Source organism: Nicotiana sylvestris, chromosome 7, assembly GCF_000393655.2.
Source record: "Nicotiana sylvestris chromosome 7, ASM39365v2, whole genome shotgun sequence".
In the NCBI taxonomy this organism is placed as follows: Eukaryota; Viridiplantae; Streptophyta; class Magnoliopsida; order Solanales; family Solanaceae; genus Nicotiana; species Nicotiana sylvestris.
In genome coordinates, this window is record NC_091063.1 from 163,225,803 (window position 1) to 163,297,891 (window position 72,089).

The 72,089-nt window shown below is 37.8% G+C and overlaps 2 long non-coding RNA genes across 2 annotated transcripts; one reads left to right on the plus strand and one right to left on the minus strand.

Moving 5' to 3' along the window:
* Window positions 1-24,989: 24,989 nt before the first annotated feature.
* On the minus strand, window positions 24,990-38,990 carry LOC104243991 (uncharacterized). Its single transcript, XR_715338.2, has 2 exons — window positions 37,450-38,990; window positions 24,990-25,230 (listed from the first exon to the last, which is right to left on the minus strand). It is a non-coding gene; the product is annotated as an uncharacterized lncRNA (long non-coding RNA).
* On the plus strand, window positions 34,566-47,275 carry LOC138872674 (uncharacterized). Its single transcript, XR_011401181.1, has 2 exons — window positions 34,566-35,530; window positions 46,881-47,275. It is a non-coding gene; the product is annotated as an uncharacterized lncRNA (long non-coding RNA).
* The last annotated feature ends 24,814 nt before the right edge of the window (window positions 47,276-72,089 follow it).

The following is a 72,089-nucleotide window of genomic DNA, read 5'->3' on the forward strand; positions in this document are numbered from 1 at the left end:
GTTCTGGAGCCCTTCTTTTCCTCTGGTTCTGCCTCCCCCGTCAACCATTGGCCGCCAATTTCCTCGCCCAAGCCAAAACAATGAGCGGACCAGGGACATAGAACAACAAGCAACATCACGGGACGGAAAACCCACTATATTCATTGTCTCCATAGAGCAAGACACCAAAAAGAACAAATTATGAGTACAATCTTAACATCCATTAAATTTAATGGCCACAGGTATTCCAATTCAAAGATTACCAAGATCTTAAAGGTAATGGCACCCACTTCAGTTGGGTCATCATCACCTAATAAACGCTCACCAATAGAAATAGTCCAATTTGGCTATCTCTAGTGATTGCCGTGAAAATTGCTTTTTTGGATCTTCTTTACAAGGCTGAAAAAGCCAACGGTGGTCGGGGTTGTTGCAATGGGTTTTGGTAAAAATGGTAGAGGAGGAGTACTATCGTGACGAAGGGGGAGATAATGGGATTGAGAGGGGGAGAGAAAGCACTCATTGACTTTTCTTTTCTGTCTCCATTTAACTTTTTGTCTTTTTTTTATTTATCATTTTAATTATTTTCTGGTTTAAATAATTATACTCACGCTCTATATACTATAGGTGTTTATCGGGCGGGCTGAGACGGGCTGAACACAAAAATGGTCAGCCCGTTAGGGTTACAGGCGGGTTGTTAACGGGCTAAAGTTAACGGGCTGGGATTTTTCGGGTTCTATAGGGCCCGTACGGATTCGAGCTTAGCGGGTTCGGGCGGGTCGGGCTTTCATTTTTTTAACTATCTTATATTTTTCTTTTTCAATATTATTGATAGTTAAGTACTTAAGTGTTTTCAAACTTTTAAGGGTTAAAATTAAAGATTAGAATTGAACTTTTAAGGGTTAGAATTAAAAGAACAAACTAAAACTGTAAAACATAAAACATATTAACATAAATGCATAAGTCTATATAAAAAATATTGAATAAGAGTATAAAACATTATGCAATATAAAAAATTCACAATATTTAAGTAACTTTGATATTTTTATTTGAAGGAATATTTGCATCTACAACCGAAGAAGCATCAACCATGTTAGCATAATAATTATACAAAATTTTTATATATTTGTGCAGATCAGAAATTAATGTCACACTTCAAATCAGAAATTAATGTCACACTTCTCGTTTGTGCAGATATAGAAACGAGAAAGTAGAAACTCAAACTTCAAATCTTCAATTGATATTTGATAACTTGATAATTAATGTCACACTTCACTTGAATAATTGAATTAGAAATTTATGATAATAATACTTTTGTAATGAAAGTATGAAACTTGTAAGTTGAAACTTGAAAGCTTGAAATAATGAGCAATTGAGAATATTATCAAGAGAGAATTGAGAGATAATTAGAGAGAACTGAGAGATAATTGTGAGGAATAATGAAAAAGAAAGGGAGTATTTATAGTTTTTTAAAAGGATTCAATTGCAATTTACAAATTATAAAGGGGGAGGGCTAAAATATAAATAAAATACCAAATTTTGGCTGTTTTTGACAGATTTGGCCGTTGGCCAACGGTCATTTTTGAAATTTGACCGTTGGCAACAGTCAGATTTAATTTTAAAAAAAAAATTAGGCAGTTTAGCGGGTTGTCGCGGGCTGAGGCACGTTAAGAACCCGTTAAGGGCTTAAAGGGTTGTGGCGGGTTCGGGTACCCGTTTGGCAAAAACTTAACGTTACTAGCCCGCCCCCCGTCCAACCCGTCTCAACCCGCACACATATGAACAGTAACGGGCTAGACCGGGCTGATCCGGGTTGAACCGGGTTGTTAGCGGGTCAGCCCGGCCCGATTAACACCTCTACTATATGCACGTGAAATACACGTAGTTTGTCCAGTTCAGCTGTCTAACTGCCACATAGACTCAGTCAACGGTCAGAGGGATTTAAAATACTAACTTTAAACAATTATAAGTGTCTGGATGAAACTTCATTGAATACAGGGACCGGGATGACAAACTCGAACAACTACAAGTGTCTACGAGGCTATTCTGCCAAATATATATAAACAGGAGAATACAATTTTTCTATAATTTTACTACAATTTCATAAATATAATGTATATCATGTTTTCTTCTTCTTCTTCTTCTTCTTCTTCTTCTTCTTCTTCTAGTTTCAATTAGAAATTCAGCCAAAATCAAGTCTAATCTTCACCAAAACACCCTCAAAATTGAGATATAAACTCCAAACCATATTCTCAATTGTTTGCAACAACACTCAATCCAAACATCTAATGGTTTTTGAAAACCCAAATTCGAATTCAAAGCTTCAAAGATTTTTAATGGCTGTCAATAGTGGAATTGTTTCTCTCTTTTCCTTTGCTTTACATTACTGAAAATTAGGGATTGAGAGATAGAGAGAGACATAGAGAGAATTCCCAATTCTTTGCAACAATACCCAATTCAAACAAATAATATTTTTTTAAAACCCAAATTCGAATTCAAAGCTTCAAAGCTTTTTAATGATTGTCAATGGTGGAATTGCTGCTCTCTTGTGCAAGATACGTGGGGGAGGGGGTGGGATGTGGAGAGAGAAACGTGGGGAGGGGGGAGGTGGAAGATACGTTATAGTGATTTTAGGACACTAATTATTATCATTAATTCCATTAGAGTGTACATAAATGGTAATCAGGTATATAAAATGTAATTATAGTAAAACTTGAGTAGGGGGGGGGGTAATATAGTTTCATATAGTGTATAGAAATGTAAAAATTTCATAAATTTAAAGATCCAAAACTTTGACAACCCATTGAACATTTATTCACGCTAAATGCCTTTTTGCGAGTAAAGTGTAGCAATATCCCCTTTTAAGTTCGCTATTTAAAATATACCCATAATTTACAATGTATTTAAAGATTAGTCAATTCACCCAAACTTCAGGACTACGTATCTTGAATTTGGAAATCAGGATTAATGATCCTGAATTTGGAAATTCAGGACTTAGTATCCTAAATTTGGAAATTCAGAACTTAGTGTCCTGAATTAATGAACCGCTAATTTGAAATTCAGGACTAAGTGTCCTGAATTTATGAACTACTAACTTAAAATTCAGGACATAAGATTCGAACTTCTAGACACAATTTTCGAACTTTAGGATATGATGTCCTGAAGTTTGAACTTTGAGGTTTAAACTCTAGGACGTCATGTCCTGATTTTTGAGCGAGATTGACTAATCTTTAAATACATTACACAGTATGAATATATTTTAAACATCATACTTAAAAATGACTACCTGGTGTCATTTCCACCCTTTTTGCGTCCAATTTAAGGTCTTACAATTTGAGAGAATTATGGTATAACAAGTTTGAACTGCGTAAATGATCATGTAATCTTTGAATCTAAATTATTGAATCATCATGAATTAAAACAATAAAAGTAAAAATGAAAAGAGATTATTGTGTTCTAATTAGTAGAGAAACTTATAAAAAGTTGTGGTAACAGGATTAGTCCATCCTTAATCAAAGATCTTGGGTTCAAGCCCTTCAATAAATTTTATTTTGGTAAGAAGCACTTTACCCTTGATCGCTAGATTAGTCGGAGCTTTTCGTATCTCAATATGTAAAAAGTTGTTTATGATTTCGGTAAACTCATCCCAAGTAGGGGGTATAGACATGTGACTTTTGACTCTTTCCAATTTTTTTTATATTTTAGCATGTAAATATTTAATTTAGGCCTAATATCGCTATTTCAACTAATTTTGACTCTTTTACTTTATTTTATTACAAGAAAATAAAAATTACAAAAAAATAGTTTCATTAATGTTTTGTAGTCATTTTTAATCTTGAAAATACCAAAAATAGTTTTGTTTTAACGGTCAGTCTTATTATAATAGTTATTTTACTTAAGTAAGATTAATTAATAAATGAGATCGTATTTTTAGTCTCGTTTGCGAGGAAATAATAAAAATTGGGCTCAAGCAACCCATTTTTAGGCCTAATTTTTGGACTTAACCCATAATTTCCAAGCCCATAATTCCTAGGCCCATATCCCTTGACGTAAATATAACCCTAAACCTATAAAAGGGAGCTAATCCCTAGACCTAAGGATCCATCAGCAAAAATACAAAAAATCGGACATATACACTAAAGAGGCTATCCGTCATTTTGGAGATAAGAAAATGAAAGAACCTAGATCCCTAACGAGCAGCTGAAAACACACGAGACTAACGCTGAAGAAAGACAAAATGCAAAAAAGCCTAAGAGAAAAATAAGAGATCAGTCGCGATACTTTATGGAAATTAGCTGAAAGATACGGAAAAAACAAAAAATGAAGATAGCCCAAAAGGGAAGACCTATACAGCGGGCATCCGCCATTTTCTGAAAATGGGAATACACATTTTAGACCCTAGGACCTAAGGGCTAGAGAAGAACCCGCCGTTGAACACTGTAACACCAATGGACCCCCACCCCCGTTCATTTCAATCAGCAATCAACGTTCTTTTACCAAAATCACGAAGCAAGAACCATTTTTTGTATACTTAGACCCATCAGCGTACCAACGACACCCCATCTTCTTCGTCGACCAAAGAAAACGTCCAGATCTGAATTCAAAATGAGAATGTTGGATTGAGTCGAGTTCGTTGGGTCTGTTCAGTTCCGTTCGAGATTCCGGCGAGGTTCCGGCGCTGCTACATTTTCTGTTCGCTTTCCTTGTCTGTTAGTCGAGCTTCAAAGCACTCTCGTGGAGTTTTTCTTGGTCGAGTTTCGAAAGAAGCAGCCAAGCAATTGTGAAGTGAGTCCGTGTAATTGTCACAACTCAATTAATCAGAAAGCTCTAACTGAAGTTCCATTCTTCAATCCTCTACTCATTTTATTCTAGCTTAATGTTAATTATTGGTTTGGTGATTTAATTATGTGATTTGTCTAGTTAGTGATTATGTTTGAAGTTGTTCATGTAGTTATCTGCTCGCATGCTACTTGAAATATTTGCAGTTGAGCACGATTTTTTATCAAAATAAAGTTGTGGGTTGTAGAAGTTCAAAAATTTCTAAATACTTAGCATGATGAGAATTTTCCATTGCTGTTACTTTTTCGTAAATGTTCCAATTATGTATTAAGTTCAATGTTGGTTGTGTGCTTCTTCATATTCTTGTTTGGCAGAATTTTGATAAAAAAAAATCCATGGCTTGGCTTTCATGCTTGATTCCAAGTTTAGGAAAATAATTCGTAAATGTGCGTAGGTTGCTTTAGACGCGATTGATTAAATAAATTGTCATAGCTACGGGTACGGTTCCCATGACATAGTTGTGACGCTTAATTTCTAAAATTCGGGTGTACATTTCATGTGACCCGGTCCTAATTTCCAACAAGGTTAAATAGAACGTGTCGTGAATCACAGGTGTATTTTATGTAGCGTGGCTTGCGATATGTCTTAAATAACCTTGAAATAATTCCTCAAATAAATAAAAGCGGTTAAAAAAGTTAAAAAATGCACATAGGTTTCAAGGATGTAATTAATCAGATAATTAGGCCAATGATAATAGTTGAGCGACCGTGCTAGAACCACGGAACCCGGGAATGCCTAACACCTTCTCCCGGGTTAACAGAATTCCTTACTCGAATTTCTGTGTTCGCAGACGGTAAAACAGAATCAATCTTTCCTCGATTCGGGATTTAAAACAGGTGACTTGGGACACCATAAACTATCCCAAGTGGCAACTCTGATCTTAAAAAATAATCCCGTTTCGATTGTCACTTAAATTGGAAAAAAATCCCTTATACCCTATTCGGGGGTAGGAAAAAGGAAGTGTGACAGCTCTGACAACTCTATTGGGGATCCAACCCAGAATCCCTGGTTCGGCGTTCAAGAATTCGAGCTTAGAATAATTTTTATATTTGGCTTTTATTTATTATCTGGTTTTATTACATGTTTTGAGCCTGGTGTGCTAAATGTTGCTTTTTACCGCTTTGATATTATCTGAACTGTATATAATCTGCTACGAAACCCTTCTCTTATCATCTCCGGGGATGTGCACGCTGACATGACTCCTTTTCTGTTAGTGTCATACCTTAAATTAGGAAGAGGCTCGGACAAGTTACAAAGCCGGATGGCCTTTTAGTTCCCGGTACGTACCCCTCCCTCGGCTCGAGTTGTCCGCTCGGGTGCACAAGTCTAGAACAACATACCCAAGTTTTGAACTTAGAATAACTCAGCCTCATGTCGGATCCCTAGTAGGAATGCTTGTTTGCATGATATGCATTTGACTTTGGGGACTCAACACAAGGGTTGGGTCCGTCTAGGAAGGTGTACCCCAAAAATAAAAGACCATCCTGATGCATCCTATGTGCTATATTTTGCAATTTTCAAGGGTAAAGGGTCATTTGGCGGACCAATGGAGTTTGAGGATAAAAGAAAAAAAGAGGGTGAAGTGTGAAAAATAAAGCAAGTAGGGCCCGATTATGTTTTCTGTCACATTTTTGTTAAGAAAAAAAATCATGAAAAATTCAAAAAAGAGATTTTGCATTTTATCATCATTTTTCGAAAATCAAAAAATCAAAAAAAGGGAAAAAAATCAAGAGTTTACATGTTTCATATATTTTTTCAAAAAAAGGGACAAAAAATATATTTTTCCTAAATTAGTTGTTTTTTCTTGCCCGTATCCAATCTGCCCGAACTACGCATACCTGATTCTCGTCTTGCGGGGCATGATACGTAAGCAATCCACATAGGGTCTGTCTTCCTAGTGAATCTTGAGTTCTTGACTTTGCGGGATCGTAGCCAAATTTTGCACTTCTAGCCACATTTTGGTCACATAAGCCATTTTGCAAAAATAGTCTCAATCATGTCTTGCATGCGTCCAATGGGGAGTGTTATTGTCTCACCTAGTGTTGGTTTGAGTTTTTTCATATAGGTGTGGATCTACTTACTGGAGTTTGAGTATGACAGACACCCCGTGACCATCCAATCAGGATCGCTCATTCAGGAGTTGCTTAAGGAGATTTGTTTTTTTTTTATGTTTTGAGTCCGTTCTTCATTTTATGTCGTTTTTTACTTTTTAATTTTCTACAGTAATGTCGAGTCTTTTGTTATTGTACTTTCTACTTTGTGTCACACCTCCTTTTGGCCGCCCCTGTCACACCTCCTTTTTCCGTCCCCGCGAGGGGTGAAGGAGTTTTTCCAATTAAAGGACAATTGAAACGGGATTTGTTTATTTATTTCAGAGTCGTCACTTGGGAGATTTAGGGTGTCCCAAGTCACCAATTTAATCCCGAATCGAGGAAAAGAATGACTCTGTATTACAGTCCGTGAACTAGAAATCCGGATAAGGAATTCTGTTAACCAGGGAGAAGGTGTTAGGCATTCCTGAGTTCCGTGATTCTAGCACGGTCGCTCAACTGTCATATTCGGCTTGTTTATCTGATTTTATACAATTATGAGCTCATGTGCAAATTTTAACTCTTAACCGCTTTTGTCATTATTATTATTTTTTTAGAATTGCAACGTCGTAAAAATGCGTTTCGAACCACACCACAATCAATGAACCCATGGTTGTTGACACGTTTTGACTTCGTTGAGATTTGGATTTGGGCCGCATAAATGCGCACCCGAGTTTAGGGATGTAGTATTATTAAAATCGTGTCTAAAGAATCTAACGCTTTATTACTTTGGAGAAGGCCGTGAAATTTGCTAAACGGCCCATCTCGAAATCTAAGTATTCAATTAAACATTTATTGAGGGCCTCGCAATTGGTGCATTTTATTGGGCGAGGCTCATCTCATTTTTATTTAAAAGGATAAACCTATAGTGACTACATTTTTTCTATTAAGTTTAGTCTCTAAAATAAAGAAAGAAAATCCTAATTAATTAGGAGCTTTCAAAAAAAATTAAGCAAACGTAACATACTAATTGCTAGATTAAGACAAATATTAACGGAAAGAATTTTACTAAAAAAAGAAAGAAAATTCGAAATTATAAATAAAATAAGAAATTCGACAACTAATATTCAAAAGAAATCAAATATAGCTAGATTGAAGCTCGCATAGTTATATATAAAAAAACTATTGGAATTAATTATTTATAACCATTTGAAACTAGATTTAACCATAATTACTAAAGCTTATTAGAAAGTTTATTAAACTTAAACATTATCTAGTCTTGTTTGGCTTTAACTAAATTTAACTATCCATTCATGATTAACCTACTGTTGACCATATTAAAACCTTCATAGCTAGTGAATTAACCCATTTTGCCAAGCTGATTCACTAAAGACCAACTTATATTATTTTTCTCTTATTCTAGTTATTAAACAGTAATACATGAAATAGCCTAAATACAATCAGTAAAAGAAACGAAGGAAAAAAAAAAGCGAAATTAAAACTTCAAAGTTCCATTCTTCATGTATTCATGCTTTCACAATTTTCAGCTTGCAATAGCTAGTATTACAGTCGTGTACCTGGTATTTGAATACAAGGAAAGGAAGAATAGGATCAGCAACAGTAGAAACAGCGCAGCAACAACAAACAACCAGCAGTCAGAAAATCCAGCAGTAGACTTGAAAACCAAACAGAAATTCCAGCAACCACTCAATAAAGCAATAACAAAGGACCAATAGTTAACTCAAGAAGCCAATTGAAAATCCCGGAAGCAAACAGGAGGCAGAGATCACACTCAGGAATACACGGAAATAGTATTCGGATATTTTAGGAATCCTCTTCCTCAAGATTAAAAGTATGTTTTTATCTCCTCTTTAGTTCTGAAATTTTTATCTCCCCAAAATTCTTCCTCCCCTAAGTGTCAAATGGGTCCTCTTTTATATCCAAAGCAAGACTCCTCCCCTTTTCTTTTTTACCTAATTTCTTTTTACTTTTTAAACTATTATTACTACCCCTTTTACCTCTTTTACTTTTTAACCTAATATTCTTTTATTATGTGCACCTTTTAACTTTTATTATTACCTACACTATTTCTAATTTTTACTTTATTAAAGTAGTCAACATGGACCCCCCATGTTCCCTCCTTTTGAATGGTCAAAAGAAGACATCATTATTAACCTTTTTCTTTTTGCTTTTATCATTATGTCTTGTCCCCCACCATAATTAAATAATATGCAATTGGTTAATTGCCATTTTACCCCTAAAACTACTGTTACTGCCCTGATTCAAAATCTGTTCAAACTTCAAAATTATCTAAGAACTTAAAATTAAATTACCAGCTATAACCAATCCTTAATCCAGTTCAATCAACAAATTCAAACTTAAACGATGAAAAACAAAGCAACAATCAGAATTATTTTGACTGAACGATATTTTTAACAACACATATATTTTCAGATTCAATAATATTAACAAATTGAACATAACAAACAAGTAGATTTGAATTTCTAAATTCAATAATCATTTGAACTTTAAACTAAATCCAACAACATTACAACCAAGATAAATATTCAAATTAAATCAAGAATTAAAACATAAACTCACATTAAATCACCGGATTAAGAACGAACTTCAAACAAAAGATGAACATGAATTAAATCTAAGCTAATCAACAAAGATGGATGATCCAAGCGATTAAACTAACATATTTCTATATTACAACTAAATTCTTTTAAACGAATAAAACAAAGCGAAGAAGAAATAATTAATTGAATTTCAACTTGAATCTAACAACATTAACAATTAAACTAACAATTTTTTTTTTTAAAAAAAATAAAAACACATGAAACAAACTGAAACCAATTAACAAAAACGATAAACACGAACAAAACAAGAATCAAACATTTACCGATTTTAGATCCGAGAATATCAAAACAAAATACGGACAAAATAAAACTCAAACCCACTAACCGTATCGAAACGACGAAGAACTTGAATGAAAACAAATCTATCCGGAAACGATTATCGCATCAAAACAATTTGACGCCGAAGACGACCACGAACGGATGATCGAAGAACTGAAGAAGGAAGCAACGGACAACAGCAGCGAAGGAGCAGCAGCAACGATCGGGCAGCAGCAGCGACGAGGGTCGTTTGGCCGCGATGAAGAAGAAACAGCAGCAGGCGACAGGGTGGAGAAGAAGACGCAGCAGCAGCCATGGGTGTTGAGCTCAAGCTCGATGGCGATGGATGAGTGACTGACGAAAAAAAGACGCAGCAGCCATGGTGGACTGCTGGTGGTTGCTTGGCTGCGTCGCTGGTTTTCCGGCGACTGGAGGAGCTCGCGACGGAGGGCGGGGTCGTTGGGATGTCGTGAGGACAATGAAGAAGAAGAAGCAGCAGCCATGGACGGGCTGCTGCGTGTGTGTGTGTGTTTTGTTGTGTATGTGTGTGTGTGTGCGTGAGTGTATACGTGAGTGTGTGTGTGTTGCTGTGTGTTGCTCTGTGTGTGTGTGTGTGTGTGTTGTCGATGGGGAGGGGGAGGTTGTGTGAGGGAGAAGGGCAGCAGCCATGGCTGCTCGGGGAAGGTGATGGAGAAGAAGAGGGAAATAGAGGAGAGGGGGTGGTTTAGTCTTTTAGGGTTTGAGTTTTTTTTTTGTTAGGAAACTAAAAAATGAAAATGAAGAAAGGTTTTGGATCTTTGGGGTTATGGACTAGGTCGACCCAGTTTTAAATGGACCGGGTCGTAGGGGAAGGTTGGATATATTTGGGCTTGTGATTCAAAATTGAAAAAGAGGCCCAATTCCGATTTTCTTTGTATTTTTTGCTCTCTTTTCTTTTACTTCCTAATTAATAAAACTAAAATTCTAAATTAAGTTATAAACTAAATTAACTTATCAAAAATACTAATTAACTCCAAATAACAATTATCGCACATTTAAATAGCAATTAACGATAAAATCGTACAATTTAGACGTTAAATGCTAAAAATGCATCGTACATTATTTTTTATGATTTTCTCATTTTGTAAAACAAACTTAATTAAATATTAAACACAAATGCGACATATTTTTATATTTTTTATTAATCTAACAAATAAACATGCGCGGATAAAAAATACAAATAGTTATCCGAAAAATGCTAAGAAATTCAAAAATTGCACACAAAAGAAAATCATTTTATTTTGAATTTTTGGGAGTAATTCTCATATAGGGCAAAAATCACGTGCTCACAGCTGCCCCTCTTTGTCCGAAAGCACGAAGGGTTTTCGCGCAAAGATAAAGTGAGCGGATACGAGCGATTTTTGCCCGTTGGAATACTCCGTGTGAAGCATTTTTTGAAATATTTGACCGAACCTTTGCTTCAAAGGTTTCCTACATATCCTGGGCTAAACAGGAATCAGGTCAATGTAGTTCGGGAAGTTTTGGTAGCTGGGAATACCATGGGACTGCAATTTTGCTGTTACTGCTGCTGCATGCTGTTACTACTACTTACCGATCTCCTTATTATACCGTGCTTAAAAGAAAAATCAAGAATCTAGGCTAGACTTCGGATTACAAGATCCCATCTATCTTCCATTTGTTCTTGATGCCTTGCTTTCTTGTCGGCTTGCGTCTATCCCAGTGCTTCTTTCTTCCGAGAACTGATGGGGATGACACCGACCTTTTGCTACTCTGAATACCAATTCTCACTGTCTAGTTCGGTTCGCTGGGGATATGGCTTCCTTCATTAAGCTTCTCGGTGGTTCCTCTGGGGATACGACTTTCTTCATCCGATTTGTTATGCTGGGCATAATTCAATGTTCACAGGCCGTTTCTTTCAAGATGCGTCTTTTCTTCTTTTTGACTCATGCGCTTAAATTTGCGCTGGAATCTCTTGTTGCAACCTTCTGCTTTCCGGTGCTGGGGAGTTTTATTGTTTCCCGCTGGAGATTCCTGTTGGATTCTTCTGCGTTACTGACTTGCAATGTATTCCTCTATTATATGGGCGGACTCCCATCTTCAACCAACAACTTCGAAAATAAATTCGTCATTCCTCTCTTCAGGCGGGCTCCTGACCTCAACAACAACTTTGAAAAATAAAACGTCTTTTTTCTCTTCAGGCGGGCTCCTGACTTCAACAACAACTTTGAAAATAAAATGCCATTCCTTTCTTTAGGCTGGCGAGATTTCAACAACTTTTAAAAATAAAATGTCTTTCCTCTCTTCAGGCGGGCTCCTGACCTCAACAACAACTTTGAAAAATAAAACGCCTTTCCTCTCTTCAGGCGGGCTCTTGACTTCAACAACAAGTTTGAAAATAAAATGCCATTCCTTTCTTTAGGCTGGCGAGATTTCAACAACTTTTAAAAATAATTCGTCATTCCTCTCTTCAGGCGGGCTCCTGACCTCAACAACAACTTTGAAAAATAAAATGTCTTTCCTCTCTTCAGGAGGGCTCCTGACTTCAACAACAACTTTGAAAATAAAATGCCATTCCTTTCTTTAGGCTGGCGAGATTTCAACAACTTTTAAAAATAAAACGCCTTTCCTCTCTTCAGGCGGGCTCCTGACCTCAACAACAACTTTGAAAAATAAAACGCCTTTCCTCTCTTCAGGCGGGCTCCTGACTTCAACAACAACTTTGAAAATAAAATGTCATTCCTTTCTTTAGGCTGGCGAGATTTCAACAACTTTTAAAAATAAAACGCCTTTCCTCTCTTCAGGCGGGCTCCTGACCTCAACAACAACTTTGAAAAATAAAACGCCTTTCTTCTCTTCAGGCGGGCTCCTGACTTCAACAACAACTTTGAAAATAAAATGCCATTCCTTTCTTTAGGCTGGCGAGATTTCAACAACTTTTAAAAATAAAACGCCTTTCCTCTCTTCAGGCGGGCTCTTGACCTCAACAACAACTTTAAAAAATAAAACGCCTTTCCTCTCTTCAGGCGGGCTCCTGACTTCAACAACAATTTTGAAAATAAAATGCCATTCCTTTCTTTAGGCTGGCGAGATTTCAACAATTTTTAAAAATAAAACTCCTTTCCTCTCTTCAGGCGGGCTCCTGACCTCAACAACAACTTTGAAAATAAAATGTCATTCCTTTCTTTAGGTTGGCGAGATTTAAACAACTTTAAAAATAAAACGCCTTTCCTCTCTTCAGGCGGGCTCCTGACCTCAACAACAACTTTGAAAAATTAAACGCCTTTCCTCTCTTTAGATGGGCTCCTGACTTCAACAACAACTTTGAAAAATAAAACGCCTTTCCTCTCTTCAGGCGGGCTCCTGACTTCAACAACAATTTTGAAAATAAAATGCCATTCCTTTCTTTAGGCTGACAAGATTTCAACAACTTTTTAAAAATAAAACGCATTTCCTCTCTTCAGGCGGGCTCCTGATTTCAACAACTTTTAAAATAAAACGCCATTCTGTTCTTCAGGAGGGGCTCCTGACCTTAACAACAACTTTGAAAATAAAATGCCATTGGCAATGATTTATGAAACATATATTTTGGCAATGTTCATACAAGCAGGACCACTCGGGTCGAAATAAATCAAAACGTCCTTTGGAGATAGGATTAAATTCCATATCCTGTTTGAGGGCGGATGAACCCAAATATCCTATTCGAGGGCGGATGAACCCAAAATATCCTATTCGAGGGCGGATGAACCCAAAATATCCTATTCGAGGGCGGATGAACCCAAAATATCCTATTCGAGGGCGGATGAACCCAAAATATCCTCAAAACTTGAAAATGTCTTACCTCAACACTTGCTGGGGATTATTTTGCTGGGGATGAATTTTCCTTTTCTTCCTTCCCCACTCTGGGTTGTCCGACCCTCTTGAAACTTGGTCGAAAATCTGTTGAAGATGCTTCTACATCTCGATGATCTGCTGGGGATAACACTGCGAACCGCTGAGTAACACTGCTGGGGATAACACTGCTGAGGATAACTCTGCTGAGTAAAATATGTTATCTTACTCCTTCCAAAACTACTTCCTTTTAAGTAGGATGTTTCATTCCTCTACAAACTGTTTCCTTTTGCAAAATTGTTTATTTTTATTTTTTATTTTTTCTTTATTTTGCTAGCTTCTTCCTTCGAAGATTACCTCCCTTAAAACTCGTTTTGTCTTTCCCCGAAAAACCGCTGAGGATACCGATTTTCACCAAGCTTGTGTTAGACTTCTCGAAATTTTTCGAAATGAACGAAAATTTTCTGCCCCAGTTTGACAATCTTTCTTGCGGCGCATCTTTCTGTCATCGGTAGCATTCCCTGTCCCTGCTTCAAATCAAAGAAAATTTGGTCAGTTTAAAACGTGGTGGTTGGTTGTGATACTCCTGCTGGGGATGCCATCAACCATTCTCCATCTATGCGTTGTCTGTCCATCTTGAAGCTTGGGCTGATACCTTCCGCCCTTCTTGACGATTCATTATTCCCAAACCTCTTAACCATTTTCCCGGTCTCCTTATCTGACCTCACGCATTTTCATGACAGCCGATGTAACTTGAAGATTGTGCATGTTCATTGAGATGATCTGCTGGGGATAACACTCCAAATCTCTGTTTATTCGTGTCACTGAAAGCAACCTTTTCTGTTGGGGATATCCCTCTTCTTTTGAGGCATAGCAAGTGAAACTGGCATTTCCCCCCGACCTTTTAGTCTCATATGAATTTCCCAAATCATGCCCATTGCTCTCTGTTTTGTTCCTTCTTGATTTAGACCATTTGGATGTTCTAATCGGATCTGGTCTTGCATAATTGGAAAGCTTATGGCAGATTTTGAAGTCATTTCTCACTTGTTCTGACCAAACAGACTCTACTGGGGAATTTTTCTATGAAAGGAGAAAGATAAACAAAAAGGTAACCGAATAAAAGACAAAGGAAAAAGATGACTCTTTAACAAGAGAAACTATAAATAAAAGCCTATCAAACGCCGATACCGACTCTAATAATCATGACATGCACATGTGGCCTCTCCTCTACCGTCAATCGTCTTTCAAGATCTTCCCTTGGCGATTCCCCATCTGATTCTCAATCTTATTCGACTTGTAGTGCCCGAAGGGTTTTCACTATCAAGCCTCTCTCATTTTGGTTTTTCTCTCAGCTTTCATCGCCTTATGGTGTCCGTAAAGATTTTCACCGATAAGACTCTCTCATTTGTGTCACTTTCCAGCTGGGGATTTGGGGTGTTGCCGATATGACTCTTTCTACTGGGGATTCTTTTCGGCTATCAATTCATGTCCAATCCATGATCCTTTTCTCTGTTGGGAATCAGTGTGCTATCCCCGACTTCCGTTTGTATGACTTGGCATCTTTCGAAGATTGGTCAAAAGGTTTTTCTTTGGACCGTAATGTGGGGTTTTGGATAGGGCTAGAAAGAAGGGGTATTAAAGGCTCAAAAACAAAATAAATTTGGGGTTCAAAATTACAACCTTCGGAACCATATTTGCTTACAACAAGCGCAACTCTTGCCCAGTTTCTAGCTTGGGGATTTTTACTTTTGTTATACTATGTTACACTATGCACACTATGCACATTATGCACATTATGTACCCTATGACCGAGCCGTGAAGTTCCAACGTATCCTCCTTGAGGAATCATGTCAAACGTAGTTCCCAATTCCTTTTTTTTTTCATTTACCTGTTATTTTCTTTTCTTTTCTTTCTTTTTTTTTTCTTTTCTTTTGTTTACCTGCCATGCTTGTGTTTTCTAGTCGTTGCTACTGATTTCGAACGAGGGGTACGAAAGAAAAATAAATAAGGCTCAAAAGGGGTAACGAAGGATAAAGTGTTTAGGTAGCAGAACAAAATGCCTTCGTCATTCCAGTCTTCAAAGCATGCCAAGTGCAAACAACACAATTAAACAAAGATTTGTAGCCTCTTCTGATGGTGCTCGACTTGACAATTATATTCACACATTTGCTTTTTCATTTGTCATTTCTAAAGCACCGTTGGGTGACACTCTCACTCTCATTATCATGAACGACCCTCTTGTCAATTTGGCGAATCTTGCTTTTAACGGTTTTCTTTGTGTTTTACTCGCCCTAGTTCCACATGACTCGAGCTCCGAAAAGCGTCCTTATTTCCTTTAAATATTCTGATCACCTTTCCGTGGTTTTATGATTAACTTTTAAGATTAGACCCAAACTGTGTGCGCATGTCATGTCACTAGAATCGGCGCTGAACAAAAATGATAAAAGGACCAAACAAAAAGATGACTGGAAATAATAAAAGACCGGATTTTGCATTAGACTACCGGTGAAATGGTTTGAATAACAAAACAAACAAAAACAAACCAGAATAAAATCCTAAAATAACCTGGACAAAACTTAAACAAACCGCTATGACAAAATGGAAAGATAAGAAAGTTTGACACAAGACAATATCCGAATTACAACCCTAATAATCCAGAGAACAGAAATGACAACAAAATAAACCATCAAAAGCTTCTCTCTTGCTAACCAAGGAACGGAGCACCCTCCCAATTATCAAACCTGGCATCTTAGCCACTGAGCTTCGCATCAATACTGCCAAGACCATTACCAACTTCAATATCATCAACCTCAGTCAACAAGTTCTCGATAGGGTTCGAGTGCTCCATGTCACTGTCATCGATCACAATCCGCCCTTTTTGGATCATTTTTTCTACTTCCTTTTTCAGATTACGACAGCTCTTAATGTTGTGCCCTCTGACATTGGAGTGGTATGCGCATCGTGCCGCAGGATCATAGTTTCTTGCACGTGGATCTGGAGTATATGCGGGGAGCGGCTCAATCAGGCCAGCATGCTTTAGCCTTTCAAACAGACTTGCATAAGATACTCCGATAGGTGTGAGAGCCTTTTCTCGTTTCAGCAACCTCTCGTTCCTAAATGCTTGATTGGGCCGAAAACCTGATCCAGGTGGCTTTCGGTAGGCTTGTGAGGGTGGATAGGCATTTTGTGGAGCCGGATACATGGAAAGTGAAGTATGGTTTTTACGGTCACGAGGAGAGAAGTGGTGTTGGGGAGGGGAGAAGCATTGAGAAAACATAGCTGGAGGGCGAGTGATGGAGCTACTCGGGTGGCTGGGCAAGCTGTGATAGGCGGTTATATATGGAGAGTGTGGGGGAGCGTCTGGCCTTGTGTTCGGTGTTCGGGTAAGGACAGATTCTAGGAAGCTAGGTGGTGGCGGGGGTGGTGCTATCCGAACCACCTATGCCCGATACATGTCTGCCACATGCTGTCTCAGCATTTTCACTTCTTCCACCAACCCGTTGTTCCGTTCGACCAGTTGTTGTCGGTCATCGGCACCGACCCACTCGGTTCTGAGGTTCTATGTCATTGTCCCTTTTTGCTTTGCAGGGAGGAGTTACCACAACCAACCACTTTTCTATATATGAACACATCAAAGTGAAACCATTACGTTAGTGTTAGGGCATTTGACAGATAATCATATATTAGAGATGCAATGCACCTAAGCAGTTAAACCGTTCTATCAGAGATGCGATGCACCCGCGCTTTCCTTTATTTTTTATTTTTATTTTTTTATTATCATTCCTTTTCCAGTGGTGGTCGAATCTTATGGAGATTGCCTACGTATCATGTCCCCGCATGAATCAGACCTTGCGTAGTTCGGCATCATGAATAAAGTAAATAAACTAACCCCCCCTTTTTATTTTTGAAGAAAAGACTTATAAAGAAGAAATGGAGCATTTTTGCAAAGAATGATTTCTAAAAAAAAAAATTTAATTTTTTTTTTTGAATTTTGAAAGAAAAACTTCTAAAGAAGTAAGAAAATATTTTTGGAATTTTACTTTCAATGAAAGAAATGCTTCTAAAAAATACTTTTGAATTTTGAATTTTTTTTTCAATTTTGAAAGAAGAATGAAAATATTTTCGGATTTTTTTTGGAAGAAATTAAAAGGAAATATTTTTATTTTTATTTTTTATTATTTTTTTTTAAAAAACAATTAAAAAGACTTTCTAAAGAAATCAATAATGGAAAATATTTTAGGATTTTTTTTTTGAAAATTGGGGGTCTAAAAAAAACTTTTCTAGAAAGGAAATAAGAAAAATACTTTTTGGATATATATATATATATATATATATATATATATATATATATATATATATATATATATATTGCAACAAATAATAAAACTACATTCAACGCACGACTCCTTTTATTTTCATTTTTGGCATTTTCATAAATAAATAACTAAAAAAAACCATTTTAAAAACAAGACTCTTTTTCATTTTCATTTTCCATGGCAAGACAAACTATTTTTCTTTTCTTTTCTTTTTTCTTTATTTTGAAAACAAGATAATGTGAAGATTTTTTTTTCTTTTTCGTTTCACCAAAATGACCAACCTATTCTTCCAAACTTAAAATAAAAGACTCTTTTTTTTTCTTTTTTTTTGAGTGAAATAAAATAAAACATTTTTCTTTTCTTCATTTTTTTCAAGATTTTCGGCAGATTTTCGACAGTATTTGGGCATTGGGTTTTTCCAAAATAAACAATTAACTCCCTAACCGCTATTTCTTTTTTTCTCAATTGCACAATATTCCTGATATTCAAAAGCCGGTCAACATACAAGTCCGAATCAAATAAATGCACAAGTAGTAGCAAGTAAGATGCATCAGGATGATCATTTTCATTTTTTGGTACACCTGTCCTAGATAGACCCAACCCCTGTGTTGAGCCTCCAAAGTCAGATGCACGTGATGCAAACAAACGTTCCTACTAGGGATCCGACATGAAGCTGAGTTATTCTAAGTTCATAACCTGGGTATTTGTTCTAGACTGTGTACCCGAGCGGATAACTCGAGTCGAGGAGGGGGCTATGTACCGGGGACCCGCGGGATCGTCCGGCTTTGTAACTTTTCCGACCTCTTTCTTATTTCAGGTATTGACACTAACAGAATAGGGAGGCTCGCCCAGCGAGCTCCTCCCCGGAGGTAAGAAGAGAAGGGTTTCGACACAGTTTATATACAGTTCACATAATATCGAAGCGGTAAAAGGCAATCAATTAGCACATTAGGCATATATCATGTAACAAAATCAAACAAAGCCAAATACAACAATTATTCCAAGCTCGAATTCTGAACCCTGAACAAAACGTTCTGGGTTCGTTCCCCAGCAGAGTCGCCAGAGCTGTCACACCTCCTTTTTCCGTCCCCGCGAGGGGTGAAGAAGTTTTTCCAATTAAAGGACAATCGAAACAGGATTTGTTTATTTATTTCAGAGTCGCCACTTGGGAGATTTTGGGTGTCACAAGTCACCAATTTAATCCCGAATCGAGGAAAAGAATGACTCTGTATTACAGTCCGTGAACCAGAAATCCGGATAAGAAATTTTGTTAACCCGGGAGAAGGTGTTAGGCATTCCCGAGTTCCGTGATTCTAGCACGGTCTCTCAACTGTCATATTCGGCTTGTTTATCTGATTTTATACAATTATGAGCTCATGTGCAAATTTTAACTCTTAAACGTTTTTGTCATTATTATTATATTTTTAGAATTGCAACGTCGTAAAAATGCGTTTCGAACCACACCGCAATCAATGCACCCATGGTTGTTGACACGTTTTGACTCCGTTGAGATTTGAATTTGGGCCGCATAAATGCGCACCCGAGTTTAGGGATGTAGTATTATTAAAATCGTGCCTAAAGAGTCTAACGCTTTTTTACTTTGGAGAAAGCCGTGAAATTTGCTAAACGGCCCATCTCGAAATCTAAGTATTCAATTAAACATTTATTGAGGGCCCCGCAATTGGTGCGTTTTATTGGGCGAGGCTCATCTCATTTTTATTTAAAAGGATAAACCTATAGTGACTACATTTTTTCTATTAAGTTTAGTCTATAAAATAAAGAAAGAAAATCCTAATTAATTAGGAGCTTTCAAAAAAATTAAGAAAACGTAACATACTAATTGCTAGATTAAGACAAATATTAACGGAAAGAGTTTTACTAAAAAAAGAAAGAAAATTCGAAATTATAAATAAAATAAGAAATTCGACAACTAATATTCAAAAGAAATCAAATATAGCTAGATTGAAACTCGCATTGTTATATATAAAAAAACTATTGGAATTAATTATTCATAACCATTTGAAACTAGATTTAACCATAATTACTAAAGCTTATTAGAAAGTTTATTAAACTTAAACAATATCTAGTCTTGTTTGGCTTTAACTAAATTTAACTATCCATTCATGATTAAACTACTGTTGACCATATTAAAACATTCATAGCTAGTGAATTAACCCATTTTGCCAAGCTGATTCACTAAAGACCAACTTATGTTATTTTTCTCTTATTCCAATTATTAAACAGTAATACATGAAATAGCCTAAATACAATCAGTAAAAGAAACGAAGAAAAAGCGAAATTAAAACTTCAAAGTTCCATTCTTCATGTATTCATGCTTTCACATTTTTCAGCTTGCAATAGCTAGTATTACAGTCGTGTACCTGGTATTTGAATACAAGGAAAGGAAGAATAGGATCAGCAACAGTAGAAACAGTGCAGCAACAACAAACAACCAGCAGTCAGAAAATCCAGCAGTAGACTTGAAAACCAAACAGAAATTCCAACAACCACTCAATAAAGCAATAACAAAGGACCAACAGTTAACTCAAGAAGCCAATTGAAAATCCCGGAAGCAAACAGGAGGCAGAGATCACACTCAGGAATACACGGAAATAGTGTTCGGATATTTTAGGAATCCTCTTCCTCAAGATTAAAAGTATGTTCTTATCTCCTCTTTAGTTCTGAAATTTTTATCTCCCCAAAATTCTTCCTCCCCTAAGTGTCAAATGAGTCCTCTTTTATATCCAAAGCAAGACTCCTCCCCTTTTCTTTTTTACCTAATTCCTTTTTACTTTTTAAACTATTATTACTACCCCTTTTACCTCTTTTATTTTTTAACCCAATATTCTTTTACTATGTGCACCTTTTAACTTTTATTATTACATACACTATTTCTAATTTTTACTTTAGTAAAAGTAGTCAACATGGGCCCCCCATATTCCCTCTTTTTGAATGGTCAAAAGAAGACATCATTATTAACCTTTTTCTTTTTGCTTTTATCATTATGTCTTGTCCCCCACCATAATTAAATAATATGCAATTGGTTAATTCCCATTTTACCCCTAAAATTACTGTTACTGCCCTGATTCAAAATCTGTTCAAACTTCAAAATTATCTAAGAACTTAAAATTAAATTACCAGCTATAAACAATCCTTCATCCAGTTCAATCAACAAATTCAAACTTAAACGATGAACAACAAAGCAACAATCAGAATTATTTTGACTGAACGATATTTTTAACAACACATATATTTTCAGATTCAATTTGCAAGCTGCTTTGGTATTTAAGCCCCACAATTCGCTATTTTAGTTTGCCAATCTCGACCCGATATTCTTTCTCTTTGGCTAGCTAACCCCATTGTGCTTGCGATGATTATACAAAGTCTTGGATGTGATCTCTCTTAGTTGGTCTCTGATGCTCAAGCTCTCTTCTGTACCATGTAAGGTATCTTGGCGACACTTCGCCTTTGGCCCAGTCTTGTACACAAGTATCTACTTTCAGGGTTTGACATTCATTCCAGATTCTCCGAACGACTGCTTCAGGGAACTGCCCACCAGGCCCGATTTCGACCACCTGGCTACTGAGATCCTCTTCCCTTGGGACTATTTGGCATCGCCCTAACTGCCTCAATACTCTGTATGGCGCATAGGGCTGGATACTTTGGAGACCCATCAACAACAAATGAGATTCGACGGCTGACATGTGTATGATCTTATCTATGGGTAGCCACCCAAATGCCCATTCTATCTGGTTTGTTGAGACGGAACACAGCAGAGTGACCCATTCAGCGACCCCTTCTGGCAGGCTGAACCCGTCGACCCTCGTGGAAAACTCTTCTATACAAGTCTTTTGTGATGACCCATATTTCAGAAACTGAGGGCGATGACATAGGTGTTCTATCATCCACATTTGCAGCAGTATATTGCAACCCTCAAAGAAACCTCCTCCGGTTTTGCAAACAGTGAGAGCGCGGAAGATGTCTGCTATTATCATCGGTGCCAGAGTGTTGTTGTCTTGTTTGAGCAAAGTGCTGACGACCCCAGCGATTTGTATGTTAATTTTCCCATCCTTTCTAGGGAATACCCGAAAACCCAGAAAGGCTACCATAAAATCAATACACCTCTGTCTTTCCCGTTTCAGCCGGCTTTCCCCGCTGCAGATCTTACTCTCGGGATTGTTGAACCCTCTAAGATGACCGTACCTATCGTACAGGAATGCCAAAATACAAAAACCTTCTGATAACTCTGGGTTGTGTACAGTTCTGCGGATCTTCACGGTGTCTAGGAACCTGTGTACGGTCATGGTCCTTGGTGCAATAAGATACTGCTCTCTCATAGGGATTTTAGGACATCCGATGTACCCTGCCAGTTCCTCTAGTGTCGGTGTGAGCTCAAAGTCTGAGAAATAAAATACATTGTGTGCTGGGTCCCAAAATGAAATTAAAGCCCTTATAATGTCCCCTCGCGGATCGATGTCCAGTAATCCAACCAAGTTTCCTAAGTATATCTTGACTGTATCTCGCCCTGATTCTTCCAAGTCGTTCCACCACATGCGTAAGCCCAAAGGGACTCTGTTTATAATGGCCCCAGATGAACTCTTACTTGTGCTCATTCTGCACATTTATTAAGGTGATTTAGAAAAAAAGCAAAATCTTTATTTTGGCTCAAAAACTAATTTTTCCATTTTCCTTAATTTTGAGAAAAGAAAGACTGATTTTCCAAATACGATCTTTTAGCTCTTCAGGGATGAAGATTTTAAGGCTGTGGGGATTTAACCGGCCAAAAGGTAAGAAAAATGGCCAAAGGCGGCTGTTTGTGCAAAGACAGCCTTCCGACGTCCCTTTTGGGAACATTCGGCTATTTTCGCAAAATGACATCGCCTGACTCTTTTATGAAAGTAGCAATATTTTGTCATTTTTCCTGATCGTTTTTTGCAAAAATAGGAAGTTGAACCCGATAACTACGTATCTCACATCCGGTGAGAATCAAACAGACGTAGTTCGGGTAAGAAAAATTAATTAAATCACGAATCCAATTTTCTTTCTTCAAAAATCAAAATTTTGGCAGAGTTCTCACATTATTTGGACATTGGTTTTTCTTAAATGAGCAACTCTCAATTTTTCTCAAAGTTCCTGTTTCCAACCACCGGTCAACATGCAAGTTCGAAGCAAATGAAATGCGTCAACAAACAAGATGCAGCAGGATGATCTTTTTTGTTTCAGGTTGCTTTTCCTAGACGAGCCCAACCCCTGTGTTGAGCCCCCTAAGTCAAATGCAACGTGATGCAAATAAACGTTTCCTACTAGGGATCCGACATGAAGTCATGTTTTACTAAGTTTCAAAACTGGGTTTTGTTCTAGACCTGACTTACCCGAGCGGACAACTCGAGTCGAGGAGGGGGCTACGTACGGGGACCCGCGGGATCGTCCGGCTTTGTAACTTATCCGAGCCTCTTTCTACTTGGGTATGACACTAACAGAATAGGGGGTCTCAAACCAGTGAGCAGTATCCCCGGAGGTAAGAAGAAAAAGGTTCGGCACAGTTTATATATACAGTCAAATAATATCAAAGTGGTAACACACATCATTTGCATATGAAGCACGTATCTCATGACAATATCAGATAATAAACAAAGCCAAATAAAACAATTATTCTAAGCTCAAATTTCTAACCCTAAACCAGTGGTTCAGGGAAATGTGGTCCCCAGCAGAGTCGCCAGAGCTGTCACACCTCCTTTTGGCCGCCCCCGTGAAGGGTGAAGGAGTTTTTCCAATTAAAGGACAATCGAAACGGGATTTGTTTATTTATTCCAGAGTCGCCTCTTGGGAGATTTAGGGTGTCCCAAGTCACCAATTTAATCCCGAATCGAGGAAAAGAATGACTCTGTTTAACAGTCCGCGAACCAGAAATCCGGATAAGGAATTCTGTTAACCCGGGAGAAGGTATTAGGCATTCCCGAGTTCCGTGGTTCTAGCACGGTTGCTCAACTGTCATATTCGGCTTGTTTATCTGATTTTATACAATTATGAGCTCATGTGCAAGTTTTAACTTTTAACCGCTTTTGTCATCATTATTATATCTTTTTTTTTCTTTTTATCAAGAATTGCAACATCATGGAAATACATCTCCAACCACGTCACATCAATGCACCCGTGGTTGCTGGCACATTTCAACTCTATTGAGATTTGGATTTGGGTCACATAAATGTGCACCCGAGTTTTAAGAAAATTAAATTATTAAAGGCGCGCCTAAAGCGACTAGCGTATCATTTACTTTGGGTAGGGCCGAGAAATTTTGCTAAACGGTCCATCCCGAAGTCTAAGCAATTTCAAAGCAAATATTTAATGAGGGCCCCACAATTTTATATTTTTTAATCGGCGAGGCTCATCTCATTCTTATTTTTTAAAAGGAATTTGCAACGTCATGGACATGCATCTCGGACCACGTCACAATCAATGTACCCGTGATTAGAGACACATTTCGACTCCGTTGAGATTTGGATTTGGGTCACATAAATGTGCACCCGAGTTTAAGAAGGTAAGATTTATTAAAATGTGTGCCTAAAGAGATTAGCGTATTATTATTTTGGGTAAAGACGTGGAGTTCGCTAAACGGCCTATCCCGAGTTCTAAGTAATCAACACATACATTTTGTGAGGGCCCCGTAATCTGTGCGTTTTATTTGGCGAGGCTCGTCTCATTTTTATTTAAAAGGTCGTCCTATAGTGGCTATGTTTTCTATTGAGTTTGTCTCTAATAATGAAAGAAGAAGAACGGTCCAACTTTATTTACATGCTTACAAGTTAGTTATAGTCGGGTTCCGAATATGATTTGCAAAATCCGAAACATGAACGCGTATATGGGCAATCATTTAGATATTATGGGCCTGGACTGGACCTGGGCCATCCTTATTCCAATTGGGCCTAGTTAACTTATTTTGTATATGTTTGACATTTATAAGGGGGCTGAAATGTAAAGTACTGCTTGTCTAATCAAGCAATATTCCTACCAATTTGAAAACAGACCATTTGTTTAAAGAAGCAACTATTGGGTACCTAACATGCTTATTGACAAACAATAATGAACTAATGGAACATGACTACTACAACATTAGTCCCTTTTAATTATAAGCAAAACATAGAGTTCTCCAACTAAATGATATGTATAAAGGTTCAGTTACATCACAGTTAACTACATGGTTCTAGTAGAGAAAGTGAACTATCATACATACAACTAATGTTCAGTATATTTCTAAAGTGAAGTCAAAATAACTTCAACTCTTCATTTTTGTATTCATGCTTCAAATTTCAGCCTACATTGATCAGTGTATCAGTTGTGTACCTGGTATAGGAAAGCAAAAGAAGAAGAGGAATGATCAATGCAGTAGTAGCATACACAACAACAGAAAACAGTAATCAACAGCAACACAACCCAGCAGTCAGATTTTTTAAAACCAATAGCAAACCTAGCAAAAAAAATCCAATAATAACCAGTAGGAGACACCAGTGACAGATTTAAACCAAGCAAAAGACCAGTGAACTTTCAAACCAACGGAAAACCAAGACACTCAACTGAAACAGTGTTCAACAAGTAGAGAAACCAGGACATACTAAGTTAAAACCCAGCAGTATCCCAACAAAACAACCGGGTGCAAGAAAGTAGTAGTTTCTGATTTGTCAAACACTCAAGAAAAGCAGCCTGAAACTCTTTAATGTAGAAGTTCAGCTTTAACACTCTATCTCTCTCAATTTCTGATGTCCAACCAAAGGTGGAAAGATCAGCCTTGTTTTTGCTTTTTTTTTCTCTCTCTTAAAACTGTCCAGCCCCTTCTTAACTCTAAATCAGCCTATTTATAAGCCAGAAATGGCAAGCCCCCAGGCTGCCTTTCCCCTCTGCCCATACCCCTTTAAACTAATCAATAATGCCCATGCCTAAATGTCTTTTCTTGATGGCCACTATATTGTTCCCCATGCTTGTCCTATTTGTTTTAATCAAGAGTCATGGGAGGGGTTATAGTATTCAAATAAACTCATGCCCTTATGTTATGTACCCCACTGTCAATTAAAATAAGTTTAACAAATGACCCCTAGGCAGGCCTCAACTTTACAGCCTATTAACATGCTACTAAACTCCCAAAATTACCTCTTAACCCTTGCATATTACTATATTACCCTAACTCTTAATAGTCAGTATATAAACCCCTCTAAATTCAACTAATAACTGAATACTAACTAATCAGCTTAAACTCAATACTGATTTCAGGTTGGTCTATTAGATTTCTACAGCTATACCCAACTCTCAGCCTAAGTTCAGCCAACGATTCAAACTCAATCAAACAAGGGTGACAATCAAATGGTATGAGTTGGTCATATTGGGAGCCAATCCTGACCAACTCAAAACCAGAATGCAAACAGGCAACAGTCAACAAGCTAAGGCCAAAGCAATAATGAACAGGCTTCCATAGCAGACTATGAAGATCATGAGGTTACTGAACGAATGAGTAGTCTAGTTCAAAGACAAAACTGAACATATTCAACAGGTTCATTATAAGTTAGCATACAGATGTGGTGCTGGCAAACATACATGGAGGGTATTAATGAGCTAATGTCCTGTTTCCTCTAATTTTCAAATAAATTAATTGACGACACTTATTTAAACAACTATACAAGCTATAATAGACAGCAAACAATCAATAAAACACACAAAACAAACTAAACATTACCTCAGGATTCACAGACTTGACAGAAAAATCAAAACAAACTAAACTAAACATGAAAAACAGATAGAATTCATAGGGGAACAAAAGAAAGGGAAAAATTTACCTCAGGGATTCGAAATCAAAATTGACCCAGGATCGAACTCAGACTCGACCATTTTTAGGGTCGAATGGACTTTAATCAAAGTGTTCTCAACTGAGAACACCTCGGTTAAAGTCTATTAGACCCCGATCTTTTTGTTGATTTGGACATACCTCAACTTTTGGTCTTTTTAGGGTTCTTTATGGTCTGATTTGGGATTCGTTCAGCTCTTGTCAGATTCGAACTGAACCAACGATGTTTAGGGTGTGAGGGAGGTCAAGAGGTGTTGTGGTATGAGTTTGGGGTCGGTAGGTGTAGATCTGGTTTTTGTTCGAACCTTCAAACGAAGATTCGAGACGATGGGGAATGATTCGAGGCAAAAGGCTAACGGATTCATGTTCAGGGTGGTTGGGTGCATCAGGGGTGTTATTTTGGTAGTCATCGGAGTCGTGGTTGCCGGGTTTACGGTGGGGGAATCCTAAGGCAGCTAGGGTTTGTGAAGGGGGTTTCTGGGTGGGGACGAGGATGAACAGTAAGCGATGGGGGGTTTGGTTTGGGGCGTGGGGTGATGGATTGGGTCTTATATACGGGGTGGGTGGTTTAATCCTGGCCGCTGGATCAATCAAGATCGATGGCCAGGATTAGGGGAGTTAACCAACACGGCGTCGTTTGGTTTAAGTAGGGGGGTCGGTTCGAACCGGGAAACGGGTCGGGTTCAGGTAACGGGTAAGGAGATGAAATCCTGGCTGTTGGATCGATTTAATCCAATGGCTCTGATTAATAGGGCCAATACGACGCCGTCTGAGGCGTCTCAAAGCTTGCCCAAATTGGACCGGATCTGGGGGCTGTTTTGGGCCTGGGTTTGGGTCCAACTAGGGTGGCCCAATTCCGATTTCCTTTATTTTCACCCATTTTCCTTCTTTCTTTAATTATCAAAATTAAACAAAAATCCTAAATAAATTATAAAATCAAAAAATAAAATTACACACATATTATTTAACACCTATAATAATTAACACACAATATTAAAAAATAAAATCACACAATGACAAGAAATACACGTGCATATTTTTTGTGATTTTCTTTTAACCAAATTATGGTTAATTAATTCCTAAATGTACCACTAATTCCTAAATGCATGCAACATGTATTTTTGTATTTTTAACTATAGCAAGGCGAGCATTTACGGACAGAATAATTATTAGAACGTCACGCAAATTCTCAAAATTGTACCCGAAGGTAACTTGTTTTACTTTTTCGATTTCTTTTGGAGTAGTTTCCGCGAAGCAAAAATTCCGTGCTCACACTTTGTATTTGAAAAAGTGTGCTGTAACTCAAAATCCAAAAAAAGAGGTTTCGCGTTTTATATTCCTGTTAGAAGTTTTCTTTAGAATACTAATTCTTTTAAGGTGGTTTTCCTTTAGAAAATTAATGTCTAGAACTCGAAATAAAAATTGCTGTTATATTTCCTTTTAGTATTGTGAGCACGTGATTTTTGTTTACACGACAATTACTCCAAAAGAAATCGAAAAATAAAACAAATGGTCTTGTTGTACAATTTTTTGGAATTTACGTGGCATTTTTGGTAGTTATTTGTAGTTTTGTCTGTGATTGTTTAGTTTTATCAAATAAAAATACAAAAAATATATGTCGCATGTAAGTTTAGGATATCGTTCTACTATTAGGAATTAATCAAACCATAATTTGGTTTTAAAAGGAAAAATCACAAAATATGCATTTTTTATTCTATTTGTTGTCATTGAGTGATTTTATGTTTAATGTGTGTGATAATTGTTGTTAAGTGTTAATTAATATTTGTGTAGTTTTATTTTTGATTTTACAATTTAATTAGGAATTGTGCTTAAATTAGAAATTAAAAGAAGGAAAAAAATAAAGGAGTTCAAAATTGAAGAAATCCGGATTTGGGCTTAAATTTGAGACCAAGAATCAGGCCCTTTTCATTTCATGACCCAGTCCGGTTCCCTGATCTCTATGGCCTCACCAAACGACGTCGTTTAAGGCTTATCAGATCTGGACCGTTGATCAAACATATCTAACGGTCCAATTCAACTCCCATTTTAAACCAAACGACGCCGTATAAGGATATTCAATCGGAGCCATCCATCTTGTTCAATCCTACGGTCCCCAACACACCTCATAGCCCGACCCATTCCCGTAAAAAACCGACCCAGTCTCCTCTGAGACCAAACAACGCCGTCCCCTTAAGTGGAAAGATCAAGGCCGTTGATCATCGATGATCCAACGGCCAAAATTCAACCCCCCGTCCCGTATATAAGCCTTCCCCTCTCACCCCCGCGCCCTAAGCCAGACCCCCCCTCCCTCGTCTTCATCTCTTTCAGAGACTGAACCCAAACCCTTTATAACCCTAGCGCCGCCCCCCCTTTCCCTCACCATAAACCCGGCGGCAACGATGCCGGTGACCACCAGACTAACACCCCTAGTACACCTCGACCCCCTGAACACGGATCTACAAACCATGGGTCTCGAATCTTCCCCCACCGTCTCGAATCTTCGTTTGAAGATTTGAGCCGGACCCCAACCTATGCCAAACCCCCCAAATCCATACCCATACCAGGTACCCCCCTGACCTCCATCGTGACCAAACCAAGCTTGGTTTGGTCCAAATCTAACCAGAAAACCCCGAGTCCCAAATCAGCCCTAAGAACCCTAGAAATCTAGAATCTGAGGGTTTTGTCCAATTAAACGAGAAGGTTGGGGTCTAATAAACCTTAATCGAAGTGTTCTCAGTTGAGAACACTTCGATTAAAGTCCGTTCAACCCCAAAAGAGGTTCGATTCAAAATCCGAGACATGGTCGTCTGATTTTCAATTCTTTAAGGTATTTTCTTTTTCTTTTCCTTGTCAGTTCCATGTTATTTGTTTTGTTAATGTTTGTTCATGTGTTTAAATGTCAGTTTGATTTGTTTTCATTTTTTTTTTGTGTCAACTATTCTGTCCACCTTGCCCAGACCTTTTATTTGGTCGAATTTTTTCTCTATTCATTGATGAGTGTATGTGTTTAATTATATAATCGATTGAAATGAGTTTCGATCGATTAATTAGTTCCCAGGGCAATTCTTTGTTTTGACAGTACAATTTGAACCCCCCTGTTAATACTGTTCGATTCTGATTCATTTGGTATTGATTGAATGTATTGTAATTCGCGTAGTCGATTCGATATATGTCGTCAATTAGTTCCAATTTGGAATGGTAATAATTTGACTCGTCCTGTTGATTTGTTTACTGAGGTTTGTTTTGAATCAGCTGAGAATTGATAACAACCATTTGCAGTTTAGTTGAATCAAAATCATCTAAGGATTGGTTATAGCTGCAGTTTTGATATAGGTCCCAGAGTTTAGTTTTGAATTGATATGAAAGTGCTGGCATGTTTACCCATTTTAGACCTTGGGCAGCATGTGCTGTCAGGACATACTCCTGCTGCCCATACCCTTTTAAACTAATAAAAGATAAACCTTTATAATAAGGAAAAGGGGGCTGTCAGGGGAATCTCATGGGGATACTTTTCTTTTAAGTTTTGAGTGGAAAAACAGAAGGTTCACATGGGAGGGGATCAGTATTTTATTGGACTAACAGCTGGGGGGGAAAAGGGTCGGTGTGTGGCAATAAAAGGGGAAGAGGGCAGAACATCAGGGACAGAAGAAAAAGAACTGAAAAGGAGGGGGGAGCTTCTGAAACAAAAAGAAAAAATACTGCTAGACTGTTTCTTTGCTTTGAATTTGTTCCCCATTAGAAGTTTAGCTCCCATACCTTTTTTTAAGACCAGAACATAGTTCTCTTTGGTTTTCAAAGGAGAAACCCTGTCCAGTACTAGAAGTTTGGAGTCTTTTGACTCATTCGAACCCCAGTAGCAAGTCATTCTATTTGTTCTGATTCATTTGGGGTTTGGCTTGGGAGGTGCTGGATTCATTGTGTTGAACATATTTGGTCAGTTTGGAGTCATCTCTGCAACTCTATTTGGTTCTCAAAACCATTCTGAAATTTGGTTTGGCCCGCCTCTGTTGCTTGGAATTTCTGTCATTAATCTCGATTGATTCAGAGATTTCACTGTGTTGCTGAACCTGTCTGTCACTATACTACTGCTGCTTCTACTGATCTTCCTCTTCTTCTCACTTTCCAATTCAGGTACACATTTGAATCTCACACTGATGTAACAGTAACAATGAGCATGAAATGAAAGACGCGAAGAATTTTTCAATCATTTGGTGTTATACCTATAGTCTTATAAAGTGTTAGTAGATTTGTGTAATTCTTTAGGTTGTAACTCAATAGGAAAATACAGTAGGTAGTTTCGTACTTAATTGAAACTTAGTTTGTTTAAGTATTGTGATTTACAGTTGTTTAGTTGTACGTATGATATAATTATGTAATTCGTGGAATGCACGAGTAGTTAGTATATCGATAACTAGACTTCATTTTTAGTTATATTTTGTATGTATAGGGTAGACTGCTACTAACCTTGTCAAACGCAATATAGCTTTTAATCATTTGAGTTAACTCTGTCAAAATCGGATTCCATTAGGCAGTTTATAGGACAATGTTCGAATCCCATTAGTAGCATCCTCTAGTAGTTAATTCCATTAACCTATAAATTCAACTTGAAGAATGTTTAGTGTGAGTTTAGCATTTTATTAATCTTGTATGCAATTTTCTTTATTAAATTAAAAGCATGTTCGCTCATGGAATAAGGCATGAAACAATTCCCCGCCTCATAAATAATTAATCCGATAATTAATAAGAGGCCGGAACTGGCCAAGCATGTAATTTAATTAGCGTGTATTTTCTTTCTTTCATTTTTAGAGACAAACATAATAGAAAATGTAGTCGCTGTAGGTTTATCCTTTCAAAAAATGAGACGAGCCTCGCCAAATAAAAATGCAAATTGCGGGGCCCTCAATAATTGGTCATAATAAAATACTTAGAATTTGGGATGGACTGTTTAGTGAATTTTACTGCCTTCCCCAAAGATAATAACGCATTAGACTCTTTAGGCGCGACTTAATTAAATTACATTCTTAAATTCGGGTGCGCATTTATGTGACCCAAATTCAAACCTCAACGGAGTCGGAATGTATTAACAGCCACGGATGCATTGATTGTGACATGGTTCGAGATGCATTTTTACGACGTTGCAATTCTATAAAAATAATAATAATAAAAGCGGTTTAAACTTAATAAAAGCACATAAGTTATAACATGTATTAAATCAGATATTTAGCCATTATAACAATTTAAGCGACCGTGCTAGAACCACGGGATTCGGGGGTGCCTAACACCTTCCCTCGGGTCAACAGAATTCCTTACTTAGAATTTCTAGTTCGCAGACTTCATTTGAAAAGTCGAAAATTTCCTCGATTTGGGATTCAAGATAAACCGGTGACTTGGGACACCGAAAGCCAAACCTTTCCCAAGTGGCGACTCTGAATTAAATAAATAATCCCATTTCGAATATTGTCACTTAAATTGGAAAAACTCCCTCGCGCATTTTACCCTTCGGGGCGGGCGTGCAAAAAGGAGGTGTGACAAGTATATTAAGACTAAACATTCAAAAAAAAAGATATTTTCTTTTAGTACCTCTTTAACAGTTTTCTTTAAGACATCAATTCCAAAAATTCAAAAAAGATTTTCTTTTGAGTTTCTTCTTTGGGAAATTGATGAAAAATGATTTAAAAAAATTCTTTTATTTTCACTAGAACTTTAGGACATTGTACATAGAAGAAAAAACAACATTCTTTATTTTTGGTTTATTTGCAGAGTTTCTCCCTTAGATATTCAAATTGAAATCCAAAAATATTTTTTATCTTATTCATTTCTCATTTCGAAATCTTTCTACAAAGATATCAAATAAAAATTCAAAATATTTTTCTTTAATTTATTGTTTAGATTTCTTTCCTAAAAAAACAGAATCAAAAAATGTTTTTCTCTTGTAGGTTTTTTTCTCTTGATAATTTTCCATAGAGTATTTGTTTCAAAAAGAAAAAAAGGAGAAAATATATGCTCGAGTTTAGAATACGTTATAGAACATTAAGTCTAGAAAATTAAAAAAAAGAGGATTTGCTACTCTTTTCTCATTAGAGTAGTCATTAAGGCAAAAAAGAAAAAAAAAGAAAAAGAAAAAGAGAATGTTAGTTTGTTTCCTTTATTCCTGATTTTCTCGAACTATGCGAAGATCTGATTCATGCGGTGTCATGCTACGTAGGCAACCTACATAGGGTTCGATCAAATCATTTTTTCTGTTTAAAGAAAAAGAAAAAAGACGGAAATAAAAAGGGGGTGAAATTATGGGATATGAGAAATGATAGGAAAGAAAAGAGTGATAATTAGAAAAAAAGAGGAAGGAAAATGAGTAAGCAAGTGCTAGAAAAGGAAAGAAAAGAGAAGATTGAAATAAACAAAATTGGGATGATGCCAAGTGACCTTGTGACACTCGAAGTCATTCTAGAACCGTTAATTGGTGTTAGGTGCATTGCACACAATGTGATATTTGCAGCTGTTAAATGCCCTAACGCTAACGTGATGACCTCATTTTGTTCCTTTTTGTTATCTCCATTGAGCAGAAGGGCGGTTGGTTTGTGGTTCTTAAGGTAACTCATCCATACAACACAAGGTCAAAGAGCAAGGTAGCGATGACTAGCAAAGACTTGGACACAGGAGTTGTTGACCCGTCAAGGGAGTTTGTGGAGTCAGAGTCTGAATTGAAAGAGGAGGTCCAAAGGTTGAAACAGCAGATGGCAGAAATGCATCAGTCTTGGATCAGAGGGCATCCTCCACCTTCATTCCCCACTAACTACAGTGAAAATCCTGCAACTATCCCACCACTATCACAAGCCCAGGTTCCCACTACTGATATCTCCCCACAACCTTTTCACACTCCACCCCTCAAAAATACATCATATCCCGCTCCTTTGACCACTTATGCTTTTGTAGCTCCTCAACTAGTTACTTTTACTCGATCTTCTAGCGAGACTGTGTTCAAAACCCCCGATGCCTAACACTGTGCTCCAGAACCAATTTTCAAGGCCTTGGGACCGTACTCTTACGCTCCTCATTTTGAGCCTCCCGATGAGACTGCAAAGCCTACTAAGACAGTGGAGAAAGATGAGCTATCCATAAAGCTGAAAGGGTCTAAAATGCTAAAGCTTAATTTATATGATAGACGTGGAGATCCAGTAGCCCATCTGGGAGGTTACTGCAGTGAAATGAGAAGTGTTGGCAGGAAAGATGATTTGTTGATGGCATATTTCAGTGAGAGTTTGATTGGGGCAGCTTTGGAATGGTACACTCGTCAAGATGTCAATAAGTGGCATGTATGGAATGACTTGGCTCAAGATTTTGTTCGACACTTTCAGTACAATCTAGACATTATCCCAGACCGCTCCTCCCTATCTCAGATGGAAAAGAAACTTGAGGGAAGTTTTGGGGAGTTTTGGCTCAGATGGAACAAACAAGTTGCTCGGGTCAGTCCTCTGATTGATAGAAAAGATATTGCTGAGCCCCGCCAACGACGGGATCCAGTGGGCATTCCTGCTAAATGTTTTCAGCCTCAATGTCGACCCCATGGATATCCTCGTGCTCCAAATAATCCTCCCCAATGCTACTTATCTCCACAAAATCCCCAAAGTCATATCTCACATTCCCAGTACCCTATCCGCAATGCATCGCCACATGTTCCACACCCATGAGACCCGCGATGGCTAGCACCATTTCCGCAAATATCTTACCCTCCTCCTCAAGCATATCAACCACCTACCAGTAAAAGGTTTCAACTGAGGCCAAAGTACAAAATGAGAAGGCAACAACAAAGAAAAAAGTCTTTTACTCCTATTGGAGAACCATATGCCAGTCTGTTCCAAAGGCTGAGGCAATTGGACATGTTGAAGCTGATTCAGATAAAAATGTCGAACCCTCTTTCAAAGATTTTTGATTTTTCTCAAAGGTGTCCATATTGCTCTAATGCCCCGGGGCATGACATAGAAAAGTGTGGGCACATACCCCTTGACCTAAATATAACACTAAAACCCTAAACCTATAAAAGGGAGCTAACCCCTAGACCTAAGGATTCATCAGCAAAAATACAAAAAATAGGACCTATACACTAAAGAGGCTATCCGCCGTTTTGGAGATAAGAAAATGAAAGAACCTAGATCCCTAACGAGCAGCTGAAAACACACAAAACTAACGCTGGAGAAAAACAGAATGCCAAAAAACCTAAGAGAAAAATAAGAGATCAGCCGCGATACTTTATGGAAATGGGCTGAAATATACGGAAAAAACAAAAAATGAAGATAGCCTAAAAGGGAAGACCTATACAGACGGGCATCCGTCCTTTTCTGAAAATGGGAATACACATTTTAGACCTTAGGACCTAAAGGCTAGAGGAGAACCTGCCATTGAACACTGTAACACCAAAGGACCTTCACCCCCGTTCATTTCAATCAGCAATTAACGTTCTTTCACCAAAATCACGAAGCAACAACCATTTTTTGTATACTTAGACCCATCAGCGTACCAAGGACACCCAATCTTCTTTATCGACCAAAGAAAACGTCCAGATCTGAATTCAAAATGAGAATGTTGGATTGAGTCGAGTTCGTCGAGTTCGTTGGGTTTGTTCAGTTCCGTTCGAGATTCTGACGAGGTTCTGGCGCTGCTACGTTTTCTGTTCGCTTGCCTTGTCTGTTAGTCGAGCTTCAAAGCAGTCTCGTGGAGTTTTTCTTGGTCGAGTTTTGAAATAAGCAGCCAAGCAATTGTGAAGTGAGTCCATGTAATTGTCGCAAGTCAGTTAATCGGAAAGCTCTAACTGAGGTTCCATTCTTCAATCCTCTACTCATTTTATTCTAGTTTAATGTTAATTGTTGGTTTGGTGATTTAATTCTGTGATTTGTCTAGTTGGTGATTATGTTTGAAGTTGTTCATGTAGTTATCTGCTCGCATGTTACTCGAAATATTTGCAGTTGAGCATGATTTTTATTAAAATAAAGTTGTGGGTTGTAGAAATTCAAAAATTTCTAAATACTTAGCATGATGAGAATTTTCCATTGCTGTTGCTTTTTCGTAAATGTTCCAATTATGTATTAAGTTCAATATTTGTCGTCTGCTTCTTCATATTCTTGTTTGGCAGAATTTTGATAAAAAAAAATCGTAGCGTGGCTTTTGGGTGTACATTTCATGTGACCCGGTCCTAATTTACAACAAGGTTAAATAGAACGTGTCGTGATCACGGGTGCATTTCATGTAATGTGGCTTGCGATATGTCTTAAATAACCTTGAAATAATTCCTCAAATAAATAAAAACGGTTATAAAAGTTAAAAAATGCATAGGTTTCAAGGATGTAATTAATCAGATAATTAGGCCAGTGATAATAGTTGAGCGACCGTGCTAGAACCACGGAACCCGGGAATGCCTAACACCTTCTCCCGGGTTAACAAAATTCCTTACCCGGATTTCTGTGTTCGTAGACTGTAAAACAAAGTCAATCTTTCGTCGATTCGGGAATTAAGACCGGTGACTTGGGACACCATAAACTATCCCAAGTGGCGACTCTGATCTTAAAAAATAATTCCATTTCGATTGTCACTTAAATTGAAAAAAACTCCCTTATACCCTATTCGGGGGTAGGAAAAAGGAGGTGTGACCGGGGGTAGAGCATTGAACTTGGGGGATTACTCCCACATCTCATACCAAGAAGAATCCACATTCTTCAACCGATACGAGGCTATTTCTAAGGTCTCGGTCTGGCTTGAAACCCGTTATCAACGAAGGATCCAACTTTAGAAACTTATCTTTTTGGTTTCCTACCTAGTATTTGGTACCCGCATTGGAGTCCGACTATATTCAGATTCGCATCGCGTAGGGTCCCATTCGGGGGAAAGCGCTCCCTACCAAGGATTTTTCCATACCCAGGGCTCGAACTCGAGACCTCTGGTTAAGGGGGGAGCAATCTCATCCACTGCACCACATCCTTTGATGGTAACTTTAGAAACTTATCAATCATAGGGCTTGAGTAACTTTAACAAAAATGACATTTTAGCTTATACAATATTGAAGTCTATATAAAAAAAGTGCAAAATATTTATGAAAAGGGAAGAAAGACCGCCTACTCATTAACAACAGAAATATTTTTGAACTTTAAATTAAATTACTCAAATCTTCATATTAATAAATAAACTTTTTTAAAACAAGATCCAAGGTAATATATAGAAAACACATAGCTAACATCTGATTAAATTAAATTAATCATTACTAAATATAAATATTAATAAAACTTTCCAGCCTCCAAATGCGATACTAATTTCATGTTAATAACAAATTTAAACACATATTCTCATACAAACCACAGAATCAACTTCAATCAATCTATTACTACTTAGATTCACATCATACCTTGGCTACTTGTTAAAACAAAAGTTTCAGATCAATTCGCATTTAAAAACAATAGACATGAATATTTGATAAAATATGAACAAACTACTGCAAATCTTATAACCTGTGAACATCTAGTTCAATCTATCACTTTAGGCTAAACAAAACAACAATTAACATATGTAAATACTACAAACGGAATCCAGGCTTTGATGATCATTTATCAGCACTCAAACGATTATAGATATGCAATTCAAAGAGATATCAATCACTTAGACTCAAACATATCACTGCAATTTCATAGATCTTATTTGGATAGCCTAAATATTTCAAGTTACAGTAGAATAAGTAGAAGAAGTACCTTGAAATGCAAGCTGTAAGAAGAATAATATGAATCAAAGAAGGAAGTTCAGCTACAATTGGATCAACGAACAACAAACATCAGAAAAATAACCCAGAATGGTCCTTGAAGAAACCAGAAATATAGAAGAACTAGAGCTTTCGAAACAGCTTCAACTTTTAATTGTTTGGAGTATATAATTGACCTAGAACTCTACTACTTTTTTTTTTTTGTTTTCTAAGCTTTTGTTTTTGCTTTTCTGATCTGGATTTTTGGGATTTTGAATTCCAAAACTTGTTTATAGAGAGCCTACTGATATGTATGAGTTCTCATCTGTTTTTTTTTGTGTGTGTTTGTGAGCATGAAGAAAATGTGAGGGGAGAGTATCTTTTATAACTAAAAATCAGGGCTAGTTTCTTAAATTTTTATTCCTTTTAATCCTTGTTCTTTTCTGTTTTTACCTCTAACAGCCCCCAATACCTGACCTATTTCCCACTTCTTTGATGTTAAGTCCGTTTTTAGCCTTCTGGAAGCTTCATAAACAGTTACACAATTATTCCCTCAATTACCCCTGTAATTCCCTTTTATTTTCTCTATAGGTAACACCCAAAGGCTTGGGCTTAAGCCAACTGGCTCATAATCCTTATTTCCTTTCCCAACTGGAATCTAAATTTTGTGGGCCTGTCTTTACGATAAAACAAGCCCAAAATCTCTAAAGCTAGACCAAACGGAAAGCACACTTAAAATTCAAGTTGGACTGAAAACAAAATTAACTAATGGTTAAAGTAATTCAATACAATTAAGCTAATTAACACATACAATCGAATAAACTTGAACAATTAATTATTAATTAAATCAAATGATTAGCTAATCATGTTGGTATAGAAATCACGGAGGTACAACAAACAGAGTAAAATACAGAAAAGAGGAAGAAGAATATACCAATCGGCTATACACCCAACGATGTCAAAGAAATTTGGTAAGCAACGCGAAGTCCGACAAGCAAGGACTCCGGCCAGTAATAGGGATTGTAACATGAGAACTCGTCGAAATTTCTTTGATGGCTAGTGCTGCATGTTACAACTCTCATCACATGCCAAGAGAAAACGAGAGAAAAATCAACAACTTTCATTGAGAGCGTTCGATTGGTGTTAGTCTCAAACCCAAACAAGGCATATTCAAGGAAGAATCGAAAAGGGGATGATTTGGATTTTCTCGAATTCTTAGATCTACAAATCGTTGGGTTAGATGAGTTTCTCGGGGAAAATAACGATGGATTAGGGATGAAGATGGTATAAGGAGCATGTGGTGAAAACTTGGGGTCGATTAGAGGTGTCACGCCGCTGTAAAGCGATTTTCTACGGCGGTCAACGTTGCGGCAAGTGGTGGTGGAGTGGTGCTAGGCAGCGGAGACGATTTCCGGACGCCCAATAGAGGGATTGAAGAGGTGGGTATTGGTTTTGGTGTAAAGATCAATTTTCTATTTTATTAAAAAGGAAACTTTGATGAAACTGCATAATTTAGATTTCAAACTACGTAGTTTTGGGGTCTCTAGGTCTAAAGATATAGACCGAGTATTGGACTGGGTTGTGACGACCCGGCCGGTCGTTTTAATAATTTATGCCTTGATCCCCTATTAATTACTTTCTCCTAGTTTATTTCTTCTATTTTGATTTACCGAGAGGTTCGGTTTTGAGTTTCGGAGAGTTTTGGGACAATTAGTCCCTAAACGAGAGCTTAAGTGTTGGAAAGTTGACCTTAATCGGAACAGTATGAAGACGGCCTCGGAATGGAAATCTGATGGTTCCGTTAGCTCCGTTGGGTGATTTTGGGCTTAGGGGCGTGTTCGGATTGTTTTTTTGAGGTCCGTAGCTAATTTAGGCTTGAAATGCCGAAAATTGAATTTTTGAAGTTTCCGATTCGATAGTGAGATTTTGATCCGAGGGTTGGAATGGAATTCCGAAAGTTGAAGTAGCTCCGTAGTGTTTAGTGTGACGTGTGTGCAAAAATATTAGGTCATTCGGACGAGGTTTGATAGACCTTTTGATCGAAAGCGTATTTTTAGAGTTTTTTGGGGTTCTTAGACTTCAATCCGATGAAAAATAGGTGTTTTGATGTTATTTTGAGCGTTCCGAAGATTGGAAAAAGTTTGAATGAAGTTATGGGATATGTTGGTAGGTTTGGTTGAGGTCCCGGGGGACTCAGGATGATTTCGGATAGTTGGCGAAAGGATTTTTGGAGTTTGGGAGTTGCAGCTTCAGCTGGTTTCTGTCATAACTGCACCTGCGGTTTGGGTTTCGCAGGTGCAGAGCAGCAGAAGCAGCGGAGTAACCGCAAAAGTGGAAATGGAGGAAAGGCAGTAGGGACCGCAGAAGCGGAGTCTTCACCGCAGAAGCGGCCCCGCATCTGCGAAAGGATAACCGTAGATGCAGAAATCGAGCCTTAAGTGAGAAGTTGCAGATGCGATCATGGTTCCGCAAAAGGGGGACCGTAGAAGCGGTCATCGCAGATGCGGTAACAGCTGGGCAAAAATATGAAATTTCGAGGGTTTAGTTTCAAAAGTTGAAAATTCGATTTGGAGCTCGGGAGAGGGTGATTTTGAGAGGAAATTGAAGAGGAGATCATTGGGTAACGATTCTTTAATCCTTTCTAGTTATATTCCATCAATATATAGTTAGTTTCATCATTTAATTTCGGATTGGAAATGAAAATTGGGGAAAAGTTGGAAGAAAGTTCTTAGACCTAAAATTTGACGTTTGAGTGGGAATTTGACTTTAGATTTGGATAATTTTGGTATGTATGAACTCGTGAGAGTGTGAGGATTCTAAAAATATAAATTTTACCCGATTCCGAGACATGTGCCTGAGGGGCATTTTGGTTATTTTACCTAATTTCGCGTATTAGCTTAGAATTTCTTTGTAGAATCAGTTACTTGAAGTGTTATTTACGTTATGAAATTGAATTGAATAAATTTGGGCTGTCACACCTCCTTTTTCCGCCCGACAATCGAAACGGGATTTGTTTGTTTATTTCAGAGTCGCCGCTTGGGAGATTTAGGGTGTCCCAAGTCACCAATTTAATTTCGAATCGAGGAAAAGAATGACTCTTATTACAGTCTGCGTACCAGAAATCCGGATAAGGAATTCTGTTAACCCGGGAGAAGGTGTTAGGCATTCCCGAGTTCCGTGGTTCTAGCACGGTCGCTCAACTGTCATATTCGGCTTGATTATCTGATTTAATACATATTGAACCTATGTGCGAATTTTAACTTTTAACTGCTTTCGCCATTATTATTTTTTTAACAAGAATTGCAACATCGTGGAAACACATCTCGAACCACGTCACATCAATGCACCCGTGGTTGTTGGCATATTTCAACTCTGTTGAGATTTGGATTTGGGTCACATAAATGTGCACCCGAGTTTTAGGAAGTTAACATTATTAAATACGCGCCTAAAGCGACTAGCGTATCATTATTTTGGGTAGGGCTGTGAAATTTGCTAAACGGCCCGTCCCGGAATCTAAGCAATTTTAAAGCAAATATTTATGGAGGGCCCCGCAATTTTGTGTTTTTATTCGGCGAGGCTCATCTCATTCTTATTTTTTAAAAGGGATTTGCAATGTCATGGACACGCATCTCGAACCACCTCACAATCAATGTACCCGTGATTGGAGACACATTTCGACTCCGTTGAGATTTGGATTTGGGTCACATAAATGTGCACCCGAGTTTAAGGATATAATTTAATTAAATCGTGTCTAAAGAGTCTAATGCGTTATTATCTTCGGGGAAGGCAGTGAAATTCACTAAATAGTCCGTCCCAAATTCTAAGTATTTATTATGATCAATTATTGAGGGCCCCGCAATTTGCATTTTTTTTTGCGAGGCTCATCTCGTTTATTTTAAAAGGACGATCCTATAGTGGCTATGTTTTCTATTGAATTTGTCTCGAATAATGAAAGAAGAAGGACGGTTCAACTTTATTTACATGCTCACAAGTTAGTTATAGTCGGGTTCCTAATATGATTTGCAAAATCCGAACACGAACGCGTATATGGGCAGTCGTTTAGATATTACGGGCCTAGGCCCAATGTGCATAAAGTTAAACTCGGCCTGGGCCACCCTTATTCCAATTGGGCCTATTCAATGTGTTTGATATATGTTTGACATTTATAAACAATTGGGGGGGGGGGAACTGAAATGAAACGTACTATTTGCCTTAATCAAGCCATATTCCTACCAACTTAAAACAGGCCATTTGTTTAAAGCAGGAACTATTGGGTACCTAACATGCTTCTTGACAAAACAATAAGGAACTAATAGAACATGACTACTACAACATTAATCACTTTCAATTATAAGCAACACACAGGGTTTTCCAACTAAATGATATGCATAAAAGTTCAGTTACATCACAGCTAACTACATAGTTCTGTTAGGGAAAGTAAATTATTATGCTGACAACCTATTTTTCAGTATATTTCTAAAGCTAATTCGAAATAACTTCAGCTCTTCCAACTTTCTTTGTATTCATGCTTCAAATTTCAGCTTATATTTACAGTGTATCAGTCGTGTACCTGGTATAGGAAAGCAAAAGAAGAAGGGGAATGATCAGTAGAATAGTATGTAACAACACAGCAACAACAGCAACAGAGAGGCAGCAACACAAAGGCAGTAAACAGTAGTAACCACCCAACAGTCAGATTTTAGTTATGAACAGCAGTCCCCGTAAAGAAAAATCCAATAATACCCAGTAGAGAAACCAACAACAGATTTAAACCAAACTGAAATCTCGTGAACTTTCAGCAAACACCAAAATAACCAGCTGAAACAGTGTGATACCAGCAGGGAAAACAAGGAAAAATAAGCTGAAAACGCAATAGTGTCCCCGACAAATGCAGGCTAATCAAAGAAGGGAAATAGATGCAGAAAAGCAAACTTCTGACTGTTGTGTTCAAAAATCATACCCTCTTTTAACTCTCTATTAAACTGAAATAAGGCTGGCCTATTCAAGGCTTGAAAGTCCAACCTTGTTTTTGCTTTTCTTTCTATCTCTCAACACTCAAGGCTGTCCAGCTCTCAACTTAACTGTCCAGCCCTTAAACTTGACCTTCTAACCCTTTAATTTCTATTTTTCTCTAACCTTAAACTCTGATGTCTAACCCCTTTCTCTACCTTAAATGAGCCTATTTATAGGCTAAATACAAGCCAGCCCTAGGCTGCCTCGTTTCCCCCCAGCCCTCAACTCTGCCCATACCCCTTTATTCCCCATTATCATATGTTTTGTGCCCCAATGGTATGGGCAGCTGACAATATTCAATTACCCCCATGCTACCAAGTTTGGTTCCCCACTATTGCATTAGTTTAATCCTATTTCAGTACCCTATTGTCAGCTCACTTAAACTAATCATTTCTGCTCTTTTCACACCCCCAAACTACCCCTGTTAGCCCCCAGTTATTACTGTTTTACCCTGCTTCAACAGCAGGAAATTGGGAACTTCTGAAAGTTCAAATTCAGGCTGCCCTAAACTGAGTTCTAGCCATTGCATTGCAGCTACAAACCATTCACAGATAATGTCAATCAACCAGCTAAACGACAATGATTCGATCAACCATATGAAGCTATTAGAATCAGAATATTTGAACATTTAGTCCTATAAAACTAATCGACGACGTTTATCTAATCGACTACACTAATTATAACACAGAACAATCAGTCGATCAAACAAACAACATGAACGGGGCATCAACTGCCTTCAACAACTTTGCACGACATAGGGAATCTATATGAATTATCTATTCGATGATATTAATCAAATTGAAATATGTATATCACCATACGTATTCAAACATAAACAAAAGAACAATCGACCAAATAAAAGGTCTTACGAAGATGGAGAACAAATTGGAAGAAAATATCAGAAATACCAAACAAACTAATTAAACATGCTGACAAACTCAAACAACATTTAAACAAAATAGAAAAGAAAAAGGGAACTCACTCTGGAAGCTCAACAACAGACGACCCAGGCCTGAACTGGATTTGCCCATTTGAGGTCGAACAAACTTTAATCGAGGTGTTCTCAACTGAGAACACTTCGATTAAGGTCCATTAGACCCCAACCCTCCGTTAAAACTGGCCGGACTCCCAAAAGTTCTTGTGTTCTAGGGTTCGAACAGTTCGATTTGGGGCTTGAGGATTTGTGGGTAGATTCGGACCAAACCAAGCTTGGTTTGGTCACGAGTGAGGCCAGGGTGGTGACTGGTGTGAAACTGGGGTGGGTTGGTGTAGGTCAGGGTTGGGCTCGAATCTTCAAACTAAGATTCGAGACGATGGGGGATGATTCGAGGCAAAGGGGTAACAGATCCGTGTTCAGGGTGGTTAGGTGCATCAGGGGTGTTACTTTGGTGGTCACCGGCGTCGTTGCCGCCGGGTTTATGGTGAGAGTGTATGGGGGCGGCTAGGGTTTGGAATGGGTTCGTCTCTTGAGAGATGATGATGAACTGGAGGTGAGGGGGGTGTGGTTTGGATAGGGGGCGCGGGGTGTGATGAAGGGCTTATATACGAAGGGGAAAAATGGATCCTGGCCGTTGGATCAAGTGAAATCAAGGGCCAAGATCCCTTCACTTAAAGGGAACAGTGTCGTTCCACCCAAAAGGAGGTCGGGCTGGTCTGGGGTTAAATGGGTCGGGCATATGGGGATGGCCTGAGGCCGTTGGATGGGATTGGGTTAACGGTTGAGATCAGATGGCCCTATACGGCGTCGTTTGGGTAAGTGAATGGCCTAATCTGGACCGTTCATTTGAATCAATCAATGGCTCAGAATGGGGGATGCTAATACGGCGTCGTTTGGGGGTGTGCCTGGGAAGCCTGGGTTTGGACTGGGTTGTGGTAATTGGTTTGAGCCTGATTTTTTATTTAAATTTTGGCCCAAATCCATTCTTTCCTTCTTATAATTAACCCAAAAATTCCTAAAACCCAAAATTAAACTACACAAATATTAATTAACACCTAACAACAATTATCCACGAATTAAAACTTTTAATAAAATTACCATGACAACAGATAGAATAGAAATGCGTATTTTTGTGATTTTCGCTTTTAAAACCAAATAATGGTTAATTAATTCCTAAATGTACCATTTTCCTAAATGCATGCAACATATGTTTTTTTTGTATTTTTTAATTATAGCAAGGTGAGCATTTACGAACAAAACAATTATCAAAACGTCACACAAATCCTCAAAATTGTACCCGAAGGTAACTTGTTTTATTTCTTTTCCGATTTCTTTTGGAGTAGTCTCCGTGAAACAAAAATCACGTGCTCACATGGGCCATTTGTATTTGAGTACTCGTGGCAAGAGTATGGTTTCTGATTGATTATTGAGCCGGTTCGAGGTAAGTGGCTTGTCTAACCTTGTGTAGGGGACCTTTCCCCTTAGGTTTTGGTATATTTGTTAATTGAAATGCCTTATACGTGAGGTGACGAGTGCGTACTTGTGCTAATTGTTGGAAATCCGATTTTTATTAAGTAATTACTAGTATGTTTCCTTTCCTGTTTTTATTACTCGCACTATTAAGCCTGTTGTAACTTAGGAAGCATGTCTAAGTGATTTAATTGCTTTATTTGCTCAAACTGCCTTACCTGAATTCTGTGCAGCATGCTAGGCTAGAATTACTTGTTGCCTCAATATGAAATTTGTCATTTCTGAATATTTTCCTGTTGCTGCTGTGTATTTACATTGGGACTACGGATGTGGGATTCCGGTAGATACCCCTTGTCTCTTTATTTAGGACTATGGATGTGGGATTCCGGTAGATCCCCTATGTCTGTTTATTTGGGACTACGAATGTGGGATTCTGGTAGATCCCCCTACACAATTATATGGAACTACGGGACTGCATCCGATAGATTCCTCCAGTACTAGGTATTTATGTTTGGGACTACGGATTGGGATTCTGGTAGATTCCCGTGCACTGATAGTTGGACTACAGGACAGGATCCCGGGAGATCCTTCGGATACATATGATGGACTACGGGACGGTATCTCGGGAGATCCACTAGATAGATGTAATTGGGACTACAGGACGGTGTCACACCTCCTTTTTCGCCCGCGCCGCCCAAAAGGGGCGCGGAAGGGAGTTTTTTCAATTAAAGGACAATCGAAACGGGATTTATTTATTTATTTCAGAGTCGCCACTTGGGAGATTTATGGTGTCCCAAGTCACCGGTTTTAATTCTGAATCGAGGAAAAGAATGACTCTGTATTACAGTCCGCGCACCAGAAATCCGGATAAGGAATTCTGTTAACCCGGGAGAAGGTGTTAGGCATTCCCGAGTTCCGTAGTTCTAGCACGGTCGCTCAACTGTCATATTCGGATTGATTATCTGATATAATACATGTTGAACATATGTGCGAATTTTAACTTTTAACCGCTTTTATCATTATTATTATTTTTATCAAGAATTGCAACATCATGAAAATATATCTTGAACCACGTCACATCAATGTACCCGTGGTTATCGACATATTTCGACTCTGTTGAGATTTGGATTTGGGTCACATAAATGTGCACCCGAGTTTAAGAAAATAAATTGTTAAAGGCGCGCCTAAAGCGACTAGCGTATCATTTTTTTTGGGGTAAGGTCGTGAAATTTGCTAAACGACCGATCCCGAAGTCTATACAATTATTAACCTTTTTTGAGGGCCCCGCAACTTATGCGTTTTATTGGGTGAGGCTCATCTTATTTATTTTAACATGATAATCCTAAAGTGCCTACATTTTTTCTATTAAATTTGTCTCTACAAAATGAAAGAGAAAAGGTCCTAATTTATTTACATGCTTATGAGTTGTTATATTTGGGTTCCGAATATGATTCGTAAAATTTGAAAATGATGCAAGCAGGGCAGTCTGTTGCCAATGCGGGCCCACCCAACATGTATGGCACAAAACTGGACCTGGGCCATCTCATTCATATGTTACTACCTAGTTACATTATACTAGGCATGTTCACAGTTTGTCAAATTAAAAAAAAAAACTTGGCAATCTAATTTTAATCCTAAACCATTTACATGCTGAAATTAACCAATAGTATTTAGCTAAACAATATTCCTACAAGTTCCGAAATGATCTATTCGTTTAATGAACTAACTGTTGAATGTTTAAGAATAGTCTAAATCAGCTAACATGTTTTTTGAGACATGATAATCATCCAATAATAACGAATTAACTAGACAGAGTTACTACACAATTTATTTACTTTTTAGGCAATATATAGATAGTTCATCCGCTAAGCTACCGTCAGATGTTCCACTATATATATTAAACAGCTACATGATTCTGATTAGAGTAAGCTAAATAATGTATATATACAAATAAAATTCAGAATATAATTAAGATAAATTCAGAACTTTAACTCTTCATTTCATATTCATGCTTCATGTTTCAGTTTATAGTAATCAGCGTGTCAGTTGTGTACCTGATATTGGAAGCAAAAGAAAAGGAAGATCAGCAGAAATGTAGTAGCATACAACAACAGCAACACCCAACAACCAGTAACAACCAGCAACGAGAAACCAGTGACAGATTTTAAAATCAAGATAAAAATCCAGCAAACCAGTGAAGTAGTGGCAAACAACCAACCAAACTCAAGGAACAAATCAAACGAAAATCCAGAGACACCAACAACAATTAACAGGCAGAAGCAAAGGGAATCTTTTCAGATTGAAAGACTAGTTAATGTTTAACCCTTAATTTCTGAATCCGTATATCAGAATATTTAGATTGTATATCAGGTGTATACTACTCTCTCTTTAAATTTCCAGAATGTTTTTATTTTTTTTATTTTTTGGAAGTCTTAATATTTTCGGAATTCCCTCTCTTTTCAATATCCACCCTCTTCTATTTTATGTCCAGCCCCCCTATTTTATAGCCAAACTCTCCTTATTTAAATTAAATCCTACTATCTCCTACCCATCCCCCTTTTAATCCCACTACCTAATGTTTTGTCCCCCACTATATTAAACAAATATTAATTCCCACTAACATATATTTTTCCCTTATTTAAATCACTTATTACCCCACTACCGCATGTTTTGTCCCCCACTATATTAAATAATGTATTAATTCCCCACCATTATGTCTTGTCCCCCACTACGTATTATTTTAATATTATTTAAATATTATTTAATCTTAATGGACAGAGCATTCAAAATAAAAAATTGTTCAGATTTTCAATTCCAAAAATACCCCTTTGAAATTACTGAAATTACCATTTTACCCCTGAAAATACTGCAATTGACCATTCTACCACCATCAGCTATAACCAATTCACCTAATCAATTCTAACCAAAATACAGCAAATATAACCAATTCTTAATCAAATTCAATCAAAAAATTCAAACTAAATGATGAACAACAAAGAAACAACTGGAATTATTTTGACTGAACAATATTTTTAAACAACAAATCTACTTTCAGATTCAACAACAATAACAAACAAGTATATTCAAATCATTGAGCTCAAATTCAAATTAAACTTAAACAGAACAAATAAACGGATTCAAATCACTAATCAATAATCAATTGATCTTCAAATTAAATCTAACAACATTACAACAAAGATGAATGATTCAAACTAAATCAAAAAATTAAAAACCAAAACATAAGCTCACATTAAATCACTGGATTAAAAACGAACTTCAAACAAAAAAATGAACACGAATTAAATCTATATTAAACAACAAAGATGACGGATTCAAGTTATCAAACTAACATATTTTTATATTAAAACTAAATCCTTTTAAATTAATAAAAACAAACTGAAGAAATAATTAATTGAACATCAACTTAAATCTAACAACATTATAATTAAACTAACAATTTCTACCTAAAAAATAAACAAGAAAAAATGAAACAAACTGAAGAAAATAAAAAAAAACGATAAACATGAACAAAAACAAGAATCAAACATTTACTTATTTCAGATCCGAAAATATCAAACAAATTACGGACAGAAACGAAACTTAAACCAACTAACCGGATCGGAACGACGATGAACTCGAACGAAAACAAATCTGCCCGGAAACAATTATCGCACCAAAATAACTCGACGACGAAGACGACCAACGAAGAAGCAACTGAACGTAGCAGTGGCGTGTTACTGGCTGGATGAAGCAGCAGCAGCTACGCTGCTGGAGCAGCCATGGACGACGGGAAACAGCAGTGATGACACAGTAGGGTCGTTTGGTCGAAGACGATGAAGAAGCAACAAGGTGACGGGCTGGCTTGGTGGAGCTAGGTCTCGACGAAGGTTTTCCGGCGACGTGACGACGATGAAGAAGGTGAAGCCTGGCAGCTCGCGCGATGGCTGCTGGAGCTTGACGAAGAAGAAAAGGCAGCAGCCATGGCGGATTGGGGTTCGAGGGGTGTTGGTGGTTAGATGGACGTAAGGGAGAAGCCAGTTGAAGATGAAGCAGCAGAAGCAGCAGCCATGGCGACTCTTCCGGAGCTCGACGTGAGGGCTGCCATAGATGGCGACTGTGTATGCGTGTCGAGCAGCTGGTCGCGAGCAGTGACTAAAGCAGAAGAGGCAACGGCCATGGGAGCTGGTGATGGAGAAAACAGCCATGGACATGGCGATGGTTGCTGCGACTGAAGAGGGCAGCCATGGGGGTTTCGTTTGAAGCTAGAGCTTGGAGGGGTTTGCTTTTGGAGAAGAAGAAGAAAAAGAGAGGGGGGCGGGTAGTTTAGGGTTTTTTTAGGTTTAGGTTTCCAAAAATGAAAAAAATAAAAAATGGAAGAAGGGGGTTGGGATTTGTTTGGGTTATGGGGCGGATCGGGTCGGGTCGACCCGGTGGGGTTTTATTTGATTTGGGCCATTGTTGATTTAAATTAGAAGGTGGCCCAATCCGATTTTCCTTATATTTTTTGTTCTCTTTTCTTTTACTTATTAATAAAACTAAAATGCTAAAATTAAATTATAAAAACCAAAATTATCTTAAAATACTTAATTAACTCCTAATAATAATTATCACCCAAAATTAAACATCAATAAAAATAAAATCACCCAATTTGGACATTAAATGCTAAAAATGCAAAAGATGCCTATTTTTGTAATTTTCATTCTTGTAAAACAAACTTAATTACTCATAATTGTAAACCTAAATCCTAAATGCAAATGCGACATATTTTTGTATTTTTTATTGATTTAGCAAATAAACATGCACAGACAAAATGCAAACAATACAAGAAAAATAACACAAAATTCACAACAATTGCAAACAATCAAAAAAATTGTTTTATTTTTTTGGAATTTTTTGGGAGTAGTTCTCATATAGGGCAAAAATCACGTGCTTACAGCTGCCCCTGTTTGTCCGAAGACACAAAGAGTTTTCGTGCAAAGATAAAGTGAGTGATTTTTTGCCCATCCGAGTACTCCGTGTGAAGCATTTTTTGAAAAAAGTTTAACCGAACATTTGCTTCAAAGGTTTCCTGCATATCCCTGACTAGAAGGAAATCAGGTTAATGTAGTTCGAGAAGTTTTGGTAGCTGGGACTACCATGAGACTGCAATGTTACTGCTGTTGCATGCTGTTTTTACTGCTTGCTGATCTCCTTATTACACCATGCTGAAAGAAAACAAGAAGCGAGACTAGACCATAGTCTATGAATTACAAAATCTTATCTAGATCATGCTCTTGTGTCTCTTGTTGCTTTGATGTCACGGTGACTCCTTTGGTATTTCTTTACTTCCGATTTGTCTTGTATTCTCCCTTGACTGCCGATCTCGAACTGCTTATTTCCTTTTCATATTATTTTTCCATCGAGTCTTGGACTTCCTTCCTCTGCTGGGGATTCTTGTTGTTTCCCGCTGGGGATTCTGATTGGATTCTTCTGCTTTACTGACTTGAAATATATTCCTCAATTATATGGGCGGGCTCCCAACTTCAACCAACAACTTTAAAAATAAAGCGCCATTCTGTTCTTCAGGGGGGGCTCCTGACCTCAACAACTTTTAAAAAATAAATCGCCATTCTGTTCTTCAGGGGGCTCCTGACCTCAACAACTTTTAAAATAAAACGCCATTCTGTTCTTCAGGGGGGGCTCCTGACCTCAACAATATTTTTTTTAAAAATAAATTGTCATTCCTTTCTTTAGGCGGGCGAGATTTCAGCAACTTTGAAAAATAAATCGTCATTCTGTTCTTCAGGGGGGCTCCTGACCTCGACAACAACTTTGAAAATAAATCGCCTTTCCTCTCTTCAAGTGGGCTCCTGATCTCATCAACAACTTTGAAAATAAATTGTCATTCCTCTCTTTAGGCGGGCTCCTGACCTCAAAAACTACTTTGAAAATAAATCGCCTTTCCTCTCTTCAGGCGGGCTCCTGACCTCATCAATAACTTTGAAAATAAATTGTAATTCCTCTCTTCAGGCGGGCTCCTGACCTCAACAACTTTTAAAATAAATCGCCATTGGCATATGTTTTGGCAATGTTCATACAAGCAGGACCACTCGGGTCGAAATAAATTAAACGTCCTTTGAAGAAAGGATTAAATTCAATATCCTGTTCGAGGGCGGATAGACCCAAAATATCTTGTTCGAGGGCGGATGAACCCGAAATATCCTATTTGAGGGCGGATGAACCCAAAATATCCTATTCGAGGGCGGATGAACCCAAAATATCCTATTCGAGGGAGGATGAACCCAAAATATCCTATTCGAGGGCGGATGAACCCAAAATATCTTATTCGAGGGCGGATGAACCCAAAATATCCTATTCGAGGGCGGATGAACCCAAAATATCCTATTCAGGGGCGGAGGAACCCAATTTCTTCAACTTAAATGTAAGGACTGAAATGTATTCCTCTGTTATATGGGCGGGCTCCCAACTCTAAAACTTGAAATTTAAATCGCCATTCTGTTCTTCAGGGGGCTCCTGACCTCAACAACTTTCTTAAATATTAACACCTCCATTCTCCAGGCGGGCTCCTGACTTCTTCAACTTAAAATTTAACAACCTCCGTTCTACAGGCGGGCTCCTGACTTCAACAATTTCTTAAATTTTAACACCTCCATTCTCCAGGTGGCTCCTGACCTCAACAACAACTGAACATTGATAATCTTAAGAAAACTAAAAAAATGACTCCCTTTTTTTCAAATTCAAACTTCTTCTTCTTTTTTTTTCAAATTATCCTAGGAGAAAATTCATCAAACTAGATTTTGATCCTAGGAGAAAATTCATCGGACTAAGATTGTATCGGGAGGGAAATCCATCAGGCTAGGACTTTTATTCTAGGAGGAAAATGTAAATATCAAAAGTTTGAGAAACTTACCTTTGTATTTCTTCTTTTCTTTTCTTTTTCCCTTGCGCTGCTTTGTTCCTGTTTCAACTCTCAAGCAAAGAAAATTTTATCAGTTTTTAAAATGGTGGCCGATTTGTGGCCTTGCTGGGGATGACTTTCTCCTTTAAAAGCTTGTGTTGTCTTTCCCGAGACTGCTGGGGATAACACTGCTGGGGAATTATTTACTTACCTGTTGGGGGATAATATTATTGGGGAATCTCCTTTCTTCCCCTTTTTTCCAAAACTACTTCCTTCAAAACTTTTCTTTCTCAACATTGCTGGGGATAAAATGTTATCATCTGGGGATAACGCTGTCGAGGATAACACTGCTGGGGGATTTTGATTCCTTCCAAACTAGTGCTTCACTCTTCTGAAGGCTGCTAGGAATGACACTGGCCTTTTGCTTTTTCCGAGCACAAGTTTCATCCTTTTGTTCTGTCCGCTGGGGAACAACTTCCTTCATTAAAACTTGTTATGCTGGGGGTAACACTGGTTCAAAGACCACTTCCCTTTAGACTGGTGCTATCTTTATTCTTCCCCAAATGGGTATCTGACTTCCAGAAAATTTTCTAAATGAAAGGAAAATTTTCTGCCCCAGTTTGATAATCTCCCTTGTGGCATGCATTTCCGTCATCAATGCCATTTCCTTTACCTGTTTCAAATCAAACAAAATTTGTTAGTTTAAAACGTGGTGGTTGGTTGTGATACTCCTAATGGGGATGGCTTTTCCCTTTCTCCTTTCCTGCTCTGCGTTCCTATTACACTATCAAAACTTGCTTGGGATGATATTATTTGCTGGGGATGATATTCCTGTTGGTCTTAGAATGACTTGCCCTGCTTTGCGTCGTTCGGCTATCTTGAAACTTGTGTGATAACTTCCGACCTTATTGTCGATTCCTTATTCACCAACCTCTCAACATTGTTTTTCCCTCTGACCAGGTATCTTTTCCATGATAGCTGATTCCCCTTGAGGATTTTGCAATGTTTTGATGATAAACCACATTCCTTGTTCATTCGTGTCACTGAAAACAACCTTTTCTGCTGGGGATAATCCTCTTCTTTTGTGGCATAGCTCGGAAACTGGCATTTCCACGACCTTTTAGTCTCATATGAATTTCTCAAATCATGCCCATTGCTCTCCGCATTGTTCTTTCTTGATTTGTCCACGGGCCTTGGCCTTGAGGTTTATAACCTTTGATTTCGGCGGGGATATCCCTCTTGATGCTCGTCCATCCTTTTGTCAATCTCCTTTTGCTGGGGATATCTTTCTTGACACTGACATCGTGCTTGTTCCTTCCTAACTTAGACCATTTGGATGTTCTAATCAGATCTGGTCTTGCATAATTGGAAAGCTGATGGCATATTTTGAAATCATTTCTCACTTGTTCTGACCAAACAGACTCTACTGGGGAATTTTTCTATGAAAGGAGAAAGATAAACAAAAAAAGAACCTAATAAAAGACAAAGGAAAAAAATGATTCTTTAGCAAGAAAAAACTATAAATAAAAACCTATCAAACGTCGATACCGACTCTAATGGTCATGACATGCACATGTGGCCTATCCTCTGCCGTCAATCGTCTTTCAAGATCTTCATTTGGCGATTCCCCATCTGATTCTCAATCTTATTCGACTTGTAGTGCCCGAAGGGTTTTCACTATCAAGCCTCTCTCATTTTGGTTTTTCTCTCAACTTTCATCGCCTTATGGTGCCCGTGAAGATCTTCACCGATAAGACTCTCTCATTTGTATTATTTTCCAGCTGGGGATTGGGGTGTTACCCATAAGACTCTCTTTTTATTTCTTTTCTGTTAGGGATTAGAGTCCTTTCTGCTGTGGATCAAAGTGTTATGTTCACCGGTAAGACTCTCATTTGTCTGACTTGGCATCTTTTGAAGACTGATCAGAAGGTCTTTCTTTGGACCGTAATGTGGGATTTTGGATAAGCTAGAAAGAAAGGGTATTAAAAACTCAAAAACAAATCAATTTGGGGTTCAAAATTACAACCTTCGGAACCATATTTGTTTACAACAAGCGGAACCCTTGCCCCAGTTTCTTGCTTGGGGATTTTTTTAATTTTTTATTACACTATGACCGAGCCGTGAGGCGCCTACGTATCCTCTTTGAGGAATCAGGTCGAACGTAGTTCACAGTTCCTTGTTGTGACTTTCTTTTGTTTTTGTTGTCATTTTTTCCATTTCTTTATCTCTTCTTTTTTTTCTGTTGTTTTTGTTTTTTCTTTTTCTTTTCTTTTCTTATCTTTTTATGTTTGTGTTTCTACTCTTTGCTACTGATTCCTAACGAGGGGTATGAAAGAAAACCAATAAGGCTCAAAGGGTTAACGAAGGATAAAATGTTTAGATAGCAGAATAAAATGTCTTCGTCATTCCAATTAAACAAAGAATTGTAGCCTCTTCTGATGGTGCTGGTCTTGACAATTATATTCACACATTTGCTTTTCCATTTATCATCTCTAAAGTACCGTTGGGCAACACTCTCACTCTCGACCCTCATGTCAATTTGGCGAATCCTGCCTTTAAAGGTTTTCTTTATGTTTTTACTTGCCCCAGTTCCACATGACTCGAGCTCCGAATAATCTTAAACCGTCCTTATTTCCTTTAAATGTTCTGATCACCTCTCCAAGGTTTTATGATTAACTTTTAAGATTAGGCCCAAATTGTGTGCACATGTCATGTCACAAGAATCGGCGCTGAATGAGGACAAAACAAAAGGACAAAAGAACTAAACAAAGAAGATGACTGGAAATAATAAAAGGCCAGATTTTGCATTAGACTACCGGTAAAATGGTTTGAATAACAAAACAAACAAAAACAAACCAGAATAAAATCCCGAAACAACCTGGACAAAACTAAACAAACCGCTATGACAAAATGGAAATTAAGATCCTGATATCCCGTTCTTCTCTTAAACTACACCTTTTAGCCCCTATAGGGTATAACTAAGATTGGTGTGGCCAATTATACATACCTTTGTTACCGTTGAAGGTAACTCAAAAGGGTTATATTCTTCTGGCTGAATTGTAAATACTGATAATCTTCATTAACTGGACGCCTAGTACCATTCTTCATCTTGCTTCTTTCACTTATTGAAACTTGTATCTATCTTATAAATCTCTCATTCCTTTTTACTGTAAAAGTGGATAGACATTCTTGCCTTAGGGATCCATATCAAGAAGCTTACACATCTTAGTACACACATGATCTGCTGAATACCTCATATTAATCTAGCATGATGCAAAAATCGAGTTCCTCCGACATAACTCTTCCATAGCTATATATATCTTACCAACCTCTTCTAGATGTAGACATCGTTATATTATGAATAAGATAGAGTTTAGGAAATGGAGTTCTTACAACTGAGCTCTACCACACGATCTAGAGTAAGAAGACATAGTGACAGTCCTAAATGCCCTGTAGCCTCCTGCTTATAAGTGTGGTGCATGACGCACCCATAAATAAGACTTTAATAGACACGGCTTGTAGATTTCCAAACCAATGGGCTGCGACGGGCAACCGATACCTTACTCAACCGAGTACCAATATAACGTATCTTTCATATCATTGTATCATAGGTAAATGAACCAGAGTAAAGCATGAGGGAATACAAACTTATACATATGAAGTACGGGCCTATAAGACCAAAATAACCACTTATGTACTGAACAAGGGTCGACAAGGTCATACAATCTTTTATACACATGACATCTATCTACAAGCCTTTAAGAATACATAATTTTCATAAAAGTCTGGACAGAGTCCCGCCATACCAAAAAATACACGTCTAAATCATACTAACCAAACAAGAAACTTCGAAGCAAATGGAGTGTACCAATATCTTCAGCTGAGCTGATAGCCTACTTGGAAGGCTCTCAACCTGTCTATCGGGACCTGCGGGCATGAAGCGTAGCGTCCCCAGGCAAAAGGGAAGTCAGTACGAATAATATACTGAGTATGTAAAGCACATCAATAAGTACATAACAAACATGGAAGAAATATAGAATAAATGACTCAACCTGTAGGTATGGATAACTTTTTAAATCATGAAATACTTATAGTGTCATGTATATGCGTATGAATGTCATGTAGTGCATAGGTACATGTGTTCATAACATCATCAAGCCTCTGAGGGCATCCCATCATATCATCTCGGCCACTGTCGGCAAATCATCAATGTATACCAGTTGATCAGGTGGTGGTGGGTATATAACGCCGTAACCTTTTCCCATATCCCATATACATATAATATACATATATACGCATATATAAGGACATCTGGTCATGGGTCAATGTACATGTATAAATGAGTGCAATGTATGAGAAGTACGTCAATAAAATGTTTTAGAGCGTCATAAGACCATTATACCTCTGATTAATATCATGAAACAAACTTTATCAACTTACATATTTTTTGGGACCCATGAACATATGATAGAATAATAAGACATATGGGGATTCAAGAATATGAACATCTCTAATACTTTTATGAATACAGTCATTAATGGAATTTGTGCATTTGCTCGTTTTGTTTGTATCGTATAGATCAAGCCAAAAAGAAAGAAGGGATAGCCTTAACATACCTAGGGTAGGGTAAAATCCGTATAGTATTCTTGGAAAAGGTTGCATCGTACTCCTTTAGAACCACAAAATTTTACGTTGCTACGGTTCTAACAATTATCATTGGAATTATTTGGTTGCAAAAATTTTGGTTGAAATCTTGTAAGAATTGCTTGAAGGAATCACGTTGTTAAGGTAATGTTTTAGAATCTCATTGTAGAGTTTTGGTAAGGAATTTTGTAGGAATCTGATGTAGTTTCTTGAGAATGAAAATGTTGTTTTTGTTATTCAAAATCCAAGAACTTTGCTGAAGCTTTCCTTGTGATTGTAGAGGTTTAAAATGATTTTAGATAGTCTTTTTAAGTCCTTGGGTGTGGGTCCCACTTATGTGGTGACTAAACCACTGTTCTTTCTTCATTTGCCACCTTATAACACAAATTTAAGAGTCATCAAATGGACTTTGACGTGCTGCCACATTGGGAGATTTAACTCCTTATCCAAAATGTTAATATACTCAATTAGCTTAGTTACATAATTAATCTCCCACTAAAAGTCCATAATTACCCAATTATCCATATAATTAAGAATTATCTCAAATTACTCAAAATACTACTCACTTTAAATACACCTTATACACCTTACTATCATAGTCTTTTGGTACCTTGTATGGCACTTGTATACGGTGAAATCGGAGGGACCAATTTCTCTCCACTAAGGTGCGTTCGGGGAGTCATATCGGTATCTCGAGGCTGCAGGGCTACGATCAACCTCCCTCCCCCAAGGTTTGCCCACGACCCAATAAAGATTCTGGGGGTAGGGAGCTCCTGAGGCGAGCAACTAGCATCAGCAGAGTCTAGTATCGTGCCTAGCCATCATATCCCCGTGTCTTTACATTTAATGCATTCTGTACTATATTGTGTTCTCTATCCTATATAAAGGACACCTCCCTCCCGTCGACCAAACAGTCCCACGACCACCATCAGCTCCATGTCCAGCAGCCATTGCTGCTGCTTCATCTCCTCATCCCAAGCGACCACTAGTCGTCAAATAGATGCTCAACACATACACACAACCTCACGTCCAAACAACCATAGCTGTTTCGTCATTCATCGAACACCAAACTCAACTGTTGTCTCTTCGTTCTTCAGGTTCAATCCGTCGAGGTCGTCGTTTGTCGTTCTGAGTTCGTCGAGGTTAAAAGAGAAGGTGGGTTTTCGTTGAGTCGAGATCCGGTACGTCGAGGTTGTTGTCCGAGTTTCTGTTATGTTGCGGTCATTTCCGGTTAGTTGGTTTAAGTTTCATTTCTGTCCGTATTTTGTTTGATATTCTCGGATCTGAAATCAGTATATGTTTGATTCTTTTCTTGTTCGTTGTTTATCATTTCTTGATTATTTCTTCAGTTTGTTTTTATTCATTTGTTCTTGTTTAGTTTAATATAGAAGTGTGTTGGTTGTAATGTTGTTAGATTTAATTTGAAGTTCAATTGAATATTGAGTTTAGTGATTTGAATCTACTTGTTTGTTATGTTCAATTTGTTACTGTTATTGAATCAGAAAGTATGTTTATTGTTAAAAATATTGTTCAGTCAAAATGATTTCAGTTGTTTCTTTATTGTTCATCATATGGTTTGGTTCCCTAAATCCTTAGTCTTTATTTTGATGATATTTGACATAATCTGAGTTTATAGCTTAAATTTATTGATGAAATTTGATTAGGAATTGGTTATAGCTGATGGGGGTTGCAATATTTTCCGGGGTAGAATGGTAGTTTCAGTAATTTCAGGAATTTCAGGGTAGAATGGTAAATTGCAGGAATTGGTTTTGAACAATTATTTATTTTGAGTGCTCTGTCCACTAAGCACTAATAATATTAAAATAATGTATTAAAATAATATAGTGGGGGCAAGACATATGTTAGTTGGGAATAATACATTTGTTTAATAAAAGTGGGGGACAAGACATGTAGTAGTGAGATTACGGGGCTCAAGAAGATGTGACCTTTCCTTTATTTGTTTAATTGTTTAAAGTGGTCTGTTTTTAACATAAATAAGGGGAGTTTGGGCAGAATTAAAGAGGGACTTTTAAAAAAAAAATCTTGGAGAGTTAGAGTTAGAGAAGAAGAAAAATAGACTGGATTTTATCATCAAAAACATTCAGAGCTTAAGTTAAAAAGAAAACTGATTTGTCAGAACTTAAGAAATTCAGTCTTTGAGAATTAAAAAACTGAAAGTGAAGCCTTTCTTTACTACTGAGGATCAGAATATTGTTACTGTTTCTGTGGTTTGCACTTGGTACTACTGATTTTCAGATTGGTTTTCCTGGGTTTTCTTTTGGTTTTGGAGGGCTGTTTCATTGAATGCTTGGGTTTTTGGTATTGGTATTGCTGTCGGGTTATTTTTGAATCTGTTATTGGATGTGGAATCATCTCTGTTGGTTTTAAAATCCATCCCTGGGTGTTCAATTTGCTACGGTTGTTGCTAATTGTTCTTGTTGCTTTGCTAATGCTGATCTTCCTCTTCTTTTACTTCCAATACCAGGTACATGGCTGTAACCTTGTCGATATTGTAAGCTGAAATGTGAAAGCATGAATACATATGAAGAATGGAACTTTGAAGTTTTAATTTAGCTTTTTCTTTGTTTCTTTTACTGATTGTATTTAGGCTATTTCATGTATTATTATTCTGTAAAATTCTGTCGCTTTGCATAACTAGGCATCTTGTAATGATGTATTAAATAATACTCTGTTTTAGTTTGATTATTAGGTAGTATATATTTAAGCATGCTCATTACTGTCAAACTGTTTAATAATTGGAATAAGAGGAAAATAACATAAGTTGGTCTTTAGTGAATCGGCTTGGCAAAACTGATTAGTTCACTAGCTATGAAGGTTTTAATATTGTCAACAGTAGGTTAATCGTGAACATGTAGCTAAATTTAGTTAAAGCATGAATTTAAATTAATTTCGTGAATTAGGCATTATGGCATGATTTGAGTTCAAACAAGACGAGTTAACGTTTAAATTTAATAAACTTTCGAATATGCATTAGTAATTAAGATTGATTCTAGTTTCAAATAGTTGTAAATAATTAATTCCAACGGTTCAAGTCATCTAACAATGCGAGTTTAATCTAGTTATAGGATAATTAGTTTCTTTTGAATATATTATTTGTCGATTCCGTATTTTATTTATAATTTCAATTTTAGTAATATTCCTTTCCGTTAACATTTGTCTTAATCTAGCATTTAATATGTTACGCCTTTTTTTTCAAGAATGTAATTAATTAGGATTTTTTCTCTTTTATTTTAGAGACGAATTTAATAGAAATGTAGTCACTTTAGGATATCCTTAAAATAAATGAGACGAGCCTCGACAAACAAGAATACACAAATTGCGGGGCCCTCAACGGATAGTTATTTCGAATGCTTAGTTTTTGAGACAGGCCGCATAGCGAACTTTACGGTTTTTCTCAAAATAACAACGCGTTAGTCTTTAGGTGCGTATTTAATAATGTTATTTTCCTAAACTCGGGTGCACATTTATGTGATCCAAATCCAAATCTCAACGAAGTTGGAACGTATCAAAAATTGTGGGTACATTTATGTGGCGCAATTCGAGATGCATTCTCATGACGTTGCAATTCTTTGAATAAATAATAATTGTAAAAAATCAAATAATTAAGCCGAATATGACAGTTGAGTCACCGTGCTAGAACCACGGAACTCGGGAATGCCTAACACCTTCTCCTAGGTTAACAGAATTCCTTATCCGGATTTCTAGTGCGCAGACTGTTAAACAGAGTCATTCTTTTCCTCGATTCGGGATTCAACCGGTGACTTGGGACACCATAAATCTCCCAAGTGGCGACTCTGAAATAAATAAATAAATCTCGTTTCGATTGTCCCTAAATTGGAAAAACTCCCTTCCGCGCCCCTTTGAGGCAGCGCGGGCGAAAAAGGAGGTGTGACAGCTCTGGCGACTCTGCTGGGGATGTTATCAACCCAGAACCACTGGTTCAGGGTTAGAAATTCGAGCTTAGAATAATTGTTGTATTTGGCTTTATCGTGTGATTGAGCTTAAATGTGCAAAATGATGTTTTTTACTGCTTTGATATTATTTGAGCTGTACATATAAATTGTGCCGAAACTTTCTCTTCTCACCTCCGGGGATGTGCTTACTGGTTGAGACTCCCTATTCTGTTAGTGTCATACCTTGAAATAAAAGAGGCTCGGAAAGTTTCTAAGCTGGCTGGCCTTTTGGTTCCCGGAAAGGAACTCCTTCCTCAAATCGAGTTGTCCGCTCGGGTACACTGTCTAGAACATATACCCAGGTTGAACCTAGAATAACTTGACTTCATGCCGGATCCCTAGTAGGAACGTTTATTTGCATCATGTTGCATTTGACTTAGGTGACTGAATATCTGCTGGGGATATCCTAGAATCTCTGGTTCAGGGTTCAAGAATTCAAGCTTAGAATAATTGTTATTATTTGGCTTCATTTATTATCTTATTTTATTACATGTTTAGCCTAAATGTGCAAAATGTTACTCTTACCGCTTTAATATTATCTAAACTGTATATATAAACTGCTACGAAATCCATCTCTTCTCTCTCTTGAGGAGTGCACGCTGGTCGTGACTTCTTTCTGTTAGTGTCCTATCCCAAAATAGAACGAGGATTCAGAGGAGTTGCAAAATCGGATGATCTTTTGGTTACCGGTACACAGTTCCCATCCTCGGCTCGAGTTGTCCGTTCGGGTAAGCCAGGTCTAGAACAAACACCCAGGATAAACCTAGTATAACAAAACCTCATGCCGGATCCCTAGTAGGAACGCTTATTTGCATCATGTTGCATTTGACTTAGGGGACTCAACACAGGGGTTGGGTCCGTCTAGGACAAGCAACCTGAAATAAAAAAAGACCATCCTGCTGCATTTTGTTTGTTTTGCACATTTATTTGCTTCATATCTGCATGCTGACCAGCTTCTGATATCGGGAATTTTTGAAAAATTATGAAAAAGAGAAAAAGAAAAATAGCAGTGTAGGGAGACAACTACTTATTTTTAGAAAAATAAAACCAATGTCCAAGTAGTGTCAAAACCCTGCCGAAATTTTGAAAAATGAAAAAACAATTGTCTTTTTTAGTTTGATTTATTTGAAAAACAAAAGAAAGGAGTCTTGTTTACAAGTTTAGTTTATGTTGCCCGAACTACGCCGGTTTGATTCTCACAGGATGTGAGATACGTAGGCAGCCCCCATCGGGTCCAACCTCTCCTTTTGCAAAAATAGCAAAAAAATGTCAAAAAAAAAGTTTCATCATAGAGTTGGGTGATGCTGTTTTTGTCAGAAATAGCCGAATGTTCCCAAAAAGGACGCCGGAAGACTGATTTTGCATAAACGGCCACCTTTGGTCATGTTTTTAGGATTTTGGTCGGTTAGCTAACGCAGCCTTAAAATCTTCGTCCCCGAGGTGCTGAAAGGCCGCGTTGGCAAAACCCGTCTTTTATTTTAATTTGAAAAATAATAAGAAAAAGAGTTAGTGGTCAAGAATACCGTTTAGATTTTTGGCTAAAATAAGTCGAGCCAGCTTCGGCGGTGTCTTAAACCGTTCTTGCCGAGATAGCCTTAGAGTATCTTTCAGTTGTCAAAAGGCTATTTTCGTAAAAGAACGGACAAGTTTGTGAAGTGTCATAAAATAATCTTCCCGGTCTCAAAATTCATGTGAAATTGGGAAGGGGCCACGTTTGCAAAAATAGCCGTTTGGTCAAAATCGGCATATATGGGAAGGAATTTGTCATTTTATTTTGCTTAAGTTTATATTTCTTTTGATTAGAGAATGTGGTCTGTTGTTCGTCTTTAAGTGATTCCAAAAATGTTTTATTGTTATTTACCTTTTATGTGGCAGAATTACGCCAGATCTGATTCATGCGGGGACATGATACGTAGGCAATCCACATAAGATTCGACCACCATTAAAAGAAGAGAAAAATTGAAAGAAAAAAGAAAAAAAAAGAGGAAGGCGTTCAAAAGGAGCACAATTATAAGAAGCCGGAATGACGCACGTAACTGAAGCAAATGCATGATAGAAAGGGATAACTGCCTAGTTGCATTGCATCCTCAATGTGTGTTTTTCCTATCTGTTAAAAAACTTTAACGCTAACAGGTTGCTTCTCATTTTTGTTCCTTTTCAATATTTAGAAAGGTGGTTGGTTGTGGTCCTGAAAGTAACGCTTCCCTGCAACACAAAGGCAAAAGACAATGGCAGAGAACAACAGAACTGAGTGGGTTGGTACCGATGCCCGAAAGTGGTTGGGTGAACAGGACTACGGGTTGGTAGAAGAGGTAAAAATGTTGAGACAGCATGTGGCAGACATGTATCAGGCATGGATGAATGGGAAAGCACCACCCCCGCCACCGCCTAGCTGCTTGAACTCTGTCCTTACCCAAGCACCTAACCCAATTACAGATGATCCCCCATACTCTCCATATCTACCTACTTATGACAGCTTTCCCAGCCACCCGAGTAGCTCCATCACGTGATTTTCGCCCTATGTGAGAATTACTCCCAAAAAATTCAAAATAAAATAATTTTCCTTTTGTGTACAATTTTGAGAATTTCGTGGCATTTTTGGATAATTATTTGTATTTGTCCGTGCATGTTTATTTGTTAAATTAATAAAAAAAAATACAAAAATATGTCGCATTTGCATTTAGGATTTAATTGGCAAAATACATAAGTAGCCACCTGAACTTTACACCAAATCCCTATTACACACTTTTTGAGGACGAATATCATATTACACACGAAACCTTTCAAAATTATGTCTAGTACACACTACATTTTTCTTGACCAATTTCTCAGAATATGTGTAGTGTCACGTACCAATAACATCATGCCACGTGTTAATAATTTTTTTAAATAAAAAAAATGCTTAAATTTCTATTGACCAGTTTCTCTTTCATAGTCTCTTTCTCTTCCAGAAAGAACCAGAGGCACCACACCATACTTTAATTCTTCTCTTTATATGAAGACCCACTTTCTTCATCATCTTTGTTCTTATTTACCACTATTTCTCCTTACTCTAAAAATTTATTACCATTTTTTGGTTTTTAAGTTTTGTTTGCTATAGAAATACCATTTTTACCGATGGGTGTTGCCACCGTAACAGTGGCCGGAAAATAGAGGTCGCCATCGTTTGCAATTTTAACAAAACGAGACCAGATATGAACGAAGAACCACCAACTTGTCGGAAAAATCTGAGAGCTTTACCCCGTCGTAGAAAATCTGACCTCGTCGGCCATGAACTGACAATGAAAGTAACAACCTGGCAACAGAGGTGTCGACATTGTTTGAGGTCGTCACTGGCATTATGAGTAATGATCGAGATCTACTTAAAGGAGATGAAAGGGGGAGGAGATGGGAGGCGTGGGAGAGAAAATGGTGTTGTGGTTGTCGCCGGATGCCCAAGACAGTAGGGGCTCCAAATGGGGAAGAAGGCCTGGACATCTTTATCTTTTCTTTTAACTAATAATTTAAGAAAAATAAGGAGAACAAATAAGATTTGGACACGTATATAAGGATTTAGACAGATAATGCATAGGTTTTACGCGCTCAGTGTCTTTTGTTAAACACACGCGTGCCATTTGGCAAAAGTAGTGTGTAGTGGACACAATTTTGAAAGGTTGCGTGTGTAAATTGATATTTGTCCTCAGAAAGTGTGTAACAGGGATTTGGTGTATAGTTCAGGTGGCTACTTATGTATTTTGCCGGATTTAATTCTACAATTAGGAGCAATTAAGTTTGTTTTACAAGAACAAAAAATCATAAAAAATATGTACGTTGCATTTTTAGCATTTAATGTCCAAATTGTGTGATTTTATCGTAATTACTATTTAATTATGTGTTAATTATTATTAAGAGTTAATTTGCACTTTTATAAATTAATTTAGTTCTATAGGATAATTTAGGATTTTTAGAATTTAGTTTTAGTTTAAGAAAAAATGAAAGAAGAAAGAAAAGAAGCATTGGAAATAAGAAGAAAATCGGATTGGGCCACCTTTTAAATTAAACCAGACCCAAACCAAATAACCCCCACCGGGTCAACCCGACCCAGTCTGCCCCAAAACCCAAATGAATCCCAACCCCCCATTTTCATTTTTCATTTTTCCCAACCCCAAAACCCTAAAAAAGAGCTGCACGCCCCCTCTCATCTCCTTTTCCAAACGACCCCTCCACCTCAAGCTCCCATGGCTGCCTTTTTTCTGCTTCGCCTTCGTCTTCGTCGGAGCATCCAGCTCCTCCACGTCCAGCAGCCCACGACCATGTCCCTCTCGAAACCAACCGACTCCCATGGCTGCCCTTCTGCATCTGCTTCACCTCACCTCCGGCGACCACCCTCCAAACGACCCCTCCAGCGTCACCCAACCAGCACCATTCCAGTCTAGCCATTCGAGCCAGCTCCGATCATCTTCTTCCTCGTTCCACCTGAAATAGCCCGTCATACTGCCAAACTCCATCGCCAAACCCTTCGATCTCACTCCAGTAGCGTCGAACCACCCATCAGCTTCCAACAACCTCCCTCACGTCCTCCAGTCTGTCATTCTGCCACGACCAGCCACCAACAGCCAACTGTTGTTTCCCCGTCGTCTCTGAGCTTTGCCATCATCGTCGCCTCCATCGCCGAAAAAACCAGCAACGACCACCATCGCTTCTGCTACGTCCAACCATGAACGACCACCCAACGTCCAGCTTCATCCGCGAACGTTGGCAACTAGTGACCCCATCGTTCTGCTTCCAACTCATCTCCAAGCAGTATGTCGAGGTCATGCATTCAAGGTCATGCTCGATCATACGTCGAGGCAGTACGTTGAGGTTCCGTTCGAACCCGGACTTCAAACTAGTAGGTTTCCGTTCTCTTTTCTTTTAGTTTTTCGTTCAGTAAATTCATTCTTCCGCTCTTTTTCTTCTTTCTATGATTGTGTTTGTGTTCCGATGGGTTGGTTTGAATTCGAACCCACGTCTTTGTTTGTATTAAAGATAATTCGTGTCCATTTTTGTTTGAAGTTCGTTAGTTTTTCATCAAGTGATTTAATGTGAGTGTTTATGTGTTGGTTTTTAGTTTTTGATTTAGTATGAATCATTCATCTTGGTTATGATGTTGTTTGATTTAGTTTGAGTTCAACTGATGTTGAGTTTAGTGATTTAAATCTACTTGTTTGTCCTGTTAAGTTTGTTTGTTAATTGGATCGTTGAGTAGGTGAATTGGTTATAGCTGTTATGGTTTTGGTACAGATTGAAAGAGAAGGGGGTAGAATGGTAAATTGCAGTATTTTCAGGGGTAGAATGGTAATTTCAGTAGTTTCAAGGGCATTTTCGGGATTTTAAGTTTTAGTAATTGATTAATTTGAGTGTTCTGTCCACTAAGCGCTAATATATTAAAATAATACATAAAATAATACGTAGTGGGGGACAAGACATAATGGTAGGAATTAATACATTGTTTAATACATGGTGGGGGACAAGACATATGGTAGTGGGCAATAATGCATTATTTAATATAGTGGGGGACAAAACATATGGTGGTGGGAATTAATGTATTTGTTTAATATAGTGGGAGACAAAGCATGCAGTAGTGGGGAACAAGGCATGCAAGTGTGGGGAGAATATTTCGGATTAGTTTAAGTCTTTCAAGGCAAGAGTTTTGTTATAAATATGGTCATTTCAAGACCAAAAGGAGAGGAGGAAGACATTCTGGAAATCTGGAGAGGGGTTGAACATTTTTCTGAAAATCTTAAGAGAGTGCTGGAGAGTTTAAAAAGAGAAAACAAAAACAAACTAGTCTACGAGTTTAGTTTTGGGTTTAAGACACGCGTGGTTGAGTCTGTTTGTGGTGATGTTGGTTGTTGCTGTTTTGTCTTTTACAAACTTTTGGGGTTTGTTCTATTGAGCTTGTTTGGTTTTCTTCAAATTTTCCCAGGCCTCGAATCTGGTTTGAATTGTTGTTGTTAGGTTGTTGTTGTCTTGTCGTGTCATTACTGTTGCTGACCTTCCTCTCCTTGTATTGCCATTTTCAGGTACACAGCTGTAACCTTGGTCATTTGTAAGCCGAAAACATAAGCATAAATATACATGAAGATTTGAAGCTTTAAGTTTGATCTAGCTTTTCTACTGATTTGTATATTAGGATATCTCATTCATTAATATCATGCAAATGCTTGCGGGATGTATAGCTGGACAGTTCTTGTAATGATCTAATTTGTGAACTTTCAAACGAACTTTATATCATGTGTCTGTTCTTGTCCATTTCGAATGTATGGCTGTAGTCTATAATATTTGGTTTGCTTTAGCTTGATTATTAGGTAGTGTATTTCGAATGCATGTCCGTTAGAATCCAGCCTAATAGACTATTTAATTAATACAACACTCTAATTGTAATATCAATGGCTTGAGTTTAGGAATAGAAATAGACATCTATATTACCCTTTTTTTTAACTATTGTTCTTCTAAAACCTGTAGTAATATACTTAATTAGATAAAATCACTTCACCTTTCGGCGTGGCAAATTATTGAATATGTGTAGAATAACTTAAGTAAGTTTCATTAAGTGTTTAGTTCATTTAAAATCGGAAGAGTGATGTGTTTTTGTCGAAAGAGATCGACTGCCCATATTTAGGTAGATTGGGCCTCCGCACTTGAATAAGATGGCCCAGGTTGGTAAATAGCCACGCCCGTCTGCGTACATAGGTTTTGATTTCGAACGGGTGGTGTTCATGACCCAATTATAAAAGCTTATAAACATGTAACTAATTAGGACCTCTTCTCTTTTATTTTAGAGACGAACTTAATAGAAAAATGTAGTCACTTTAGAATTGTCCTTTTAAAATAAATGAGACAAGCCTCGACAAACAAAAATACACAAGCTGCGGGGCCCTCTATACGTGTTGGTAAAATTACTTAGACTTCGGGATGGGCCGTTTAGCAAAATTTTACGGCCTCGCCCAAAAATAATGATACGCTAGTCGCTTTAGGCGCGCCTTTAATAATTTACTTTCTTAAACTCGGGTGCACATTTATATGACCCAAATCCAAATCTTAACGGAGTCAAAAGTCACGGGTACATTGATTGTGACGTGGTTCAAGATGCATGTCCATGACGTTGCAAATTCCTTTAAAAAATAATGAATGAGACGAGCCTCAACAAACAAGAACACACAAATTGAGGGCCCCTCAACAGACAGTTATTTCGAATGCTTAGATTTCGAGATAGGCCGCATAGCGAACTTTACGGCTTTTCTCCAAATAACAATGCGTTAGTCTTTAGGCGCGTATTTAATAATATTATTTTCCTAAACTCGGGTGCACATTTATGTGACCCAAATCCAAAATCTCAACGAAGTTGGAACGTAACAAAAATTGCGGGTAAATTTATGTGGCGCAATTCGAGATGCTTTCTCACGACGTTGTAATTCTTTGAATAAATAATAACAAGCGATAAACAGTTAAAATTTGCATATAGGTTCATAATTGTATAAAATCAGATAATCAAGCCGAATATGACTGTTGAGCACCGTGCTAGAACCACGGAACTCGGGAATGCCTAACACCTTCTCCCGGGTTAACAGAATTCCTTACTTGGATTTCTGGTTCGCGGACTGTAATACAGAGTCAATATTTTCCTCGATTCGGGATTCAACCGGTGACTTGGGACACCATAATCTCCCAAGTGGCGACTCTGAATCTTTAAATAAAATCCCATTTCGATTGTCCTTTAATTGAAAAAACTCCCCCTGTGCCCCTTCCCGGGGATGTAGGTGAAAAAGGAGGTGTGACAGTGGTTATATGCCTTTGCAGTTTCTGGCTAGTGGTACGTCGGAGGATTAATTATGATCGGGGAATAGAACATCAAGGTATTTTAGGCAAATAATTTGACGTATATATGCTACATTTCATCTTATCGATTCATGTGCAGATGTTGGGGACGACCCAGAATTTATACTTCTTGTAGTTGTGATGTGCAAGAAAAAGAATTCATCATATTGCTTCTTTAGAAGTGTTCACGTGCTCGCAGAGGGTTATATATTTGGGACCAGGTCAGAATGGGCGACTCTCAACAATCGTTTTAGTAGGTTCAATAATAAAATTGTGGTCTTTAAGAATTTTGGGGTTCGTTATGTGGCTGAGGACTGAGTTTTGCAGTAGAGTTTGAAGAATACTTGGTGAGTTTCTATGTTATCATCGAGTCTACGGTGCAGTGTTAGAGAAATGGGAGAAACAACTTCTGATTCGCGGAAGGTCTTTCAGAACGCGTGTGTCACTTGGAAATACTATTGAGTGTATGAAGATGGTATGGGATGGCTCATTGGTATTGAGACGATGTGGTCTCGTGATTTGGGTCACCCGAGATGAGTGTTGTTTGAGGTCCGTTATGTGTCTGAATTGAGCTATTATTATTTCGAATGCAAGTCAAGAATAAATTGGAAGAAGTTGGATCAGTTGGTAATGGTTCGAATCGGCATGGTTGTGGAAACGATCAGTTCCTTCGGTGTGTTGAGCTATATAGGTGATTCGTGGTTGTACGTGTTGTAAGCACGTAGTTTATACCCGCCACGTTCTCAAGCTACTCTAGTATTTTATACATATTTAGTTGAGTTTATTCTTCCTAGGATTTTAAGTTATATTATTTTTATTGTTTTAATATGTAAAAAAATCAAAATACAAAAATAGTCTTATTTATAATATTTCTTACCTTATTATGTTTTTCAATTTAAATTAAGGTCGATTAATATTTTTTATAGTGATATTATTTTAATACTACCATAACTTTAGCCTATTTTATCTACTTTTGCTTTATTATAGTTTTTGAAAATACCAAAAATAGTTTCACTTTTAATTTCTAGTTTTATTTTAATCAATTAGGAGTAATTTTACAAGTATTTTTATTAATTTGGAAGAAAATTGAATTTGTTAATGAATTTTCATCTTTTCTTATCCAAAATTTAGCCTAGTTTGGAGCTCATTTTTCGGATTTTTGTAGCCCAGCAAGACAAAAGCCCATTCTTCCCTATATCTCTTAGCCCAAACCCGTTTTTAACCCTGCTACCCGACCCATTGCCCCTTTTAATCTCAGCCTTCCAAATACTTCTAATCCAACACCTCAGCCGTACTCCAAAAATCTCGACACCTCAGCCGCACTCACCTCATAGCCTTCACTGCGCCATTTTCTTCATCCTCAAAACCCTCCTCCCTACATCAATTTTTCTGGCGCTTCTTTCTTCGGATCCTTCCCTAATTTCCTCTGTTCTATTTATTTAATGTTGCTGCTTATTTTTCAGTTTGAAGATGCTATTGTGGCTTTAAGAACAGAATCAGTGTACATTTTGAAACTTCTTCGACGTAATCATTCTCAATATGCAAGACATAAGCATTAGGACATTATTTATGGAATAAAAGCAACTATAAGGGATGACATCCTAGAAGTTTGATTGCTGCTATGGAGTTCGATTAAAGTGAGGTAGTTGTTCGAAGCTGGTTCGGAGTTCTGGCCATCGTCGAGGTCTGTTCGTGGTTCGGTTTGTGTTTGCTGTTTGTAGTTTGATCGTCGTGTCGAATTCCGGTCATAACCGCTGCTTTGATTTCTCCTCGAGTTACTACGGAAGTTTTATTAATTAAAGTTCAATTTCAGGTTCATATCTACAACCTCTGTCTCTATTTTGATTTGTTCGTATGAGTCGAGCCTTTGGTTTGTGTGCTTGATCTCGTTTGTTAAATTACTCTTGTTGAATACCTCGACCATGAATGATTTGAATCTGCATAATGAATGTGTCACGACCCAAGGGATCCCTCCATGAACCGTCGTGACGGCTCCTAGTCTCTACGACTAGGTAAGCCTAACATTTGCGAAAAATAAAATGAAAACATAAAAGCTAATATCTATCAGGTAATTTTTAAATAAGCAATTTAAGATGCCGCTCGGCATATACAATAATCACTCTCGAATGTACACATCTATCTAAAGACCCGGAACACCGTGAATCACAAACTACAGAATGAAATCAGTATCTCTATCCTCCATAATCTAACAAAAAGGAAATACAGGAAGTATTTGACATGGGAAAGAGTAGAAGGGGACTTCGAGGTTTGCGGACGCGGCAGATATACCTTAAAGTATCCAAAGCTATCTCGAATCACTGATAGTGCAGCTGACAAGCAGTACCTAGATCTGCACACGAAAAACATGTGCAGGAAAGGGCATGAGTACACCATAACGGTATCCAGTAAGTGCCAAACCTAAACTTGGTCGAGTGGTGACGAGGTCAGGTCAGGCCCTACTGGTATATATATATATATATATATATATATGCAAGGCAGAATGAAATATTGCAGTAAAATAAAGACTGAAATTTAACAGAATGAAATCACAGAAGGTAATAACTTATAGAGGATCTCCCGAGATACCATCTCGCAGTCCCAAACGTAAATGTGCAGGGAGATCTCCTGAAATACCGTTATGTAGTCCCAAAGTAAATATGCAGTACAGGGAGATCTCTCGGAATACTGTTTCGTAGTTCCAAAATAAATATGCAATATAAAGGGATCTCCTGGAATACCGTTCCATAGTCCCAAAGTAAATATGCGGCTCAAACAATAGAAATACAACTACAACACGGAATCCTACAATTTAGACTAAGTACAAGTCAAGGAAGAAGTTGGAAATTTACTAAGCATGCTGCACAGAGTTCAGATAAGCAATTAAGACACGTAGACATTCTGTCCTAAACTAAACAGGATAACTACATATGCTAGTGTAGCTCAGTTAAAGGATAACAAGTATTTTACTTAACGAAAACAGAGTTTTGCAAACAAAAAAGCATGTGCACACACTTTTCACCTCACGTACACGACGCTCATATATTAAAACAGTACCAAATCCAAAGGGGAGTTCCCCCATACAAGGTTAGGCAAGTCACTTACCTCGAACCAAGCTCAATCAATCAGTCACAATGCCTTTCCCACGAATATCCGGCTCCGAGTGGCCCAAATCTAGCCAAAATCAATTACATAACATAAATATAACTACAAGAAACTAATCAAGCTAATGAATAAAAGCTAACGCAAGAAATTGGAAAAATCGCCCAAAAAGCCTCCCCGGGCCCACGTCTCGGAATCGAGTAAAAGTCACAAATTACAAATGTCCATTTACTCATGAGTCTAACCATACCAAATTTACTCAAATTCGATACCAAAAAATCGATCAAATTCCCAAAATTTGGCCTAAGAACTTTTCTCAAATTTTTCCTAATTACTCACCCAAATTCCTTAATTAAATGATGAAATCAACTATAGATTAATGGAATACAACCAAAAACGAGTTAGGAATCATTACCCAATAGCTTCCTCTAAAAATCCTTTTCAAAGTCAAATAATGAAAAATGACGTAAACCCTCGAAATTTCCCCTTTTCTGCCCAGCGATCTCGCACCTGCGGGCCAAGGATCGCACCTGCAACGCCGCACCTGTGGAATTTCCATCGCGGGTGCGGAAATGACTAAAGGAACTAGGTCCATCTGCGAGCAATGGGCTGCACTTGCGCGCTCGCTCCTGCGGAACTTCTCCGTTTATGCGGTCCTTCACCGCTTCTGTGTACATTCTAGCGCATTTGCAGGCATCGTAGATGCGGAACTCACCTCGCATCTGCGATCCATGGCAACTCCTCCATTTCTGCTTCTGTGCTTGCTTCTTCGCACTTGC